This window comes from Bos indicus, chromosome 5 (assembly GCF_029378745.1).
Source record: "Bos indicus isolate NIAB-ARS_2022 breed Sahiwal x Tharparkar chromosome 5, NIAB-ARS_B.indTharparkar_mat_pri_1.0, whole genome shotgun sequence".
NCBI lineage: Eukaryota > Metazoa > Chordata > Mammalia > Artiodactyla > Bovidae > Bos > Bos indicus.
Window position 1 is genome coordinate 20421894 of NC_091764.1, and position 60948 is coordinate 20482841.

General features: G+C 38.0%; 1 long non-coding RNA gene across 1 annotated transcript; it reads left to right on the forward strand.

The window, feature by feature from the left end:
• Positions 1-33942: 33942 nt before the first annotated feature.
• LOC139182982 (uncharacterized) lies at positions 33943-53207 on the forward strand. Its single transcript, XR_011566482.1, has 3 exons — positions 33943-34456; positions 47680-47732; positions 53009-53207. It is a non-coding gene; the product is annotated as an uncharacterized lncRNA (long non-coding RNA).
• Positions 53208-60948: the final 7741 nt, after the last annotated feature.

Consider the following 60948-nt stretch of genomic DNA (forward strand, 5'->3'; position numbering starts at 1 on the left):
CTAAAAAATTATGATTTATTTATTATGGACTCATATCTTTAAGGTTATATTAAACACAGAATTCAATATGATTTTATGACATGAAAAAACTTATCAGTTTATGTATTCTGTGCATTGTATCTCCCAAAAATAAAACATCTTGAAAGAATCTGAAGAAATACGTTGGTGGCAAGAAGTTGTTGACATAGACAAAGCTGTGATTTCCTAAGTGATATCAATGATAAAATTGTGACAAGCTGATTGGGGGAAAAAAGTATTGATTACACCTCTGGAACATAGCTTGGATTTCCCATCACTAAAAGAGTTTGAGTTGGGGCATCAATAAGTAAGTAAATCCCCTAATTAATAAGTGACATTCTGAGGTGTCTTGGTCATTCCTGTTGCATTACCTCATAGTATATTTTAGCTGTAGTTAAAAATCCTAAAGTACTCCTCAACTTGTGTTCCTCTCTCTGAGGAAAACAAGAAGTATTTCTAAGGTGTAAGGAATAGAAAATCAAACAACCAGGCACCCGTATTAACAAAGAAACACAGGCACCCATATTAACGAAGAAATTAAAAGGAACTCCATTGCCATGAGTAGGGGGAAGAATGAGGCAGTTGGGGTAATAATCTTTCCTTTCCTCTCCTTATTTTTTTTTATTCCTTTTTTTTTTCTTTGCCTTACTCATTTGCTTGTGCTGGTGCACTTTGCTTTTTCTATTGTTTTTTGTTTTCTCTTCCTGATCTTGCCTTGTCCTGCTTATGTTAACTTCTATACAGGAGAATTTACACACACATCTCACTATTTCTCTTGTTACGTGGTGTGGGTGAGTAGCTGACTCCAGAGGCGAGGTAAATTAAATTAGCAACTGAACTGTCTGCTCTCAGGCAGGATGAGTTTCCGGGAAAGTCTTCTAGGTGTCTGACCTGTGCACATTTTCCTCAGTTGCGCCATTCACACACTCACCCTGAGACCATGCAATCTTAAGCTAACATTTCCCTTTGGAAACCATACATTTCCGTTCACAACATTCATCCATCAATCACAGTTCTTTTCCTTCTAAGATGCATGACAGTCCAAAAACTGTTTTGTCATGAGTCTGTCATTGCTCTTAGAATGCCATTGGTTATATTTGAGGAAAGCATTTCAAATCAAATCATGGAATAGCTCACATAAAATAGCAGCTGTTTTTGAATCACTTCACAATACTATGTAAATAAAACAGTTCTGGCAGCTGGAAGAACAAAACGGTCTTTGATAACACTCTAATTATTTATTATGACTGCTTTGATGTAGCATTTATCTGAACACAAGACATATTTTAAAAGCTAGAAGGAAATTAAAAGTAAACAAAAGAATTGCACTCCTGACCAACTTCTTTGCTTCAGGGTTATTATATTGGGCAGCTGCTAGGTTTCTTTTTTTTTTCATATTCTTTAAATTTTGTGGTTCTGGCTTCTCTATCAGATATGCACAAAATTACTAGAATGTTTAAAATAGCAAGACATAGGAAAAATATCATTTTTTTAGTTGAATTAAAATCAAACATTCATAACCAAATATGTATTAATTGTGAAATTAACCTCTAATCCTCATTTCTTTTTTTTTTTTTGGTTTTTCCTCAAGCACTATCTTTTGTTTAGTGTATTTAAGTGTATTTTTTAATATTGGGATGTGAAGGGAAAAATAAGATATTAATAAGATCCTAGTAATGGAAGAAATGTGCTCAAACATTTGATACTTTTTTAATGAAATTCTTACAAGGGAAAATGCAAAATGTAGGAACAAGGTCTCACTTATTTTACTACTTAACAGAGAAAACACATATATATACTCAAAGAAATGACTGATTAAAGAAGAAACATGTTTCTGATAATGGCTTGAGATGATATATGCCTAATATGTTTTGTTTCATATTAATGTATATGGCTGAAAATGGGAATTCCTTAAGATCTGGTAATCATCCTCATTTCTACACTTAGTTTCAAGTTACTTATTGAATGGGTTTCATGGACATTTGGACATCTCAGAGAAATGTAAAGTGCCTCTCCCCTTGTTGAGTGAAATAGGTACTAAAGAGAGAGGGAGCTCTTCATATGTCTACATTAAGCAAAGCATGGGGACTAGAGAATGAAATTGTTTTAAAGAACTCTAGAGTTGTTGTATTTGTTACAGACAGGCAAACCAAGAGGAGAAATTGCGGTTCCTTGAAGGTAAATGGAATTGATTGTGGAAGTGGATTCCTGGATCAGAGTCTCATGACTAGATGTTCTGTTGAATGATCCAGGACACAAAAGGAATGTGGAGGAGAAATGCACACTGGTAATTACAAGAGATGGGAACATACAATCCAAAGTGTGCTTCACACGGTTCCCTGAACTCCTCTTGTGGGCTTCTAAGTATTTTATTATTGCTTTTTATGTTAGCATTTCCCTCTCCCCTATTTTTCTCTTATTTTCTCTTGTGTCTGAAATACATGTCTCCTAATCTTGAGGTGCAAAGTGTTTAGACCTCTTGTCACTGTTGGGCTTTTGGACCTAATGGTTTTTAACCGGGGTGTGTGTGTGTGTCGGGGGCTGTCCTGTGCCTTGTACAGTGTGTAGCTGCACCCCTAGCCTCTACCTACTAGAAACCAGTGGTAACCCCTTCCTTCCAAGCGGTGGCAACCTAAAATATTTCCAAACATTGCTAAATGGTCCCTGTGATTTGGGGAAAAATCAACCATTGTTTTATATATTTACTGCCTCTCACATTGATCTGTAGTTAATATATACTGACTGCAACTGAATCCTGTACATATTACTGATCCCTCCCAAGTTAGTTGCTGCTGCTGCTACTGCTAAGTCGCTTCAGTCATGTCCAACTCTGTGTGACCCCATAGACGGCAGCCCACCAGGCTCCCCTGTCCTTGGGATTCTCCAGGCAAGAACACTGGAGTGGGTTGCCATTTCCTTCTCCAATGCATGAAAGTGAAAAGTGAAAGTGAAGTTGCTCAGTCGTGTCCGACCCTCAGCCACCCCATGGACTGCAGCCTTCCAGGCTCCTCAGTCCATGGGATTTTCCAGGCAAGAGTACTGGAGTGGGGTGCCATAGGTATGCAAAAAAGAATTAACATATGTGCCGGGGTCCAGCCCCGGTGGATCCAGGAAATTCGAAGCGGGGACAGCGTCGGCGAGGATCAGGAAACAACTGCTTAATTAAACGTTAATTAAGGATATAAAGAGTAATAGAATAAGGATAGCTCAGTAGGAAAATTCAGTGAAGAAAAGAGGCTGAATAATTCAGCCAGAAGGTGAGAGAAAGAACGACATGGGGAGACCAAGTTTCGGTGAACAAGGCCCGCACTTTATTTTCCAAAGTAGTTTTTATACCTTAAGTTATGCATAGAGGATAATGGGGGAAGGGGTAGAGTCATGCAGCAAGCCAGGCTTTCTTCCTGCAAACTTACCATATGCAAAAGCTTAGGTGATGGCCCGGAGGCCTGTTAACATTTTAAGACACTTTCTTCAGAAAACTTATTTTTCTCTAAAGGTGATTGGTCAGGAGCCACCCTCCGAAAGCATTAGATAAAGTTGCATTTCTACAGAGCAAAGGTGTGGTGGGCTATAACAAGAAAAAGAATTAACTCAAGAGTCCCAGGTTACAAACATTAAAGCTACTACTTACACCAATTATATTAATCAATACACTGCCAGGGACACAGCAGGTAAGGGATATAGAAACTTAGCAGCAAACACTGGCCCAACAAGTGAAAATCCCTTCACCAATACAATTTCTAATCAATCTTTTAACTGCTCAAAGGAATCTGTATTTAGACAGTTTAGAACATCTCAGGCCTCTCACAGTTGGGAGGCTTTGAGCAATCACATGTGGCCGAAAAAACCTATTCAGGCAGGCTAGAGGACTTCCAAAGGAGTTTGTAGGTTGAAACACTGTCACACCCAGGAATTATTAACTGGAGCTGTAAGCTAACTCTTTTTTCAGAGAGGTAGTGGGGGACAGCCCCCTGTAAAGTCAGAGGTGTAGGTGAAAGCACAAAGCAGAAAGTAGGCAGACTCTGGTTTTGGGGGTAAATGCTCGAGAATTTCCAGGGGGACTCCTGAGGCTCGATCCCGCCTTTGCGTATGCTGAGCCTCCTTCCTCATGACCTTTGTCATGGGTGGAGCTCCTCAGGCTGGCTCCCGGCAGTGATAGAATTCCAGTTGAGCTATTCCAGATCCTGAAAGATGATGCTGTGGAAAGTGCTGCACTCAATATGCGATATGCAATATGCACTCAATATGCAATATGCCGGCTCCCGGCACATATGTAAAACTTTCTTCTAGTATTGGAGTAGATTACTATTAGGTATCTTTGCATATGTTTATCTTTAGTTTCTTAAAGGAAAATAATTAATGAAAATGAGAGACGTTTACTGATAGCTTTTTATGTATCCAGCTCTGTTCTACATGCTTTCATGTGTATTCCTTCAATGCTTTTAACAACCTATGTATCAAACCATTACTATCTTACATTCCCTATCCTTCATTCTTTCAGCAGCCAGTACTAGATTTTATTTTGTTTGTTACTGAATGGAAATTTACTGCTCAACTAATGGGTATGGGGCTCTATACCTGGAAATCCTCTCCCACAACTTGTGTGTGTGTGTGTGTGTGTGTGTGTAGTTTCTTTTCTCACCACCTTTTCTTTTTTCCTGAAGGAATGGTAGCATTTACCAGCACCCTTATAAATGCATGACAAGCTAATTGTAAACTATTTTTAGATTTTTGGAAAGAAAATCACTTATCAAGAACACGTCATGCTTGTGTCTTTGTCCAAATTGAGAAACACTTCATTGGCAATAAAAAAGTTCCTGCAAGCTTGAGTAGTTATAATATCCTCTCCAATTGCTTTCTTCTGTCACATCAAATCAAATTCACTGCTTTTTCAATTATCCTTATTTTCCAAAATAGGCATCTCATAACTTTGAAATGAAAAATAAGGCACAAGTTTACAGATGTGCAGAGACTGTAGCCAGGATGTTAGAACTTAAAACTGCCACATGGAGTGAGAGTAAAGTTGAAGCGTAAAGGGTGAACCCAGCTCAGACTATTGCCAGGAGACCTGATAGAGCCAGATCTGCTGCTGCCTTGAATCCCTCCCTCATCTGCAGTTGGCTTAGAGGTCACAGAGATAAAAGAAGTAGCAGCTATGCAGGGAGAGTGGGTGGCTCATAAACAAAGTCAGCACTTTGGTCACTTTATCAGTGTTGTGGGACAGGGCAGTAAGCTGTGCAGTGTTTAAATGGATCCTAGTTGGGTTGCCTTGACATTTGCCTAGAAGATACCCCCTTGGGACCTGGAGGATATGTCCTCCCTTAGCAAGATCGACCAAAATGTTCTTTCCAAAACATATGCCTCACTGCACTGATCTTACACATGTTTTGAATTATGCTTATTCAGGTGAGAGGGAGCAGATATATCTATGACCTAAGAAGTGAAACTTATCTCCCCAAACTTGCTTATGAAAAAATACTTATGTCTATGTCTGTACAACTTCAGATATATACAGTTATCTGGGTTCCAGCCCAGACCTACAGAATCACAATTTTCACGGGAGTGGCTTAGTAAAACAATTACAAGCAAATAAACAATATTATTTATTAATCAGGTACCATTGATGATTCCTATAATACTTTTTAAAAATATTAGTGGAAGGATAATGGTATTAAAATATTTTGAATTGCTTTAGAACTCTTACCTACTCATTATTGAAGGCTAACTCAGAGGTTAGCCTTGCTATCCATTAATGTTATAAAAAGACTATACTGTTACATGCATTATATATAAATGCAATATATGCTATATATTATATATAGTCTATTAAACAGGGATATAATATACATATTATACACTATTAGATATTAACATATATGTTAAAGAGAGGAAAAAGTGGTAGATTTCAGCTATAACATAATCATAATGTTTTGATCACAAGAAATAATTGGAGAGTGAAAGAGCCTTTGAGCACAGATCTTGATCAGGCAGGATTATCTTCAAATTCTGTTCTTTTCATGTACAGACAAGTTAAAATTGTTTTTGTTGTTATTCCTCTATTATTTTGTCTTGGCCGAAGAAGATAATAATGAAGTGTTTTAGTAATGAATGTTCACATCTGATATCATGACAACTAGAATAGTTGAATAACCTCCATACCCTGCAACATCTTCTAGCAAAGAGAGAGAAGGAAGAATGAAAGAAAGGGAAAGTAAAGATAAAAATGCTGCCTTAGGATGCTAGGACATGACATAAAAGAACAAAATACAAACAGAAAACCAACAGAATCTTTGGCAAAGGAAATGACCAGGAAATTCACAAAAGGGACCAATGGGCAACAGAGTTGTGAAGACACGCTCAAACTCAGGAGAAATGAGGGAAATATAAATCAAACAATAATGACATAGTATTTCATATCCAGCTGCCTGGTAAAAACTTATAAATCTGACTTCTGGTGGGATTTTATTTTATATAACCACTTTGGAGAACAATTTGCAGTATCTAAGAAAGTTCTAATAAAGTTCCAATCCCAAAGAAAGGCAATGCCAGAGAATGCTCAAACTACCACACAATTGCACTCATCTCACACACTAGCAAAGTAATGCTCAAAATTCTCCAAGCCAGGCTTCAACAGTATATGAACCATGAACTTTCAGATGTTCAACCTGGATTTAGAAAAGGCAGAGGAAGCAGAGGTCAAACTGCCAACATTCGTTGGATCATCAAAAAAGTAAGAGAGTTCCAGAAAAATATCTACTTCTCCTTTACCGACTATGCCAAAGACTTTGACTGTGTGGATCACAACAAACTGAGGAAAATTCTTCAAAAGATGGGAATACCAAGCCACCTGACCTGCCTCCTGAGAAATCTGTATGCAGGTCAAGAAGCAATAGTTAGAACTGGACATAGAAAAACAGACTGGTTCCAAATCAGGAAAGTAGTACGTCAAGGCTGTAAATTTTCACCCTGCTTATTTCAATTATATGCAGAGTATATCATGAGAAATGCCAGACTGGATGAAGCACAAGCTATAATCAAGATTGCCAGGAGAAATATCAATAATCTCAGATATGCAGGTGACACCATCCTTATGGAAAAAAGCGAAGAAGAACTAAACAGCCTCTTGATGAAAGTGAAAGAAGAAAGTGAAAAAGTTGGCTTATAACAGCATTCAGAAAACTGAGGTCATGGAACTTGGTCCCATTACTTCATGGCAAATAGATGCGGAAACAATGGAAAAAGTGAGAGACTTCATTTTCTGGGGCTCCAAAATCATGGTAGATGGTGACTGCAGCCATGAAATTAAAAGACACTTGCTCCTTGTAAGAAAAGTTATGAGCAATCTAGATAACTTATTAAAAAGCACAGACATTACTTTGCAAACAAAGGTCCATCTAGTCAAAGATGCGTTTTTTCTGGTAGTCATGTATGGATGTGAGAGTTGGACTATAAAGAAAGCTGAGTGCCGAAGAATTGATGCTTTTGAACTATGGTGTTGGAGAAGACTCTTGAGAGTCTCTTGGACTGCAAGGAGATCCAACCAGTCCATCCTGAAGGAAATCAGTCCTGAATATTCATTGGAAGGACTGATGCTGAAGTTGAAACTCCAATAATTTGGTTACCTGATGTGAAAATGTGACTCATTTGAAAAGACCCTCATGCTGCAAAGTATTGAAGGCAGGAGGAGAAGGGGATGACAGAGGATGAGATGGTTGGATGGCGTCACCGACTCAATGGATATGAGTTTGAGTAAACTTCAGGAGTTGGTGATGGACAGGGAGGCCTGGCGTGCTGCAGTCCATGGGGTCGCAAGTAGTTGGACACGACTGAGCGACTGAACTGAACTGAATAAAGTTTTTGAAAGAGTGCATGTTCTCAACAATTACACTCCTTTTTATATACCCTAAAACAGTGCTTCTCAAACTCTATTGTGAGTTTGGATATCTTTCCAATGGAGCTGTTTTTCCAATGGAGAAATGCAGGTTCTGTTTATAAGGCCTGGAGTGTGGCCTGAGAACAAGCGCCCCGTTGATGCCAATGCTGCTAACCCATAGCAAGATTTAGAGAAACTCTTGCTGTGTGAAGGTGGGAATTGTACAGTATTTATCATAATATTAATTCTAATAGCAAGACACTGAATTATGCTTATACATATTTAGTAAAAGTTTGAGAACCTGTGCTGGGATGAGATCCTCCAACTTCATGACAATGGTTTCTTCAGAGAATAAGAGAAAATAATTAGATAAGGAGGAATATGCAGGAGGCTAAAACTGTGTTTTATCTATGTTTGTGTATGAACTATTAGCTGCGTAGTAGGTATGTGGGTTTTTGACATGTGGGTTTTTATTACCATTTTTGCATGCTTTAGGATAATATCTAACTTTTCAAAAGCAGAAAGAGCCTAATCCTTCCTAAACAGTGGCAGACTGGTATTTTTTAAAAACAATGTTAGTTCTTTAAATGTATAGTCCATTTTTCAGCTATTTTATATAACCCCATTTTAACCATGTGATAGGCAGATAATGATATCTTTTTCAAGTTCTTTACAAATTAAGAATCTGAAGGTCTTGCCCAAGTTCACAGAGCAAAGAAGCTGAGTCAAGATTTTAATCCAAGTCTACTTATCTAGAGTTTGATTACATTACTCTACATGTTCTTTCCTATAAATGTTTACCTTCTAACTAACAATAAATATTGCAGGATCAATCAATTACAGAATATACCCATTAGATAAACATGTTTTCAAGCAAAGAAACATGAAACTTCATAAACCAACTTCTCTCTTCCTACTGTTTCATACATGGTAGGTCGAGTCACAAGATTCATCATGAGTGAGAAATTGTATAGCCCTGCTTAGGACACAAATTGGTAACTAAGTCATCAAAAAAGTGGCCAAAAATGAAAATGTTATAGCTTACTTTCATGACACGAAGGCTAATATACCTTATTTTTGGTCTTCGGGATCCTAAAATGTGTTTTGATATCAGTATTAGTTTTTTGTTTTCATTTAATAGGTGCTGTAATATAATAGTGAGGACTACAGAATATGCCATCCTGATCTTGGCTCCACAATCCAGCTTTAGCATTTTCTAGCTGCATGGTCTTTAGCAAATCGTCCATTTGAATCATAGTGTCTATCTTAGTAATGTGATAGACGTGTGTGCAAAATGGCTAACACTCAATAAACATTCAGGAAAAAAGTCAAAGGAACACTCTTAAGGAATAATACAATTTATAGGGACAGAGAATAATTTTAAGTAACAAATAAAGAGTAAGACACAAAATGCTTCTCTTGCCGATATTTGTTAGGAGAGAATAAAAGCCCGAGATAGCATTGCCAAATCAACCCTAATCCAAGGTTCTTGTACAAATTCTGTATAATCATGCCATATTTTCCAAAGGATGCAAAGACTTTCACCCACATTTAAATAATCATATTAACTAGATAAATCTGTATTGGGAAAGGGATTGCAGTAAGCACAAATCGAAGCTAGCAGGTGTCTAAGGCAAACTGGGAATAATTCCAGAAGACAGTTATGGGTTTTTTTTGAACCACTATCTCTTTGGACAGAATCTTATCCACTCCCTGTTAATATACTTAAGTGTTTGCAAAGGTTGTTGGAGAGAAAAAAGAATGCTTATCTTGGAGAGAATTATCTGCTGAATATTTTCACTGTAAATCTATTTAAAATGTATTTGCCTAAGTGGGTACTAAGTGAGGTTAAGGTGATAGAAAGTCTTTGTCCTCTTTCATTTCTTAGCCATTAAAATTTGGCAAAACTAATACAATTATGTAAAGTTTAAAAATAAAATAAAATTAAAAAAAATAAAAATAATTACAAAAATAAATACACAAATAAAACAGTAATGCAGCTGGAAGCAGAGAGATTAAGTTATGAGCCCTCCACCTGGAAAATTTTCACAATTGTTGAATAACAAAAATCTCTCATGAACAAAAGTCCTTTTTCTTTTTCTTTTCTTCCACACAGTCCATGTTCATGAGAACCCTCCGAACCTGACTCTGCTAGTGCAATGCTACATAAAACTAAACCAAATGGGAAATCTAACCCAGAATTCTCTAACTCATGGGAAAAATACAATCAGTCCTGTTCCGTCACTCAGTCATGTCTGACTCTTTGCGACCCCATGAACCGCAGCATGCCAGGCCTCCCTGTCCATCACCAGCTCCTGGAGTTTACACAAACTCATGTCCATTGAGTCAGTGATGCCATCTATTCATCTCATCCTCTATCATCCCCTTCTCCTCCTGCCTTCAATTTTTCCCAATATCAGGGTCTTTTCAAATGAGTCAGCTTTTCACATCAGGTGGCCAAAGTATTGGAGTTTCAGCTTCAACATCACACCTTCCAATGAACACCCAGGACCGATTTCCTTTAAAATGGACTGGTTGGATCTCCTTGCAGTCCAAAGGACTCTCAAGAGTCTTCTCCAACACCACAGTTCAAAAGCATCAATTCTTCTGCATTCAGCTTTCTTTATAGTCCAACTCTCACATCCATATATGACTACTGAAAAACCAGAGCCTTGACTAGACAGACCTTTGTTGACAAAGTAATGTCTGTGCTTTTCAATATGCTATCTAGGTTGGTCATAACTTTCCTTCCAAGGAGTAAGCGTCTTTTAATTTCATGCCTCAATCAGCATCTGCAGTGATTTTGGAGCCCCCAAAAATAAAGTCTGACACTGTTTCCATTGTTTCTCCATCTATTTGCCATGAAGTGATGGGACCGGATGCCATGATCTTAGTTTTCTGAATGTTGAGCTTTAAGCCAACTTTTTCACTCTCCTCTTTCACTTTCATCAAGAGGCTCTTTAGTTCCTCTTCACTTTCTGCCATAAAGGTGGTGTCATCTGCATATCTGAGGTTATTGATATTTCTCCCGACAATCTTGATTCCAGCTTGTGCTTCTTCCAGCCCAGCGTTTCTCATGATGTACTCTGCATAGAAGTTAAATATGCAGGGTGACAATATACAGCCTTGACGAACTCCTTTTCCTATTTGGAACCAGTCTGTTGTTCCATGTCCATTCTAACTGTTGCTTCCTGACCTGCATATAGGTTTCTCAAGAGGCAGGTCAGGTGGTCTGGTATTCCCATATCTTTCAGAATTTTCCACGGTTTATTGTGATCCACACAGTCAAAGGCTTTGACATAGTCAATAAAGCAGAAATAGATGTTTTTCTGGAACTCTCTTGCTTTTTCCATGATCCAGCAAATGTTGGCAATTTGATCTCTGGTTCCTCTGCCTTTTCTACAACCCGCTTGAACATCTGGAAGTTCACGGTTCAGATATTGCTGAAGCCTGGCTTGGAGAATTTTGAGCATACTTTACTAGCATGTGAGATGAGTGCAATTGTGCAGTAGTTGAACATTCTTTGGCATTGCCTTTCTTTGGGATTGGAATGAAAACTGAAATTTTTCAGTCCTGTGGTCACTGCTGAGTTTTCCAAATTTGCTGGCATATTGAGTGCAGCACTTTCACAGCATCATCTTCCAGGATTTGAAATAGCTCAACTGGAATTCCATCACGTCCACTAGCTTTGTTCATAATGATGCTTTCTAAGGCCCCGTTGACTTCACATTCCAGGATGTCTGGCTCTAGGTGAGTGATCACACCATTGTGATTATCTGTGTCGTGAAGTTATTTTTTGTACAGTTCTTCTGTGTATTCTTGCCACCTCTTGTTGATATCTTCTGCTTCTGTTATGTCCATACCATTTCTGTCCTTTATCGAGCCCACCTTTGCATGAAATGTTCCCTTGGTATCTCTAATTTTCTTGAAGAGATCTCTAGTCTTTCCCATTCTGTTGTTTTCCTCTATTTCTTTGCATTGATTACTGAGCAAGGCTTTCTTCTCTCTCCTTGCTATTCTTTGGAACTCTGCATTCAAATTGGTATATCTTTCCTTTTCCCCTTTGCTTTTCACTTCCCGTGTTTTCACAGCTATTTGTAAGGCCTCCCCAGACAGCCATTTTGCTTTTTTGCATTTCTTTCTCTTGGGGATGGTCTTGATCCGTGTCTCCTGTACAATGTCACGAACCTGATTCCATAGTTCACCAGGCACTCTATCTATCAGATCTAGGCCCTTAAATCTATTTCTCACTTCCACTGTATAATCATAAGGAGTTTAATTTAGGTCATACCTGAATGGTCTAGTGGTTTTCCCTACTCTCTTCAATTTAAGTCTGAATTTGGCAATAAGGAGTTCATGATCTGAGCCACAGTCAGCTCCCGGTCTTGTTTTTGCTGTCTATTTAGAGTTTCCCATTAGTGGGATCTATAGGACTCAGATTACTTTCACACATTGAGGACTTGCTTTAAATACATTTGCTAAACTCAGTCCCAGAGTTTCTGATTTGGTAGATGTAGGGTCAGGTTCAAGAACTTGCATTTCTAATTACCAGGTGATGCTGGTGCTGCTGGACCCTGTGAGAAGTTTGCTTTAATATAAATACATTTACCAAGGGTGGTTTGTGACTCGTTGAAAGCTCAAACTCTCTGGTTTAAATTCTAGTGCCCCAATTTATTAGCTATTTGACACTGGCAGAGTTACCTACCTTTGTGTACTTCAGTTCCCTATGTATAAAAGGGGAGAAATGATAGTCTCTCAGAGAGAATTGTTGCAACAAATAAATGGGAGAGTAAGTGTAAGACAGAGTCTCAGTTGCTCACATCCTTGCTAACATTTGGTGTTGTTTCATTTTACTTTTTTAGTATTTCATCAATCAAAGGGTATAAAAGACAATCTTACTATAATTACTGTTATATTTATTTTTTAATTTTTTAAAAATTAATTAATTTATTTTACTTTATAATATTGTATTGGTTTTGCCATACATTGACTTGAATCTGCCATGAGTGTACATGTGTTCCCCATCCTGAAACTCCCTCCCACCTCCCTCCTCATCCCTTCCCTCTGGGTCATCCCAGTGCACCAGCCCCAAGCACCCTGTATCATGTATCAAACCTGGACTGGTGATTCATTTCATATGTGATAATATACATGTTTCAATGCCATTCTCCCAAATCATCCTGCCCTCGCCCTCTCCCACAGAGTCCAAAAGACTGTTCAGTACATCTGTGTCTCTTTTGCTGTGTCACATACAGGGTTACCATTACCATCTTTCTAAATTCCGTATATATGCACTAGTATACTATATTGGTGTTTTTCTTTCTGGCTTACTTCACTCTGTATAATAGGCTCCAGTTTCATCCACCTCATTAGAACTGATTCAAATGTATTCTTTTTAATGACTGAGTAATACTCCATTGTGTATATATACCACAGCTTTCTTATCCATTCAACCTTTTTAGGTAAATGTAGAAAGAGGATTTCAAGTTGTGTAATGCATGTAATTGCTTCTAAAAATTAAAGTCTATATTGATGATATTAATGGCTATCTCTGGTTGAGGAAAAAGACACTCATCTTGATTAAAGAATTACTCTAATAGAAAGGATGTAGGAAGTGGGTGATATTTTTTATGACTGCTCCTACCATATATGTTTAAATATCATAGAGTTGTTTCTCATAGCATTCATAAGAAATAGGAAAGAGTCAGTACCTATTACTTATAGCAAGCAAACTTAAAAGTTGAGGGACTTGTCAAAAGATTGAATTGAGCTAGCTATTGATTGAATTGAGCTAGCTATTGACTGAATTGAGCTAGCTAAACAGCTAAGAAGTTATTCATTTCTTGAGCACCAATTTTGAACAGGAATTATATATACCTTTCCTTTTGCATGGAGGGCACTTACCCCATATATCCACCTGGCTCAGTCACTCACTTTCTTCAAGTTTTTGCTCAAGCATCCTCTTCTCATAGACTTTCTTTGACAACACTCCATCTGTGTGTGTGTATGCATGTGTGTGTGCATTTGATAATGTACTTAATGCTCTTATACAAAATACTAGATGTTATTAGATATCGGTGTATACTTGCAAATACCATGAGAACAAAAAACATTAGGTTTTTTTAAAAACAAATAATACATTAAATCGTCCCAGTGCATCCAGTAAAGTTAAAAAATAAAATTAAAAAAAAAAACAAATAATACATTAAATCACTTTGTGTTTATTACAATATTTTCAACTTGAATATCTTTTACATGTAATAATTCTTTGGGTAAATAAGAAATCTCCAAACATTTTATATAACTTTATTCTTTTAAGAAAACCATAGGCTCCATAATATCTTTTCATCACATGGTTAAATTATATTAATAAAAGGATAATAGGGTAACTATAGCAGTGATGTCTTGTCAACTAAATGATTGGTATATAAAAAAGCAAAAATTAGAAAATGAGTATAGTGTATGTGAATAAACCACTAAGGCTACATTGTATGTAAAAAGTGGTCCTGAGTAAGGACCATCTTTGGAGAGTTCTGGAGTACTCATAAATTGTATTTGCTCAAATAGTAATTAAAATAAGACTGGAAAATGCTTTCTGCAATGGCTTCCGCATGAGGTCTTCTGCAAATCAACTGACATGTTTCAAGTCACTGTGGAGTATTACTAACAAGTGGGACTTAGGAAAACTTGTTATTTTTGTTATGCATCTCACAGGTACTAGAACATATTTTTCTTCTCTCATCACAGTTCAGAATGATTTTAATTTGATTTAAGATTCATTAATTCTAACATGATTTTAAGTACCTTTCTCTGTGGCTGTTATTTACCTTGACAGTCTTTAAGAATCTGGGTCCTGTTTTCTATCTCTTGATGGATTGCCACTCCAGTAAAAGTCCTTGTGTAGTGAAAGAAAGTGGTTAAAAATGGCTAACACTGTTTTCCTTTTTGCCTTTAATTTGCCAATTAAAGGAAGAGGCACTCTATCTTTTCTCTATACCAGCATCGCAGATATGCTGCAGCTACCTTTCCATCACCTTAATGTACTCAAGCACAAACCCGGGTGATAATAAGGCCCCATTACCACCACTTTGACTCTTTTATGTACTGCTGGAAATTTTCCTTCTTAATTTCACAGTTCAATGCCACTCTTTGGATTTAGTACTTTTGAAATTTTCTCTCTAGTTTATGTTCTGAACTACTTTTTCTTTTTTAACTTTCTATCCACAATAACTTCAGAAAACTGCCAGTACCTCTATTTTTTTTTTCCTGAAATGCACCTCTTTTGACATTATCTTAGGTTGTACTTAGCTCTTAAATTGCTTTTCTCTCCTTAATAGTTTCATATATATGTTCAAGCAAGTATCTATGGAAGGCCTAGGCACTGTGCTATGTATTTGGTTAATGTTTAATTTTCCATCTCTGTTGCTTAGATCTGGTAAACAAAGTGACAGGTTTCCTGAAAATGGAAGAGGACCACCTGTTGTAAGTATATATAATAAGTTCTTGGAAAATTAGTTTAAATCCTTTGCTCAGGACAGTAACACTGAGCTTAGAGGCCAGAGACTCAGAGTTCTCATCCTCTCTTCAAACTCCTCTGTTATTTAGTTTTATTGGCAAGTCTGTTAGCACACGAGAGCTTCCTCTGTCAAGTAATAATGCTTGAATTTCTTATTGAAGAGTCTGTGTGGTGTCAAGTAAACCTGTTATGTTTTAGAAGTTTATTATTAAGGGGAGTTCTTGTGATTAGTTATAACCTTGCAGATTCAAAATTTTAACTCACACTCCTCTGATGTGTAAGAAAGATGAGCTGCTTTGTTTTTGTAATTGATCTAAGCTTCCTCAAGAGGCTCTATTCTGTTGGAAAGTGATTGGAAAGTGATTGGAAAGTGGAAGTGGCTGCAGCGAGGAGTAAAGTGGGAAAGAAATTCTTAACAAGGCAATCAATGGCATTTCTCTTAAGCTTTAAATAGTGTCATTGGCGGCATGACTCATTCTCTTTTTGAGGAAGTCTGTCTTTTACATTACCTCCACATTTCCCTGTTTCTCTCCAAGATGGTGCCTGGGTATGTAGGTTGGTTTATAAAGATTAAAAAAAAAAAAAAAAACAGCTCTGATAATTCTCCTATCCCCAAAAATACCCATAATACAGAGAACCTATGAATGTACTCAGTTACAGAATAATAATTAAGATTGCAGATTGAATTAAGCTTGCTTATCAGCTGATTTGATGCTGAAGCTGAAACTCCAATACTTTTGCCACCTAATGGGAAGAACTGACTCATTGCAAAAGACCCTGATGCTGGGAAAGACTGAAGGCGGGAGGAGAAGGGGACGACAGAGGATGAGATGGTTGTATGACATCACCGATTCAATGGACATGAGTTTGAGCAAACTCTGGGAGTTGGTGATGGACAGGGAAGCCTGGCGTGCTGCAGTCGATGGGGTCACAGAGTTGGACATGACTGAGCAACTGAACTGAACTGAACTGATCAGCTGATTTAAAAATAGATTACCAGGAATTATCTAGGTGGACTTATTGTAATTGTAAGGGTCCTTATAAGTGAAAGAGAGGCAGGAGAGTCAGTGTCCAAGTGATGGAAGGTGAAAAATCCCTAAAGATGGCAGGGGACCATGAATCAAAGAATGTGCTCTGTCTCTTTAAGCTGTAATAGGCAAGGAAATGTATCCTCATCTAAAGCCTCCAGGGTAATGTAGCCCTATCAATACCTTGATTTTAGCTCAGTAAGATCTACTTTGGATATCCGATTTTCAAAACTGTAAGATAATATATTTCTATTGCTTAAGGCATTGTTTGTGGTCATTTGTTACAGCAGTAATGGGATGCTAATACCCTTCCATATCCTCTTTACTACTTCATGTAGTGAATCATCTAGTCTGAGTAATGACCACTGAAAGTGTGAATTGCTCAGTGGTGTCCAACTCTTTGCGACTCTGGATTTTAGCCCAGAGAAGCCCAGACTTCTCTGTCCATGGAATTCTCCAGGCAAGAATACTGGAGTGGGTTGCCATTCCTTCTCCAGCGTATCTTCCCAATACAGGGATTGAACCCAGGATTCTTGCATTGCAGGTGGATTCTTTACCATCTGAGCCACCAAGGAAGCCCAGTGAAGTATCTTATTTTCAGGCATCATGCTGATTCTTATCACTGGAGTCTGTAGTCTTCACTGTCTCTGACACTGTTTCTATATTTTTGTCTCTGTGTTCCAGCCTACTGGCCATCTAAAGACCTCTACTTCATCTTAGTCAAGCAGGGCATGTCTATGGTACATGCAGTCTGTGGAGATCCAGAAGCAGTGCTTAACCCGTCTATCTGGACACTTCTCTTGGCTGTGCTGGAGCATCATCCCATGGGTTTGGCCTGTGCAAGCCTACCTGCTAGGGTTTTGAGTAGAAAGCTCAGCAGACCATCTTTTGGTTCTAGGCTTCCCATCAATCTATCTGATATATTTAGGAAGGTCAGGCACACGGTTCTATCTGCCTCCCCTCTCACTGTCTCCTTTCCTATTCTCATCATATTCTAAGCTTGAAGAAATGTGCTTCCCTCACCAATCTTCCCTTTTGTCATGATCTGGATTCCCTTCATCCCTGGTTTATAGATAACAAAATCCATGATATAGTGGGCAAACTTAAATGTTATTATAGCAGTTAAAACAATTTATAGCCTTTTTCAAAAATATGGCCAGATTTTCAAAATTGTTGTTTTGATATGGGCTGAAGAACTTTCACTACAGATACCGAAACTAGAATCTAACTTTCTTTTTCCCACTGCATACACATTGCACAATTTTGATCCTTCATGAGGCAAATGCATGCCTCTAGAATGTTATTGATGAGGATGGCCAAATAAAAGAAAATTAAAAGGGAACAGCCCTTGGATATCATTCCCTTTACAGCAAAATATGTCAGCATTTTTGGTATGTGTATGTACTAATTATTGTAAAAGAGAAGAGATTACATTATACGTTCTTATAAAGTAAGAAATAGTGGTGAAGGATAATATTTAAAATACTTTCATATACTCAAAAATAAGTATTATACACTATGTTTGTTATTAAATTTTTTTTTTATATGGTTGTTTTATTCCTAGTTTTTTAAGGTGCCTCTGTATTGTTCTCCATAGTGACTGTATCAGTTTACATTCCCATCAATAAACAGTATAGGAGGGTTCACTTTTCTCCACACACACCATTTATTGTTCGTAGATTTTTTGATGGTGGCCATTCTGACTGATGTGAGGTGATACTTCGTTGTAGTTTTGCTTTGCATTTCTCTAATAATTAATGATGTTGAGCTTCTTTTCACATGCCTCTTGATCATCTACAAGTCTTTAGAGAAATGTCTATTTAGGTCTTTTGCCCATTTTTGATTGGGGTTGTTTGATTTTTTATATTGAGCCACACGAGCTGCTTAAAATACAAAAACATGTATCTATAAAGCTCACTAAAGCAAAGCACAGTAAAATGAGGTATGGCAATAAAAGGCGTTAAATTTATCAAATAAAAAAAATAATAATAAAGTGCTGAAAAATTAAAGCTGTCAATTCTGTAATAGATATTCATTGAAAGTATCTTTTGAAATGGGGGTGAAAACACCTTCAGAGAAATGAAAAAAAAAAAAAAAGAATTAAGTTAAATTATAAAACACCTAGCCTGCGTCTGAGAATTGCTTGGCGTCTGAGCAAAACCCCCATATATTAGATTCCACATATAAGTTAGATCATTCAGTCTTTCTCTGACTTATTTCACTTAGCATAATGCCCTGAATGTCCATTCATGTTGCAAATGGAAGAATTTCCTTCTTTTCATGGCTGAATAATATTCCACTGTTTTGTGATTTCTAAGATAGTGATTTTTTTTCCCTTCAGACATATAAGTGGAATTGCTGGTTTATAAGATAGTTCTATTTTTGATTTTCAAGGTATCTCTATACTTTTTTCTATAGGGGCTGCACAAAAAAAAAAATATATAGGAGAAAATATTTGCAAATTATGTGACTGACAAGGGATTAGTCTCCAAAATTTGTTATTAAATTTTAATTAAATTAAGAAAAATATTTCAGTTTTAAATTAAGAAATTCACAAAAGCTTATTAAATTTGTGCTCTAAATATGGTATTTATTACATCAAACCAGTGATAAACACATTCCTTTAGATTCTTGATTAAATTGATTTTACGGAGTTATGGAACTAGTAAAAACTATAAGAACTCAATATATTCCCTTGAATCCCTGAAATACCATTTATAAACATGCTCAGAAAGATTGCTTTCAATCCTATAATATCAGCACCATTCCCTCAATATTAGGAAGGTATTTCTAAGCAAATGAAAGCTTGCTCTCCGCTGTCAGTTGTGTTTCTCCTATTTTATAGCTGTTGAAAATTGAAGATTATTTTATCTGTTTCTCTTCTCTAGGTTCTTCTTTTGTAGTAGAAATTCTTTTTTCCTTGAAAGAGTCAAATATATCCAATTTTGCAGAAAGACAAGGTGGTAACAATCATGAGCATTCAGTCTCAATAATATTAAATAACGCTTTCATGCACAGCCTATACTAGATTACCTAATGTATTAGAAGCAAAATAAAGCACATTACTGGCCAGTTTCAGAATGGTCCTGACTTCTGCTCTACATATTCTCCATTAATGATACTACAAAAACCCAGGCTTTTGGAATTAGTCTCCATGTCCCCATTTCTAGATTTTTTTCCTCTCAACCTCCAGACCCATATTTAAATACCTGGGAGATGTCTCTGCCTATCTTACTTCAAGTCTGATTTTAAATACCTGGGAGATGTCTCTGCCTATTTTACTTCAAGTCTGATTTGGCAGCAGTACTTTCACTCATTTCACCTCTTAAATTTGCTCCTTTCTCTTCTTTTTGATATTTTAGTTTATAGTTACTATTGTACTAGCCATTCAAAGTAGAAACCTCAGTTTTCAGTATGGTGGCATTCCAGGATCCATGCTAAGGCCCTGGAGACAGTAGAAAATCCAGCCTAGATCAGCAATATTAACTCACAGCAGCCTGCCAGATGAATGCAGATAACTAAATAAACGCTATTGTTGGAAACCACTAAGATGTGAGTGTTTGCAAAACAGCAACAGATAACAATACAACTGTTTTGCCCTTCTCTCTTCTTAATGCCCCCCCCCCCCACCCCATATCCAATAGGTTACCAAATCCTTATTTTTAACCTCAGTCGGAGAAGGCAATGGCAACCCACTCCAGTACTCTTGCCTGGAAAATCCCATGGATGGAGGAGCCTGGTAGGCTGCAGTCCATGGGGTCGCTAAGAGTCGGACACGACTGAGCGACTTCACTTTCACTTTTCCCTTTCATGCATTGGAGAAGGAAATGGCAACCCACTCCAGTGCTCTTGCCTGGAGAATCTCAGGGACGGGGGAGCTGCCGTCTCTGGGGTCGCACAGAGTTGGACACGACTGAAGTGACTTAGCAGCAGCAGTGGTTATTTGAATCTTTACTTCTATTGCCGCTACCTTAATTCAAAGTCTCATGCATGTTTTTCCTCTTAAGCTATGGCTGAGTAACAATTATTGTTACCTCAACTTGTAGTATTAATATTTTCACCTCTATCAAATCTGCTACAATAATCTAAGTGGCAATATAATATGGTGGTTAGTTACATTTTTGAATACTGGATTTGAATCCCAGCTCTGCTACTTAGTAGCTCAATCATTTGGGACAAGTCAAGTTACTTCTCTTGCCTCTGTTTTTTAATCTGTGACATTAGTATATAGTACCTGCCTTAAAGGGCCTTCCCAGATGGTGCTACTGGTACAGAACCTTCCTGCCAGTGCAGATGACATAAGAGACTCGGGTTAATCCCTGGGTCGGGAAGATTCCCTGGAGGAGGGCATGGCAACCGACTTCTGTATTATTGCCTGGAGAGTCCCATGGACAGAGGAGCCTGGGAAGCTATGCTGCATGTAGTCCAAAGAGTCGGACACAACTGAAGTGACTTAGCACACATGCATGCACCTGCCTCTTAGAGTAGTTGTTAATATTTTCTGAATTAAAATGACTTTGCCAATACTAATAGGCAATGAGTGAATATTATTATTAAACATTCATTGAAGATGTTGTTGTAAGTATATTTCATGGATTGCATTTTGAATAAATTGTTCCCCCAAAGGATCCAATTATCAAATAAGTTTACAAGGTATTACTAAAATACCACTTCTTGAGGAAAGTTGTAATGCTGAACTGTCTACTTTGATTGGTGTTTGAAAAACAGGAAACTAGATTCAAGTGCTGTTCCTGGAAAAAACTGATCCTGCTGGATTGCAAAAACAAGCATGACAGCAATAGAAAGAAAGCAGGGGAAAAGCAGAAAGAAAACAGAAAAAAGCAATCCCTTAGTTCTTCTCTCCCCTTGCAGTTTTCCTCTAGCACACCCGCATGTGGAGCCAGCCTAGTGAGGAGGAAGATATTTTACAGAACCTCTATGTCTCAAAGTCTTTTATATCTCAAAGCACAGTATAGACTGATTGGTTTAGAGTTAAGAGACAACTGATAGATAATTTTCATATAGTTTAAAGAATATATCTCAAATATGATCACCTTTAATCATAAGTATGAAATGGAGAAGAAGTATAAACATTACTTAAAACTCTCTAAAGTGCTAACAGATAAATATTAAGATATTGACAAAGAAGTCCCAAAACGTTTGGAACAAATTGCTTATCCAATGATGGATACTGAATATATTGTTTCAGAAATTGAATATTCCCATTAAAGCACTTAAAATATTTCCAGTAAATCAATAATCAGAATTTCAGAATATTAATTATGCAAAAAATACGTTTTAGGAAATTTACTTGGGGGAGATTACCTAGTCTTCAATAAATATTTACCATTATCATCATTTTTATTGCTATCATCATTCATCATAATTATCTATAGAATGAAAGTCCAAGTACATTGGGACACTATAGGTACAAATAATGTTGATTTGCCAATCTTCTGTATACTTTCCTCTGCTGCTGCTGCTGCTGCTGCTAAGTCGCTTCAGTCGTGTCCGACTCTGTGCGATCCCATAGACGGCAGCCCACCAGGCTCCCCGGTCCCTGGGATTCTCCAGGCAAGAACACTGGAGTGGCTTGCCATTTCCTTCTCCAATGCATGAAAGTGAAAAGTGAAAGTGAAGTCGCTCAGTCGTGTCCGACTCCCAGCGACCCCATGGACTGCAGCCCACCAGGCTCTTCCATCCATGGGATTTTCCAGGCAAGAGTTCTGGAGTGGGGTGCCATTGCCACCAGTACCTTTTTCCTGCTCTTAGTTCTACTAGAAGCAACTGCTTAACATTTTTAGCAAATAGCAACTAATCCAAAAATTATTTGTTTCACTTTGTTTATGAAGATTTTCCTGAAGCACTTTGAGAAAATTAATATTTCTTCTTCTGAATTCTCACTCTGTACTGATTTATAATTTCACCTACAGCGTGGTACTAGAGCCCAGTGGGTTTTGTCTTTTTTTTTTTTTCTTTTGTAAATTGTTGGATTCTTGGATTCTTAAAAGCAACATCTTACTTTTCCTTTTGTTTCCAGGCAGAAGCATAACAATATGAACATAGCAGGAACTCCATAAATGTTGGTTTTAAAAAGGCTAGAGCGTTCTCTAAAAGTTAAGAAAATAGTTGTCATGATAGAATGTATTTTCCGTCTAACACAGGTGTCCACAACTGTGGTTATCACATAAGCAGAATCCAGGTGCCTCTGGCTTTTATAAATAAAATGTTATTAAAACATAGCCAGTATTTATTCATTTATGCATTGTCCATGGTGACTTTCAAGTTAAAATGGCTAAATTTAGCAGCAACAGAAGTTTTTATGGCCCACGGGACTCAAATTGCTTATTACCCATCTATTGCTGTGTAGGGAAGCAAAACTTGCTGCCCCCAAACGTCTCATTGTCATGAGAGATGATAGGTCATTTAGCCTGCTTATTTTTAAGAAGCATAAGACTCCAGAGTCTTTCATTATATCTCCGTCTTAGCTATCTGAAGAATGTAGAACGAGGGCCTAGTGCAGGAAGGGTGCTATCACCGTAGATAAGTACAGTACGAGCTTGGTGTGGTAGACAGGGAGGAACCTTGCAAACGCTGGTTGTTAAAATTCCTCTCTGTGTTCTCTGTCTCTACCTGCCCAGCAAACATTTGTCTGCCAGACATTTGCTTTTCCATCTTCATGTAAATTGCCTTCCTCCCCTTTGAAGTCCCAAATCACTACTCATAACATCCTCTTATGTCTTTAGCTGAAGATAGTAATTAAGGTGAGGGTTTCCACCGTTTTGGAGAGTTTCTCAGTTTTCCTGGGTCTCTCTATGTATGCATGTTATCAAACTTTCCTTTGATTTTATCCTGCTATTCTGTCTTAAGTCAGTTAATTCTTAAACCAGCTAGAAGAACCTAGAAGGATAGAGGAAAATTTCTTCCTTTCTGACAGCAGGAAAAGTTAGCTTACACAGATCTTTAGTTACAAAGGCTTTATTAATATCAGAGTCCCTCCCCACCCTAGACTGCAAGTTGCTGGGAAATAGTAATTCTGGGAAATCAAGATTGACTCTTTGAAAGTTGATTAACATTAGATAAATATGAGATGAATATTAGATGTGAATTCCCACAACTTCACAGACTTTCTTCTCCATTAATTTACATTATTTCTACTTATGTTTTCTTTCCACGTATCTTTCTACCCATAATGAAGTGCTTTCATTTTTATTTAATGTGACCCAATTCTCAATCATAGATGATTATTATTATTATTCAAGCCAAAGCTAACAACCCTCCTTTATCCTTGTCTCATCCAGTGAGTCGGCACTTCTTTAATAATCTCAAATCTCCAGGATATTTACTGACATCTTCATATCATCACTCCAGCCTCATGAATGGAGCTAGAAGATGCCACAAGCACTGCCGGAAACCAGTTGCTGCAGAATCAGCCGCCATTCTGGTATGTTCCCCAAGTGGTGTAAGCAGCAGTTATCTGGCCACCGCAAAGTGACTCTGGCCTCACTGCTGTCATCATACTTGCCACTGGAGTGTGAATCCAGTGGAAATAACCTGAGAACTAGCCCTGTGTGTATGGCAAGTCACACCTTGCCTCTTCCCCCATAACTGTGTCTAACTTCCTAAAGTGAGGACTCTTCATCTGAGCTCTGTGACACAGTGCTCTTATCTGAAACACTTGTCTGGCCCACAGTGTCAGTCTTGGTGCCAAGGACTCATTGCAGATCAAACACTTGAGAACCTTCATTTCTCATCAAATGAACATGGTCCAATTCTGTTTCTTCCATTGCTTCAGTGATGGTGTCATTGCCAGCATGCTGGGCAGGACTTATGTTTTGACTATGGGCAGTGAGGGAAGAGGACGCCTGTCCTTCAGTTCATTCCAGACAAGGCAGGCCTGGATTCAGAACCTCTTGGCCTTTTACTTACAGTCACACACAATCTATTCCCTCAGCAAACTCACAATCCTCTGATGGCCATTCAACAAAGGTGTGCAGATTTAGCTATACATCTGTCCATTAATTATCAGCCCTCATAAAATTTTGGTCTTTGTTAGTTGCAGATCTAGCTGTATACTTCCTCCATGGACTTGTATTTTGGCCTTTTTTTTGGTTTCAGTTTCTTTCAGATAACCTATTTAAGGGAAAATCTCAATCCTTCAGAAATATTCTGATAACCCTAACTACCCAGAGCAAGGGATTTTCTTTTCTAAGATTTCTCTTTACCCTTTTTGCATGTCTGCTTGCTATCTTTTCAACAGCTTTAGAGTCTTGCATACCATTTGGAAATCCCATGGACAGAGGAGCCTGGTAGGCTGCAGTCTGTGGGGTCGCGAAGGTCGGACACGACTAAGCGACTTCACTTTCACTTTTCACTTTCATGCATTGGAGAAGGAAATGGCAACCCACTCCAGTGTTCTTGCCTAGAGAATCCCAGGGATGGGGGAGCCTGGTGGGCTGCCGTCTATGGGGTCGCATAGAGTCGGACACGACTGAAGCGACTTAGCAGCAGCAGCAGCAGCAGCAGCAGCAGGCCTCCCATTGTTAAGCAAAAAACCACTACTTTATTATCATCTTTTTCTACAAGAGGGATGTAAATTTTACATGCTGGAACCAATGGAGTGATTTCTCCTCTCCCCAAACAAAAGCAACTGCTCTGAGTTAACTTGTTCTTTTAGCATGAGAGGAAATACAAATTTAAAATAGCACCTCTCTGTAACAACCATCACAAAGAATACAGATCATCCTTGACTGACATGGAGTTCTAACCCTATAAACCCATTGTGAATTGAAAATACCCTCAGTCAAAATGCATTTAATACACCTAACCTACTGAGCATTGTAATTTAGGCTAGCCTACCTTAAATGTGCTGAGAGCACTTGCATTAGCCTACAATTGTGCAAAATCATCTAGCCTAAAACCTGTTTTATGATAATATGTTGAATGACTCATGTTATTTATTGAACACTCTACTCAGAGTGAAGATCAGAATGGTTGTGTGGGTCCAGAGTAGTTTGTATTGGTTGCTGACTCTCATGATCACATGGCTCACTGGGAGCTGTGGGCCACTGACCAGCATCAGGAGGAAGTATTGCATATTGCTAGCCCAGGAAAAGATCAAAATTCAAGCTATGGTTTCTACTGAATTCATATTATTTTCACAGTATCTTAAATTTGAAAAATCATAAGTCAAATCCTCAGAAGTTAGGAACCATCTATGTATATGCTCTGCCATTTCAGAAACACTGCTATATAAAGAAACAAATAAAATTTGGGAGAAGATACTTGCCAAAGATTACACAAAATGTCCCTCTCTAAACAAACATATTTAGAATTAACTCACTGTATTTGCACAAATATTTGACATTGGTTTTGAGCAACAAATTTTTCTAATTCAATTCTATGGGCTTTGGCTTCTTTTAGTCATCCAATCTTTGTTTTTTTTTAAGTTTCTTTTTTTACTCCTATGTGGGGTTTATTGAATTATGTTTACAATTATTTCTACAAGTTCTGGATTTAGCTTAATCTTGTAAATATGATATTTAATCTAATTTTTGTATTAAAAAGTTAAGACCTGGAAAGTGTCTTAATGAATTTAGAATCTTGAATTACCTACTTGTCTTTGTCATTAGTTGGTTTGTTACAGCCTCAAAGAGAATTCCTTGGGAACTGGGAAAAGAAAGTCCAAATGGCAGTGTGCATGCTCTGTCTGGTAAAATCGCCTGGCAGGAATTTTTTGAAGGAGTAAAGAGCTGTGGCTGCCTAGAAACAGATTAAAATTGCACTATAAAAAGAATTCAAGTTTTGTGTTTTCAAATACATGTTTTTCCCTACACAGTCTCTTAATAATGAAGCACTTTCTTTTATCCAAGAAAGTCTCCTTTTAAAAATCCATGTAGAAATGTTTTATGATGCATTAGCCTCTTCTTCAATATCTTAGATTTTCGCTACTGGTCTGAGCCATGTATGTTAAGATTAGTTTTTCTCTGCCCTTTTCATATTTTGATATCCTTCTTATTTAGTCTTAAAGGTGTGAGAGGTTGTCTATCTATGAAATGTTTGACAAGTCACATTCTTCTGAATTTCAGTTTTTCTTATCATTTGAACAAAGGAATTTTGTGACCAATAATTACTTATGACATTGATTGCCCAATAAAGTCTGGTATATGTCTAAACTTAAAATTAGACAAGTTTTAATTGAGAATAAAAGATATGGGAACTTCTTACTGATCGTTCAAGAAACTAAAATGTACTGTTGGCCACCTGAAACGTATGTAGCAGAAATGACAACTCCTAGAGAATTTAACCTCACCACTACTTTGGAAGAAATTCATAACAAGACAGGTAAAATGCAGATAGTCACTGGGCAAGAAAGAACATTTGAATAGATACTGTATAAATATCATCAAGCGCCAAGGGAATGAATCACGGAAAACTTGTGAAGCAAACATGTAGTCCAAAACTTGGCAAAAAATACATTAAATAGTTAAGGAAAACTCATAGAGAATATGTGCATGGCACAGGAAGCGTCACATAAATATTAGGAGATAATGACAAATGCATTGATGAAATTCTAGCCCAGGAACACGGTAGACCCATATTCCTTCTTAACTACTAGTTGTCACGTGACCTCTATTCTGCATCTCATTTTAGCTTTCATATAATAGAAAGGAATGAACTGTGCTTGGTGCTTTCGTATGTAATTTCATTCAGTTTTCAGACCAACCATAGAATAAGGTTGAAATCATTTCTATTTTATAGAAAGGAAAATCTGGGGCTCACTAAAAACTTAAGACACACGGGGTGTTATACAACTAACAAGAAAACAGGTTAAGAATTTGGATCCAAGTGTATCTGATGTCTAAATCTGTTTTACCTCAATGACTTTAACAATGATGAAGATATTTAACTGTGTTCAGGTTAAACTTCATTTTTAGAATTAGTGAAATATAATTTTTAATTCTTAGATCCACATTTTTTCCACATTTTAATGAAAATCATGATCTGTCTTGACAATTAATAGCATGTCATAGTTTAGTTAGAAATAACTTTAAATATCTTAGTGGTATATATGGCAATTTTTCTTGTTTTTTAAAATTGTAGTATTTCAGATATATTGAAGTACCATACTTTTTTCCTTAGGATTGAGATCAAACAAAATAAACAGCAGTATTATTTTCTTAAATGTGGCAGACTAAAAAGTTCAGGCATGTACTTCTGTGTTCACAAAAGAATAAGGAGTACAGAATCTATGACCCTGTTCACCACTGCCTGATTCTTATCAGCAAAAACAAATGAACAGGGAGCCTAATCCAAGGAAAGGAAGGACTTCTTTAGTCAAAGTATTTAGGTTTAAGCTTCATACCTCTAAATTATGACCCCTCATCAAAATCTCTTGGTTTTAGGTAAGGCAAAAATATTATTATTAATATTAATAATGAAATCTCCTAAGCTTTGCCCTGTGAGATTTAAGAATGGTTATGACCACTTATGTTAAACACAAATTGAAAGTAAAATTATAATTTCTTTAATAAACTATACTTTTTTGCTCACATAAAAACATTGCTTTTAAATTTGGTATAGTATAGGTTATGGTTAGCCCTACAAGTAAATTGCCCTGAATTGTCTGTACTATCTAACTCTGCTGGGTCTATTCTCAGTTCAGTTCAGTCAGTCTACTCTCTTCTATTCTAGTACTCAGTAAATATCATGTTCACTTAAAGATGAAATACCAAAGTCTAAGGTTTCCCCCTATGTAGATAGGTGGATAGAGGTATACTATACAGAGAGATTTTCCCCAGACACCATTAACGTTATAATAATGATGAAAAAAATAATAAGCCAACACTGTAATGTATTGAATACTTTCTGTGTGCATTTTGCCTTGTACTAAGATTTTACCCTTGCTGCTGCTGCTGCTGCTGCTAAGTCACCTCAGTCTTGACCATAAACGGCAGCCCACCAGGCTCCCCTGTCCCTGGGGAGAACAGGCAAGAACACTGGAGTGGGTTGTTAAATCCTCTCAAAAGTCCTGAGCAGTCATTATTATCTCCATTTTACTAAAAAGGGAGCTCAACTTAAAGACTTTAAGATAACTTATAAAGATTCTTTCACCTCTAGTCCACTCAACAATGATTTATTGAGTATACCTGAGGAGCCAGGCTCTGTGATGAGCGCTTTGTATTCAATGGTAAAGCGATTAGATATCAGTCCTTTCCTCATGGAGGCTATATGGCATGTCCTCTTATAGACAGGAGTCTAGCCATGTGCATCTCACAGATTTTCTCTGCCTAAACTGAATATTGAGATGATTATCATTTGGTAGTAATTACAATACTAACACTAGTTCATAAAATTATTTTGGTTGTGCTAAAAAGTATGTGGTCAGGATCCTCAAATGCCTGCCAGTTCTGAAACACCTTAAATTGACATATGCAAAGAAGCACTCTAATTTAGTAAAGGCTAATATATACTCATTATAACTAGCTAAGATTTACTTGTCTGGTCAGCTCTTTAGTAAATCTCTGTTTCACCTGTATTGTGTCAGAGGTCTTTATTTGAGAGTAAAGTGAGCAGAAGGGGAAACTTGACATTTCTTGATGTCAGATTATAAGGCCCAAATTTTCCTGTAGACTGTTCTTCTGAATCTCAGTACATTTATCAGTCAGGCTATAATTCAGCTTATAATTATTCAGAGATGATGCTTTATATTCAGCATATATGATGCTTTATATTCAGATATGCTATATATTCAGCTTATAATTATTCAGAGATGATGTCCCTTTCAAGGGATTTGTTGCCTACCAGAAAAGCACTACACAAGTGTTTCAGGGTCACTTTCTCAGCTCTATCAACTGCCTTTATGAGTCCACCTAGACCTGTGAAATGGGAAGTCTATTAGTCAACTACTTCTGTGACATTAAATAGCGCCCTAATCTCGGAGGCTTGCAACAGTGAATCTGGACTGCAGCTCAGACATAGCTCAGCTGGGCTTGGCTGAAAGTGGCTTTGATTCACATTCACAAGGACCCAGGCTAAAAGATAAGCACAATCAGCCATGCTGTTCTTACATTGGATGGTAGAAGCAAAGACAGTGACCAGCAGAAACATGTGATCCTATTGCTGTCTCTAAATTGAACCAGCATGTGTACTTTCTCACATGTCTAAGCTAAAAGACAACAGGGCAGGTTGGCTTTCTTCACCCGCAGTGAACCAGAGCAAGGTTGGGGAAGAAAGGAAGAACCATGAAGAAATAAGCGGGCTCTTGTCTAACACTCAGAAATGAAGTGTCTGAGGAGACACATGTGCTGAAAAAGCAAGAGATTTTGTTGGGAAGGGGCGCCTGCATACAGATTTCTCAGGAAGCAGGTAAGGTGGTCTGGTATTCCCATCTCTTTAGATGGGAAATTTAAAACAACAAATTTTCCAATTTGTTGTGATCCACACAGTCAAAGGCTTTACATTACAGTGTTGGACTACAGCCTTGTCTAACTCAATGAAACTGTGAGCCATGCTGTGTCGGGCCACCCAAGATGGACAGATCATGGTGGCAAGTTCTGACAAAATGTAGTCCCCTGGAGAATCGAACAGCAAACCACTTCAGTATTCTTGCCTTGAGAACCCCATAAACAGTGTGAAAAGGCAAAAAGATATGACACTGAAAGACGAACTCCACAGGTCAGTAGGTGCCCAACATGATATTGAGAAGAGTGGAGAAATAACTCCACAAAGAATGAAGAGATGGAGCCAAAGTGAAAACAATGCCCAGTTGTGGATGTCACTGGTGATGGAAGTAAAGTCCAATGCTATAAAAACCAATATTGTATAGGAACCTGGAATGTTGGATCCATGAATCAAGGTAAATTGGAAGTGGTCAAACAGGAGATGGCAAGAGTGAACACTGATAATTTTGGAATCAGTGAACTAAAATGGACAGGAATGTGCAAATTTAACTCAGATGACCATTATATCTACCACTGTGGGCAAGAATCCCTTAGAAGAAATGAAGTAGCCATCATAGTTAACAGGAGTCTGAAATGCAGTGCTTGGATGCAATCTCAAAACCCACAAAATGATCTCTGTTCATTTCCAAGGCAAACCTTCAATATCACAGTAATTCTAGTCTATGCCCCAACCACTAATGCCAAAGAAGCTGAAGTTGAACAGATGTATGAAGACCTACAAGACATTCTAGAACTAATACCCCAAAAAGATGTCAACTTCATTATAAGTGAAATGAAGGGAAGGGAAGTCGCTCAGTCATGTCCAACTCTTTGCAACACCATGGACGGGGGCCTACCAGTCTTCTCAGGCCATGGGATTTTCTAGGCAAGAGTACTGGAGTGGGTTGCCATTTAATGCAAAAGTTGGAAGTCAAGAGATACCTGGAGTAACAGGCAAATTTGGCCTTGGAGTACACAATGAAGCAGGGCAAAGGCTAACAGAGTTTTCCCAAAAAAACACACTGGTCATAGCAAACACCCTCTTCCAGCAACACAAGAGACGACTCTAAACATAGACGTCACCAGATGGTCAATACCAAAATCAAATTGATTATATTCTTTGCAGCCAAACATGGAGAAGCTCTATACAGTCAACAAAAACAAGACTGGGAGCTGATTGTGGCTCAGATCATGAATTCCTTCTTGCCAAATTCAGAATTATATCGAAGAAAGTAGGGAAAACCACTGGACCATTCAGGTATGACCTAAATCAAATCCTTTATGGTTATACAGTGGAAGTGAGAAATAGATTCAAGGGATTAGCTCTGATAGATAGAGTGCCTGAAGAATTATGCATGGAGGTTCATGGCATTGTACGGGAGGCAGTGATCAAGATCATCCCCAAGAAAAAGAAATGCAGAAAGGCAGAATGGTTATCTGAGGAGGCCTTACAAATAGCTGAGAAAAGAAGAGAAGCAAAAGGCAAAGATATACGTGTTTGAACGCAGAGTTCCAAAGAATAGCAAGGAGAGATAAGAAAGCCATCCTCAGTGATCAATGCAAAGAAATAGAGGAAAACAATAGAATGAGAAAGACTAGAGATCTCTTCCAGAAAATTAGAGATACCAAGGGAATGTTTCATGCAAGGATGAGGACAATAATGGACAGAAATGGTATGGACCTAACAGAAGCAGAAGATATTAAGAAGAGGTGGCAAGAATACACGGAAGAACTGTACAAAAAAGATCTTAATGACCCAGATAATCATGATGGTTTGATCACTCACCTAGAGCCAGACATCCCAGAATGCAAAGTCAAGTGGGCCTTAGGAAGCATCACTGCAAACAAAGATAGTGGAGGTGATGGAATTCCAGTTGAGCTATTTCAAATCCTGAAAGATGATGCTGTGAAAGTTCTGCACTCAATATGCCAGCAAATTTGGAAAACTGAGCAGCGGCCACAGGACTGGAAAAGTCAGTTTTCTCTATAAACCCAAAGAAAGGGAATACAAAAGAATGTTGAAACTACTGCACAATTCCACTCATCTCACACTCTAGCAAAGTAATGCTCAAAATTTTCCAGGCTAGGCCTCAATAGTACATGAACCATGAACTTCCACATCATCCAGCTAGATTTAGAAAAGGCAGAGGAACCAGAGATCAAATTGCCAACCTCTGTTGGATCATCGAGAAAGCAAGAGAGTTCCAGAAAAAACATCTGCTTCTGCTTTATTGACTATGTCAAAGCCTTTGACTATGTGGATCACAATAAACTGTGGAAAATTCTGAAAGAGATGGGAATACCAGACCACCTGCTCTGCCTCCTTACAAATCTGTATGCAAGCCCAGGAAGGAACAGTAAGAATTGGACATGGAACAACAGACTGGCTCCAAATAGGAAAAGAAGTACATTAAGGCTGTATATTGTTACCCTGCTTATTTAACTTATATCCAGAGGACATCATGTGAAATGCAGGGCTGGATGAATCAAGCTGGAATCAAGATTTCCAGGAGAAATGTCAATAACCTCAGATATGCAGATGACAACACACTTACAGCAAAAAGCAAGGAAGAACTAAAGAGCCTCTTGATGAAAGTGAAAGAGGAGAGTGAAAAAGCTGGCTTAAAACTCAGCATTCAGAGAACTAAGATCATGGCATCTGGTCCCATCATTTCATGGCAAATAGATGAGGAACAGTGGAAACAGTGAGAGACTGTTTTTTGGGGCCCCAAAATCACTGCAGATGGTGACTGCAGCTGAAATTAAAAGACACTTGCTCCTTGGAAGAAAAGTTATGACCAACCTAGACAGCATATTAAAAAGCAGAGACATTACTTTGCTAACAAAGGTCTGTCTAGTCAAAGCTATGGTTTTCCAGTAGTCATGTATGGATGTGAGAGTTAGACTATAAGGAAAGCTGAATGCCAAAGAATTGATGCTTTTTAACTGTGGTGTTGGACAAGACTCTTGAGAGTCCCTTGGACTGCAAAGAGATCCAACCAGTCCATCCTAAAGGAAATCAGTCCTGAATATTCATTGGAAGGACTGATGCTGAATCTGAAATTCCAATACTTTGTCCACCTGATGCGAAAAACTGAGTCATAGGAAATGACCCTGGTGCTGGGAAAGATTGAAGTCATGGGAAATGATCCTGATGCTGGAAAGAGAAGGGGACGACAGAGGATGAGATGTTTGGATGGCATCACTGTTTTGATGACATGAATTTGAGCAAGCTCCGGGAGTTTGTGGACAGGGAGGTCTGGCGTGCTGCAGTCCTTGAAGTCGCCAAGAGTTGGACACAACTGAGTGAACTGAATTGAGCTGAACCACAGGTAATTTAATCACTAAAGACATTTCACTAATATCTCTTCAATATTGCTTAGAAGCCAATAAAATTTTATCAATTGAGTTTTCTCCAAAATTGGACAACTTACTAAGCCAAGAAATGGTCCCTTGTATTTTAGTTTCTATCTCAAATTTTACTTGTTTTTAGTACCCCTGTGTCCCCCAAAATGGAATCAATTTAGTAAAATTCATAAATTGCCAAATATATATAATACAGTGTTGCAGTATCTAAAAGATCAATACTACAAATCTGTTTTATTTCTGCCTTTTTACACCAGAGCTAAAAAGTACAGTAACAAATGTTGGCAGGATTATGAATAAAAGGGAATCCTCTTACTCAATTGGTGAGAATGCAAATTGGTGTAGCCACTGTGGAATACAGTACAGAGGTTTCTCAAAAATCTAAAAATAGATCTGTCATATGAGCCACCAATTTCACTCCTGAATATATATTAAAAAAAAAAACCACAGCGATTTGAAAAAATATATGCACCCAATGTTCATAGCAGCGTTACTTACAGTCGCCAAAATATAGAAACAATCTAAGTGTCCTTGTTTGTATCTAGGGAACTTACTATTGTTTCACAAAATATGTCCTTCCCCCCACCTTGTTCCCAATCAATATGTGAATTTCTAACATTTACATACATGGAATATAAGTTGTTTTAGATTGTCAGGATCTGTAAAGCTAATATTTTCTGTCTTTCAGGTTCCCTTGTGGCATAATTTTGGCCAATTAAATGTAAGTGAGGTCTGGTGGAAGGATCTTCCATGAAAGAGTTAAAAAAAAGGAAAACTCAGCTCATATAGCCTCTTTGGAAAAATCAGCTCATATATCCCTGCTTGTGATTCAGTTAATGCCTAAGGCTAAAGGATGACCAAGCAGAATAAAAGCCTTGTTTTTATTCATCAGAAAGCCATCACACAAGTCATTTACTGCTATCTCAAGACTTTAGACATCTCCTTCAATTCTTTAGTTAAACCTGGACAGGAAAAATATCATCAGTACCCAGACAGAGGTTTCTTCCAAAGCTCCAACCTGAGGAATATTTTTACTGTATCTTACTAGTGAAAGTGAAAATTGCTTACTAGTGAAAGTGAAAATTGCTAAGCACGTCCGACTCTTTGCGACCCAATGAACTATACATTCCATGGAATTCTCCAGACCAGAATACAGGAGTGGGTAGCCTTTCCCTTCTCCACGGGATCTTCCCAACCCAAGGATCAAACCCAGGTCTGTATCTTATGAATATATTGCTATTTTAGCACCTGCAAGAACCCTGCCTCACTTTTCTATGATTCTAAGTGATTATGAAGACCTGTAAGAAATCCAAACTCCTAGCTGCACAAAAAAGAAATTTGGAATTATAACTAAACTCTCAAACATTCATGACCACTGCAAAGATTCCAAACACCTTAACCTTTTCTTTTTTTTTTTTGGTTTGTCTAGGCAAAAGAAAACTTTTGCTTCTATATTAATCATGAGTCTAGTTGCTAATGTGTTATTTCCCATTCTCCCCCATCTCAGTGCATGTGAATAGACTATGTTTTCTGGCTTCTTGATGTTGGCTGGGGTCTTATTACCAATTCTTGAGCAAGAATTGGGAATGGAAATGATGTGGTTCGCTTTCTGGCTTGAGTTGAAGGCATTTCATTGCTACTGCGAAACCCTCTAAGGCTCTCTTTCTTCACTCTGGCATGACAACTGGCTATAATCTTTACTAGAGCTCCCAAATGGCTATGATAAACAGAGGTTTCCCTGCCAATCTCTGAGGGTCATATAAGAGAGAAATAATTTTTTTTTATTATTCATTACAATTGGGAGTTGTTTGTTACTAGATCATGATGCAGCCTATTTGCAATGAGTCAAGCCTAATCAAGCGAGGTTCAGAACAAGGGTACAGAGATGAATCCATGGACTCCATAGAGGCTTTAAATGGTCAGACCATAGGAAGGGCAGTGGTGCCTCTAAGCCTCAGGAAGAGTCAGAACCAGGACCTGAATGCTGTAGAACTCTCTCTCTTTTTTCCCCTTGACTCTCCTATTCTTAGTCTACTTAGCATTATTTTATCTCATTGCAAACTTAACCTTCTTCACATGGAAAGAAATGTGATCTTGGCAGTCTCTGAGTTTTACAATTCACAGCTTTAGTGAACAGGAGGAAAATGACTGACATTTTCTGGTCTCAACTTCAAAAAAGCTTAGGAAATATATCCAACTTAATTAACTGCCTTTAGGGAAATGGGGTCATATAAAAACCTGACACAGTATTCCTAAGAAAAGACAGGAGTGTCATATGAGTAGCTCATAAATACTGAAGTGTAGAATTTTCCTTGAAGCTATGTGGTTGTTAAATGTGGTGATTGTTTCTATTTCTTTCTATATTTTCTATATAAAAAATCAAAATATAGTAAGGAATAAGAACAATTTTTGATGTATGAATTAAGACTTCCTCATGGATCACAGTCTTGTGACGGTGAAGGGGCTTGCATAACTCAATGAAGCTATGAGCCATGCCATGCAGGGCCAACCAAGATGGACAGGCCATAGTAAAGAGTCCTGACAAAACGTGGTCCACCCAGGAGGAAATGGAAACCCACTCCAGTACCCTATGGGCAGTATGAAAAAACAAAAAGATATGACATCAGAAGATGAGTCCCTCAGGTCAGAAGGTGTTCAGTATGCTTCTGGAGAAGAGTGGAGGGCAATTACTATCTCCACAAAGAATGAAGCAGCAGGGCCAAAGCGTAAATGATGCTCAGTTGTGGATATGTCTGTAGTGAAAGTAATGTCTGATGCCATAAAAACTGCATAGTAATGGGAAATGTTAGGTCCATGAATCAAGGCAAATTGCACATGGTCAAACAGGATGGCAAGATTGAATGTCAACAGCTTAGGAATCAGTGAATTAAAATAGGCAGAATAGGCAAATTAAATAAATTTATCTTTTACTGTGGGCAAGAATCCCTTAGAAGAAATGGAGTAGCCCTCATAGTCAACAAAAGAGTCTGGAATGCAGTACTTGAGTACAGTCTCAAAAATGACAGAATAATCTCAATTCATTTCCAAGGTAAACTATTCAGCGTCACAGTAATCCACATTTGTGACCCAACCACTGATGCCAAAGAAGCTGAAGCTGACCAGTTCTATGAAGACCTACAAGACCTTCTAGAACTAACACCAAAAGAGATATCCTTTTCATCATAGGGGACTGAAATACAAAAGTAGGAAGTCAGAGATACCTGGAGTAACAGGCAAGTTTGATCTTGGAGAACAAAATGAAGCAGGGCAAAAGCTAGCAGCATTTTCTCAAGACAATATGCTGGTCATAGCAAATACCCTTTTCCAACAACACAAGAGATGACTACAAGTGGACATAACCAGATGGTCAATATAAAAATCAGGCTGATTATGTTCTTTGTGATCAAGAATGGAGAAGCTCTATATAATCAGTAAAAACAAGACCCAGAGATGACTGTGGCTTGGGTCATGAGCTCCTCATTGCAAAATTCAGGCTTAAATTGAAGAAAGTAGGGAAAACCACTAGGCTATTCAGATGTGATCTAAATCACATCCCTTATTATTATACAGTGAAGGTATGACTAGATCCAAGGCGTTAGATCTGGTAGACAGAGTGCCTGAAAAACTATGGACGGAGGTTCATAACATTGTACAGGAGGCACTGACCAAAGTCATCCCAAAGAAAAAGAAATGCAAGAAGGCAAAGTGATTGTCTGAGAAGGCCTTACAAAGAGCTGAGAAAAGAAGAGAAGCAAACAGCAAGGGAGAAGGGAAAGGTATACCCAACTGAAGGCAGAGTTACAGAGAACAGCAAGGAAAGCAAAGAAGGCCTTCTTAAATGAACAATGCAAAGAAACTGAGGCAAGCAACAGAATGGGAAAGACTAGAGATCTCTTTTAAAAAATTGGAGATATCAAGGGACCATTTCAGGCAAAGATGGGTACAACAAAGGATAGAAATGATAAGGACCAAAAGAAATAATTAAGAGGTGGCAAGAATAGACAAAACTGTACAAAAAAGGTGTTAATGACCCAGATAACCATGATGTTATGATTACTCATCTAGAACTGGACACCCCGGAGTGTGAAGTCAAGTGGGTCTTAGGAAGCCTTACTATGAACAAAGCTTTGGATGTGACAGAATCCCAGCTGACCTATTTAAAAATCCTTAAAGGTGATGCTGTTAAAATGCGGCACTCAATATGCCAGCAAATTTGGAAAACTCAGCAGTGGCTGAAGAAGAAAGCGGCAGCAGAGGATGAGATGGTCAGATAGCATCACCGACTCAATGGACGTGAATTTGAGCCAGCTGCAGGAGATAGTGGAGGACAGTGTAGTATGGCACGCTGCAGCCCATGGGGTTGCAAAGACTTGGACAGGACTTAGTGACTGAACAACAACACCAAGATAAATTAAGAAGTTGGGAAAAAATCTTACTAGAGGAATATTTTAATCTTTCCTTTCAGTCAGGAAATAGTTTCAAAGATGAAATTATGTTCATATTGCAGATATGCTTTTTTCTAAGATTCTTAATGAATCTTAAATGGCTGCTAAGATCGACACTTTGTCTTTTCCTGAAACTTAGCTGTTAGTGCATATAAAACCACATAAAAATCCTTTTAAATTTAGGCAGAATTATAGGAGCAAAATCAAGTTTTAATTACTGTTACTAATGGAAAGCAGGAAGCAATAAAAATAATCTTTAAAAATTATAATAACTTGGTTTGGGAATTCATGTTTCAACCACACTTACTGAGTTTTTTGAAGATTAAATCTGGTTGCAAGTGACAGAAAAACCCAAATAATAGTGACTTAAGTCAAATAAAATTAATTTTTTTCTCATAAAATAGTCTGGGGGTAGGTGGTCAAAAGACAGATGATATGTCCATTTATGCTTTCAGGCATCCAAGCTCTTTTTCAGTCTGTTTTGCCTAGACTCCATTCCTAAGTTCACTGCATCATCCAAGGTGGCCACACTTAGTCAAAGCATTCTTGATTTTACTGAGAAGTTAGAAGGAAAAAAGAAGGCTAAGGATGCACTTTCTCCTTTTAAGAACACTGCCTATAGCTTTCACATACAATTTCCTTTTATATGCCTCCCTGGTGGCTCAGCTGGTAAAGAATCTGCTTGCAATGTGGGAGAGATGGGTTTGATCCCTAGGTTGCGAAGATCCCCTGGAGAAGGGAACAGTTACCCACTCCAGTATTCTGGCCCCGGGGAATTCCATGGACTATAGTTCATGGGATCGAAAAGAGTTGGACATGGCAGAGCAACCTTCACTTTCACTTTTCTTTTGTATGTCATTGGTGAGCTCTTAGTGCTATAGCCACAAATCCAAGGAAGGGAGTCCATAAATTGTGTAATTCATTCCAGATGTTCATTCACCCAAATAAATATCAAGGGTTCTATCATATAAAAAGAGAAAATGAAAAAGCATTTTGTGGTGACTAGTAATCTCTGCACACCTGTTATATGCAAACTGGCAACCAGACTTCTGCGTGTCCTCACAATATGCTCACATCTACTCTACCCATATTCAGCTTTACTCTGACTTGTCCCATGATGAAATCACACCTAGTGTACCTATCATTACAACTTGAGTGCTCCTTGTATCCATGATGGTTTTTGACTGCACATCAGTGTTATTAACTCACATCTCCTCAAAGTTGGGACTGAGTGCAAATGTTCCTTCAGGAGCAGTCTCATTTTGGTAAAAAGTCTGTACTTTGGAACTGTGGTGTCGGAGAAGACTCTTGAGAGTCCCTGGGACTGCAAGGAGATCCAACCAGTCCATCCTAAAGGAAATCAGTCCTGAATATTCATTAGAAGGACTAATACTGAAACTGAAGCTCCAATACTTTGGTCACCCGATGTGAAGAGCCAACTCATTAGAAAAGACCCTGATGCTGGGAAAGACTGAGAGCAGAAGGAGAAGGAGACAACAGAGGGCGAGATGGTTGGATGTCATCACCGACTCAGTGGACATGAGTTTGTGCAAGTTCTGGGAGATGGTGAAGGACAGAGAAACCTGACATGGTGCAGTCCATGGGGTCACAAACAGTCAAGCTGAGGACCTGGATGACAATAACGAAGTTTACTCTGTTCTGGTGAGCAGGATCACTGTGGACAGCTGTATAGGTTGTATATACAGCCTCGAGACAATGTGGGACTAAAACTTTAGGGGGAAAAGTACATTTTTGTTGATCTTATAATTTTTTTTGATTTGCCCACACAAATGGGATGTCTTTTTCTAATTTGTATGATTGGACTAAATGTATTGATTATGGTTTTAGGTAGGTGATTTTTATACACACACACACATTGCCCAAAGTATGGGTTTGGGAACGTTAATTCAAGAAATATTAAGAGATTGTCAGTTGAGAAGATGTGTTTCTTAGTATATAGGTCAAACAAGGGATTTGTTTGAGGGATTTTTTTGCTACCAGCAAAAATGTTATTAAGAATCTTTATTATCCTAGTCCTTGTTTAGAAATCTCCACAGAGGGGCTTCTTGTGTGCAATGATTGACAATACAATTATTTTCTGGCAATGTATCTTATAGGACACTGTGTAATAAAATATTGATTTAGAGCAGTGTGAAACGCAGTATTCTTGCTCAAGAAAAGAAACTCCCCTCCCCCACTGCCAAACTCATTTGATTCATATTCTGCAAATGAAGGTCCTAGCAACCTGTATCTTTAACATGTGACCCAGACCACTCATTCAGTTCAGTTCAGTCACTCAGTCATGTCTGACTCTTTGTGATCCCATGAATCACAGCATGCCAGGCCGCCCTGTCCATCACCAACTCCTGGAGTTCACCCAAACTCATGTGCATCGAGTCAGTGATCCATCCAGCCATCTCATCCTCTGTCGTCCCCTTCTCCTCCTGCCCCCAATCCCTCCCAGCATGAGGGTCTTTTCAAATGAGTCAACTCTTCGCATGAGGTGGCCAAAGTACTGGAGTTTCAGCTTTAGCATCAGTCCTTCCAAAGAACACCCAGGACTGGTCTCCTTTAGGATGGACTGGTTGGACCTCCTTGCAGTTCAAGGGATTCTCAAGAGTCTTCTCCAACACCACAGTTCAAAAGCATCAATTCCTTGGCGCTCAGCTTTCTTCACAGTCCAACTCTCACATCCATACATGACCACTGGAAAAACCATAGCCTTGACTAGATGGACCTTTTTTGGCAAAGTAATGTCTCTGCTTTTGAATATGCTATCTAGGTTGGTCATAACTTTCCTTCCAAGGAGTAAGCGTCTTCTAATTTCATGGCTGCAATCACCATCTGCAGTGATTGTGGAGCCCAGAAAAATAAAGTCTGACACTGTTTCCACTGTTTCCCCATCTATTTCCCATGAAGTGACAGGACCAGATGCCATGATCTTAGTTTTCTGAATGTTGAGCTTTAAGTCAACTTTTTCACTCTCCTCTTTCACTTTCATCAAGAGGCTTTTTAGTTCCTCTTCACTTTCTGCCATAAGGGTGGTGTCATCTGCATATCTGAGGTTATTGATATTTCTCCTGGCAATCTTGATTCCAGCTTGTACTTCTTCCAGCCCAGTGTTTCTCATGATGTACTCTGCATATAAATTAAATAAAGAGAGTGACAATATACAGCCTTGTCGTACTCCCTTTCCTATTTGGAACCAGTCTGTTGTTCTATGTCCAGTTCTAACTGTTGCTTCCTGACCTGCATATAGATTTCTCAAAAGGCAGGTCAGGTGGTCTGGTATTCCCATCTCTTTCAGAATTTTCCACAGTTTATTGTGATCCACACAGTCAAAGGCTTTGGCATAGTCAATAAAGCAGAAATAGATGTTTTTCTGAAACTATCTTGCTTTTTCCATGATCCAGTGGATGTTGGCCATTTGATCTCTGGTTCCTCTGTCTTTTCTAAAACCAGCTTGAACATCTGCAAGTTCACGGTTCACGTATTGCTGAAGCCTGGCTTGGAGAATTTTGAGTGTTACTTTACTAGTGTGTGAGATGAGTGCAATTGTGCAGTAGTTGAGCATTCTTTGGCATTGCCTTTCTTTGGGATTGGAATGAAAACTGACCTTTTCCAGTCCTGTGGCCACTGCTGAGTTTTCCAAATTTGGTGGCATATTGAGTGCAGCATTTTCACAGCATCATCTTTCAGGATTTGAAATAGCTCAACTGGAATTCCATCACCTCCACTAGCTTTGTTCATAGTTATGCTTTCTAAGGCCCAGTTTACTTCACATTCCAGGATGTCTGGCTCTAGGTGAGTGATCACACCATCATGATTATCTGGGTCATGAAGAGATCTCTAGTCTTTCCCATTCTGTTGTTTTTCTCTATTTCTTTGCATTGATCGCTGAGGAAGGCTTTCTTATCTCTTCTTGCTATTCTTTGGAACTCTGCATTCATATGCTTATCTTTCCTTTTCTCCTTTGCTTTTCTCTTCTTTTCTTTTCACAACTATTTGTAAGGCCTCCTCAGACAGCCATTTTGCCTTTTTGCATTTCTTTTCCATGGGATGGTCTAGATCCCTGTCTCCTGTACAATGTCACGAACCTCCATCCATGGTTCATCAGGCACTCTATCTATCAGATCTAGTCCCTTAAATCTATTTCTCACTTCCAGTGTATAATCATAAGGGATTTGATTTAGGTCATACCTGAATGGTCTAGTGGTTTTCCCTACTTCCTTCAATTTAAGTCTGCATTCGTCAATAAGGAATTCATGATCTGAGCCACAGTCAGCTCCCTGTCTTGTTTTTGCTGACTGTATAGAGCTTCTCCATCTTTTGCTGTAAAGAATATAATCAGTCTGATTTCATTGTTGACCATCTGGTGGTGTCCATGTGTGGAGTCTTCTCTTTTGTTGTTGGAAGAGGGTTCAAAATTGCAATTTGGAAATGTTGATTTATAGTTTTGTTTTTTTTTCCCCATCTAGGAGTACACCAAACTCACTTGAGAAAATTTTTGAATATATATTTATTGGGTCCTTCCCAAATTTATGAATCAGAGGGAACTGTGGTTTCTCTATAACTATAGAATTGGCCTAAAAATTCATTTGGGTTTTCCTGTAACATCTTATGGAAAAATCCAAATTAACCTTTTGGCCAAACTAATATTTCTTACACTAACTCTCAGTTAAGAACCATTGTTTTAGACCAAACTTTATTATTCTTCATAAGTTGCTATTCAGTTATATACCAGCAGTTCCCAACCTTTTGGGCACCAGTAACTGGTTTCATAGAAGACAATTTTCCATGGACCAGGGGTGGGGAGGTGGAAGGCGGGGATGTATTCAAGCCAGTTACATTTATTGTGCCCTTTATTTCTATTGGGCTTCCCCGGTGGCTCAGATGGTAAATAATTTGCCTGCAGAGCAGGAGACTTGGGTTCAGTCCTTGGGTGGGAAGCTCCTTTGGAGAAGGGAATGGCAACCCACTCTAGTATTCTTGCCTGGAGAATTCCATGGACAGAGGAGCCTGGCAGGCTACAATCCCTGGGGTCACAAAAAGTCAGACACAACTTTGTGGCTAATACACTTTTTTTCTATTGTTATTCCATTAACTCCACCTCAGATCATCAAGCATTAAATCCCAGAGGTTAGGGACCCTTGCACCAAGGTATGCCCACATAGACCTTTTCTTTATTGAGCCTGTTCCTTACCATTTTCAGGTTCTCTTTGATAATTGTTTTTTTCATAGCAAATGAGAAGAACGCTCCTAACCATGCTTTGTTTCATGGCAGAATTGATAACAGGAAAAGGAAAGCCCTTGGCTATGGCATGTCACCAGCTAGCAGATAAAATATTTGACAATAATGAAAAGCTGATTTCTTAAGTATGACGCATTTTTATAGCTCATATGCTTTTAAATATATACAGTTGGCATGAACAGGGTGGCCAATTTTTAAAAAGATCAACTGATTTAAGTAGATTCCCTTGTGTAAAATGCTGTTTGTGTGGTCTGTTGTCCAGATGTTTCCATGGCAAATGTTTTCTTAATGTGAAACCTAACTATTAAAAGCACCTGGTAATGTGTAGCTCATCCAGACACAAATCATCATTCCTCTTTTTATTCAGAGACTTATAGGGAGGAAATTTTATTTTGAACACTAGTGAAGATGAGCCTATTTCAAATTCATATGGAAATATAAAGTGACAAAAATGTTTATTTAAACATCAGTCTTAATAAATAGTTTTATTCATTTCTGCAAACAACATAAGAGTATACATTTTCTACAGGGTCTGCATAGCTGCTTGGCAGCTATATTTGGAGCATTTATTTTAATGTAAATTTTTCTATATGAATTCTGACTAAGAACACAGGGTAAAGACAATATAGTGTAGCAGTCAACCACTGAGGTTTTTGAGTCAGGAAGTCTGGCTTTGAATCCTTCTCCACCACTTTTCAGCTATATAAATCTAGGCATTTTACTTCACCTTTGTTATAATAATAATTCCTTTATTATCCTTATCTGTAAAATAACGATTGTAATAGTACTTACCTTGAAAGTTTGTTATGAAGATTAACTGTGTTTACACATATAAACACTTGTGAATGAAAAAAAATTTCTCTCTTTTTTTCTAGATTCTTATCTGAGACATCCCTGTCAGTTTAAAAGACAGATTAATAGGAGAAAAGCAAACCAAAGTTTAATAGCATGTATAACTCCTGTATAGGCTTCCTAGGTTGTACAGTGGTAAAGAACCCGCCTCCAGTGCAGGAGATACAAGAGATACAGGTCCGCTCCCTGCGTTGGGAAGATCCCCCAGAGGAGGTCATGGCAACAGACTCCAGTACTCTCGCCTGGAGAATTCCATGGACAGAGGAGCCTGGTGGGCTACAGTCTATGGGATCGCAAAGAGTCAAACGTGATTGAGTGACTGAACGCACGCACACACACACATACCTCTTGTACACATGCGAGATACCCAGGAAAACTGAACAACTTCCTCAAGTGGCCCAGGCTGCCATTTTAAATAACATGCGTGCATGCCAAGTCACTCCAGTCGTGTCTGACTCTTTGTGACCCTATAGCTGTACCCTCCAGGCCTTCTCTGTTCATGTGATTCTCCAGCCAAGAATACTGGAGTGGGTTGCCATGCCCCCATCCGAGGGATCTTCCCTACCCAAGGATCAACCCACGTCTCTTATGTCTCCTGAATTGGCAGGAAGGTTCTTTACCACTAGCGCCACCTGCTGCTGCTAAAAAGCCCTAATTTTTGCTCCCCGCTCCAGTACTCCTGCCTGGGAAATCCCATCAACGGAGGAGCCTGGTGGGCTCCTCCATGAGGTCGCTGAGAGTCGGACACGACTGAGCGACTTCACTTTCACTTTTCCCTTTCATGCATTGGAGAAGGAAATGGCAACCCACTCCAGTGTTCTTGCCTGGAGAATACCAGGGACAGAGGAGCCTGGTGGGCTGTCGTCGACGGGGTCGAGTCGGACACGACTGACGCGACTTAGCAGCAGCAGCAACTAAAGACAAAAGAATTAGGGAGAGACCAGTTTTGGAAGATTACCAGGGAGAGCCCTATAAGCAAGAGTAAGGCTGTGCAGATATAAGTCATTCCCTTCTCCACTGATAAGAGTTTCTAGAGATTTTTGTCATCCTTCTCTTGGTACAAAGAGGGAAGCAACTTTAAAAATGGAAATTTCCCTTATAAATGCAAATGTCCCTCACAGAACTATAATTTGTACTTAATTTTCAAGAGCTTTTCTAATTTTGATGTTCTTAAAAATAATCAGCCTGAAATAATACTTATGTCGAAGAAGCATGTTAGACAGTGACAAGTTTCTACTCCCTTTCACATATAAGACATTTTTTGTCCCATAGTAAATGCTCAATGATGATTAGGATCAATAAAATAGACGTCAAAATTGATTATTTTTTAAAAAATTAAAGAAAGCTCCAGTGACCTTGAGCTTCACATTTTTGCTTTGTAAGAAGACAAAAAATTTGTTTCACAAGTGTTTCTTGGACAAAATAGCAGCTAGGAAATGGAGTGATAAATCATACAGTTCCATTCTTCTTAAATGTGCTACTTCATTCATTAATGGAAGTTCTCATCTCTTTAATTTAATGTAACATATTAGAGGAAAAATAGCTAATATTTGTTGTATAGTTTTATCATAAAAGTCATCAGAGTAATTGGACAGTAGCAATTCCATTGGTCCAAGAAGTGAGAGAGATACAATAAAGAAACATGTGGGGAAAACTTGTGGGTAGAGAAAGAGAAGGGAAAATGAATTAAAGTAATAGGTAAAAATTTGCAGAGTTGTTGGCAGAAAAAGAAGTATGCAAACAATTGGGTAATACTTTGAGCCAGATATACACTGTGTCATAGATATTTCTTTAAAAAATATAATAGGAACTTTCTCTCAGTTATCAGCTAGTCATCAACATGATATTTCCTTTAAGAAAAAGGTACCATATTATAAATGTTTCATTCATTTGCAACACTAGATGGACAAATATCTCTAAAAGACATTTAAAGAAGCACTGTGCTGCTGCTGCTAAGTCGCTTCAGTCGTGTCCGACTCTGTGCGACCCCATAGACGGCAGCCCACCAGGCTCCCCCGTCCCTGGGATTCTCCAGGCAAGAACACTGGAGTGGGTTGCCATTTCCTTCTCCAATGCATGAAAGTGAAAAAGTGAAAGTGAAGTCGCTCAGTCGTGTCCGACTCTTCCCGACCCCATGGACTGCAGCCCACCAGGCTCCTTCATCCATGGGATTCTCCAGGCAAGAGTACTGGAGTGGGGTGCCATTGCACTAATGGCTGGCAAAAGCTCTGTGGGTATCTCAAATTTGGGCTAAAAGTTATTTCTCTTAACAGAAGACAAATCTCTCTGTTAGTTGTCATTCTGTCAACTTAAAGGAAAGGGGTTTGAAAGACATGGTATACATTGAATTTCTCCCATCTACCTTTGCTTTTTCCCCAAATAAACCTTTAGTTTCATGGTAGCTATGAATTTCTTTATTGGTTTTATTTTCTACATGAAATGGGCATTCATACTTTCTCTTAAAGCATTTTCTTCAAAAGAGAAATGTTCCTTCTGTTCAAAGTATAGAAGAAAAAAACACATGTAAAGATTTTTTATAAGTGATTATTAATGCTTTGATGTTTAAATATTCAAATCAACCTTTGATGAAATTTAAATTGCAGGCAGCCTCCTAATAATACTGTGAAAGTGAAAAAGTTAATTTATATTTAATTGCTATCTAAATCAAGGTCTTTATAAAGCATACTCCTATCTCATTTTAAATTTATTCAAGAAATATTTAAAATAGCTGATCTCAGTATGGTATCTTGAAGAGAGATAATCCTAAATATTGTTTAAAAATAAAATTCAATTGAATAAATTTAAACATCAAATTGGCTTTATTCAACAATACATGAATCAGGTTATATTCCTAAGAGGGGCTGAAGCTATATTTAAGTTACGTAGTAAGTCTTGGTTGGGTGATGTGGGCCTAGCATAAGTGACTCCATTTGGGGCCTGTTACTTCTTGCTAACAACTATCCCTCTTGATCAGACTCTCAGCTTAACTGACATCTGTGATCAAAATGAAAGACATTAATGCCACTCTCAGCTACTGTTCTGTAGTTCTTACAGCTTTTCTGATCCTCTTTGAGACATTCACCGGTCATGAGACTTTTTACTGAATCTCTGTAATTTTCACAAGTCATGACATCAAGTCCACAATTGTTTTAGTTGGTCATTTTCTTTGTTCCTTCTTTTGACATTCCAGTCTTAGGGGATAATTCACTTAGTGGTTAGCATCTGTGAACATGCATTTAAAGCTTTTGAGAGAACACAACACACCAAGGAGATTACTATGATTTTTATAAGTAGGATAATTCCACTCTCATGTTCACTGTAGGGCCATGGTCCCCAAGACCCAAACCAATATTGTAAAGTAAAAAAATAATAATAATAATAAAAAAGAAAGAAAGAAAAAAAGATCCTGTTGAATGAGTCACTTTTTTTTTTTTCTTGATGTTATTTCTTTTTTTTTTTATTTTTTTATTTTTTTTTACTTCACAATATTGTATTGGTTTTGCCATACATCAACATGCATCTGCCATGGGTGTACACATGTTCCCCATCCTGAACCCCGCTCCCACCTCCCTCCCCATACCATCCCTCTGGGTCATCCCAGTGCACCTTCTTAAGCAAAGTGGCTTGTTCAGTGATCTTATGCAGCTGAGTTTCAACTTCCTTGGAAGTGTTAATCCAGGTGCAGCGGGTAGCAATGACCACAGTACAGCCACCTCTTTGCTCAGTTAGAAGATAATCAAGGACTATTCTGTTATCAAGAACAACTTTGATTGAGGATCTAAAGAATTCTGCTGAAAGGCTATTGTTTTAGCAGCAGGTTTTGCAATATCTTCAAGAGTGAAGGAGAGAATATTGATGATACCTTTATTTGCACTTATTCCTCACCAGGGAAGTAGGATCCTGTCAAAAGGAGCAAATTCTGAAATCATGAACCCATCCTGGTAAGTCCTTTGTAACTCACTGATATAAATTCAGGAGAATCTACTAAGAAGGTATCTTAGTTTGTTTATGAGCAATGAGGAGCCAGTCCAGTTATCTAAGAAGCATTATCCAGTTATGCACCAACCATTTAGGCATTCATAGGCTCTCAGAGAGTGAGAACCACTCCAGATAAAGATAAATCCTGTTGGGCACAAACCATTCCCACTAATGTTGCACTATTAATGGATTTCAGCATCATAGACAGATCCATTTGTTTGAAAGTTTATCCCCCTTAATAATGGCCTGGGAGATATAGACGATGGCATATTTCCATCATCCGATTGGCCAATGCCATAGTAAAGAAAAAAAAAAGTTTCCTATTTTAAGTATAAAGTCTTGATATGGTATCTTAGGAGGAAGTAGTCTATATCTTTGTCAGCTACTTCTCCTCATCAGTTTGATTCAGAGGTCTCCAACATCCACTCAGGATCAGATGTCAGTGGGAGACTTTTTCAGCTGTGAGATGTGTACCCAAGGTTCAGTTCTCTGAAATTTGCCCATTGTATAGTCAGTGAGGAGGACCTGATGCAGTCTCTTCTAAGGAGATCAGAGGCAGTCTTTGTTCGAAGTTCAGTTCACTTGCTCAGTCATGTCCGACTCTGTGCATTCTCAGTGATTCCAAATCAGAAGAATGGGAGAAAATTGAAAATGTTAATTTAGAGAGTTGTAACCAGATATTTAAGGAAATTGGAAAGACTCAGGATTTAGTCAAGTTTACATGTATATAACAAAACCCCAAAGACACTTAGCAGGATCAAAATCTGAAATAGACAAAAATACAAACATAAATTCTCTCTTCACAAATATTCCAACTCCTTTTCTTCTAAGGATAATCACAGTAAAACTAATTTGTTTACATTAGACATGGCTTGATTATTTACATATGTGCAGCAAGAATAGTAATTGACCATATAAATCCTTTTTAAAACTGCTTTGGCAGAACCTTGTAAGCAAGATACCAGGTCATTTTTTTCCAAGGGGCTTTACTGGCTCCATAAAGTCAACTTTAGTTCCTTAAAACTATCTAGTCATTTTTGAGTCTATATGCATGTCTCTCAAATATGACAGTTTAGTTAAAATCTTGCTTATCTAGCCAGTATTTCCAATTGTGTCCTATTACCAGCATAACAGATTCTCATCAGACTTATGCAAATAACTAACTATATTGCCATAAAAGTAAAATTTAAGAGTTTCTGAATTCTGGAGAGAGCAGGCAGGGAGAAAAAAATAAATGTTTCATCTGTGTTTACAAAGGTATGCTTTATGAAATTGATGTATGTCACAGATAGCTTAAGAGAAAATGTTTCTTTAAATCTGGAAAAATAAAACATTAAGGAACATAAGTGTTTCAGACAAAACATCATAAAAATTATGATCATCTTCATCAGTTCACCCAGTCCCATACAACTAATACTTGTTCTGTGTTAATCCAGTTTTTCCATTAGTTCTGAGATTGCTTACCCAATTCAGTTTTATGATTTTAAAGTTGTCAGAAAACCTATACTTTCCAAAAGACATTTCTTTGAATCTCTTTGAAGATAAAATACTTTTGCAGGAGCACTTACGTAAAAGTAAAATAATAATTGTCTATGCTGCTGCTGCTGCTAAGTCGCTTCAGTCGTGTCCGACTCTGTGCAACCCCATAGACAGCGGCCCACCAGGCTCCCCTGTCCCTGGGATTCTCCAGGCAAGAACACTGGAGTGGATTACCATTTCCTTCTCCAATGCATGAAAGGGAAAAGTGAAAGTGAAGTCGCTCTGTTGTGTCCAACTCTTCAAGACCCCATGGTCTGCAGCCTACCAGGCTCCTCCATCCATGGGATTTTCCAGGCAAGAGTACTGGAGTGGGAAGACTTAAAAAGACTTAGAGATCTGTTGAGAGTTCATTAAAAGTGGAAATTGACAAGGGAATTTTATTTTGTAACACATAAGCATTTAATATAATACATGGATTTATGGCTAATAGTGATATGCCTGGACAAACCAGACTCTAGGAATTTCATGTAATTTCTGGAAAACTTATAGAATTATAAAAATACAAAATAAAAAGACAATATATTACTTTCTACTTGACATGTAACTTAACATATCAAATAAGCCTAGTTAATATCTGTCCTTTTATAAAGGCAGAGAACAAACCTTTTGAGATGTTCCAAAGGTCGCCTGGAAAATTCCAGATTTAGTTAGGGTCAAAAAGACTTCACTTAGAATTAGATTTGGGGAGCTTTGTCAAAACATCAAAAGGTTTTAAAATACTCAATCGGATTTGATCATAGGTCACTGGAACAATAATTAGTTACCTACTTAAGCATAATAACAAAGACTTCACAGGCAAATACTGAAAGTTAAGTAGTTGTAAATTTCTTATAAGAATAGACTGATGATCTAAGAAAACTTTTTCTTTTAACAGATGTAATAATATTAAGGTTTATTTTTGCATAAATGCTCTATGGATGTTAAATCTTTATTTTATATCCCTTATAGTAAATTCCGTAGAAGGCAATGCAATGGCACCCCACTCCAGTACTTTTGCCTGGAAAATCCCATGGACGGAGGAGCCTGGTAGGCTGCAGTCCATGGGGTCTCTGAGGGTCAGACACGACTGAGCGACTTCACTTTCACTTTTCACTTTCCTGCATTGGAGAAGGAAATGGCAACCCACTCCAGCGTTCTTGCCTGGAGAATCCCAGGGACGGGGGAGCCTGGTGGGCTGCTGTCTACGGGGTCGCACAGAGTCGGACACGACTGAAGTGACTTAGCAGCAGCATAGTAAATTCAGACTTCCCTGATAGCTCAGTTGGTAATTCAGGTGGTGCTAGTGATAAAGAACCCACCTGCCAATGCAGGAGACGTAAGAGATATGGATTCGATCCCTGGGTCAGGAAGATTCCCTGGAGGAGGACATGGCAACCCACTCCAGTTTTCTTGCCTGGAGAATCCCATGGACAGAGGAAGCTGGTGGGCTACAGTCCATAGGGTCACATAGAGTTGGACATGACTGAAGCGACTTAGGACGCATAGTAAATTCAATTGATTTTAGACAACTTGTTTATACAAGGTAATATTCTGTCTCTCTCCTCTCAGCTTTCTGTTTGATTTGTTATTTATTCTATTTCCCATCCTGAAATAACCAGTTTCCCTTCAGAACAAAGTTATTTTCTTTTTCCTCAACAAAAACATATCTTTATTTCTCATAACTTCTTTTACAGAAACACATATCCTACATTCCCAACATATAGAAATATTTCTCTTATTATTTCTAGTAGTTTTTAAAACATATATTAGACGTTTTAATCTTTAGTGAAAATAAAGAAGTAAACAACTGTGAAATGTCTACACTGTCATTCTGTGACTTGACAAATTTATGAAAACATTTTATAATTTCCAGAAAAATATGCTTTATCATAGTAAGATTTTTAGTGTGACACAAAACATATTTAATAATAGATCCAAGTATATTTTAGTTTCTCTGTAAAAGGAAGCCCAAAGTGAATAAACCCTGGTCAGTGTTTTCTCTTATTTAGAAATGATCTATATACTTACTGACTATCCATCATTTACTTTATTTTAGCAAAGTTTTAAGGTTCAGGTTACCACAAAGTTTGGGGGAAACTACTCAAATAGTTCACCTAAAACTTCTTATTTCACTTAAATCTATTTAGTTTACTTGTTCTTAATAATTATGTTTAGATTACCACAAAATCTTCATTAGGCAATAGGTAACATCCATCATCATTCTAAGTGATTCTTCCTGCTGGCAATTTTCATAAGAGATAGCAGGACCTTGTTTGATTAGTAAGCTCAGGTAAAATAAAATTGTATATTTAATGCTTATAACTCCAAAGACACACCTGTTTTAATTAAAACAACAACATTAAACTGGTTTTCATATCATCAAAGAAAAATTTATCAGTCAATCTAAGAAGGAAATAAAGAATTTTATACAAGCCAAATCCAAAGATTATAACCCAAGTTGAGCATCCCAGAAAGTTCTGAAAACTGGTCAACTTGTTAGAAGTCAAGTCACAGTTTTTTGAAACAGTGGGATGTATATTAAATGATTTATTATTGACGGTTTACACAATTAGATCTAAGCATCATTGTGACCCCTTACAAGGTCAAGACGGAATGTTATCTTTTAAGGAGTTGTCTTGTTGATGCCAGGAGAATGTTGCTGTTGATGGTTGAGCAGGTATTTCTGCCAATAGAGGAGGTTTGGTCAATACAGATACACAGTGCACAGGAGGAAGGAGAGAGGGGGCCAAAGGGCAGAGAAATTTTTTAAGTCTAAATCTTTCTTATCTTGCTATAAAATATGAATTTTACTTCACATTACTAAATATTTTCCAGGATCCTATGACATTGGCTTAGTTTCTGTTATAGTTCAGAGAATTTAATTTATACAAGCATTTACTTTTTAAAGCCAGTTAAGTAAAGATCTTTTACAAATTAATTTTGGCAATATCAGAGGCAGAAAAACACCATATATCTACACACACAGATGCACGCACACATGCACACACACATAGTTAGATGGAAACAGAAAACCTATAGCTTCCATTTGACTAGTTATAAAAGAATTGGTATCTAAGTTGTAATTCTGCTTGATTCTGGGGTAAGTTAAGGCCACCTGGTGAAATGGCTAAAGCTAAGCTTCAAATGACCTTCCCCCTTTTGTTTTTCTTCTGATAAAAATTACCTCCCTGAAGTTTGCACTTTAAATTCATTTCTCAAAGGCACAGCAAAAAAAAAAAAAAAATACAAGTTATAAGCCTGTTAATAAATAGAGGAGGCGTGGGGATTGGGAACAATAAACAGGCAAACCTTGAACTACCTCTAGAGCTGCATTTCTAGTTTTGCAAAGACTGGTAAGGTAAGTACAGTTGCTCTCAGTGCCTCAGAGAATTGGGTTGAAACCTAAATGTCATCATAGGTTGATTCATCCATAAATCCTTTTACAAGGGCCTTAGAAGTTTTTTTTTTTTTCTTTTTTTTCTTTCCCTCTAGTTTTAACTCAGGGAGAAAGTCTAAAGAATTTCCTATTATACTGTAAATATCAGCTTCCAACTCCTGGCCAATTTATGACCATAAAAGTTACTTTAAAATATTTTAAAATATCTTTTCAGTTTTCAGCCAGGACAAAGGTAAATATTTCTGCAGTATTGAATAACTCCTTGAACTTAGGAGGCATCCTAAGCAAAGAAGATGAAAAAGGTATGTTTTCTCTCTTTATCAGATACTACAGACCAAGATCCAGGAGAGCTGACTCCAGTAAGAATTCTCACCCTTAGCCAACTTTTGCTAGTTTTCTCAGGATCCCATCTGCAATTTCCCAGTGAGATTGAAACAGAGTGTAGATCCAGTATCTACCAGGAATTGGTAAGGTTTTTCATTAGTTTCAATTTTGTTTTCTCTTAGCAGTTTAGGGAATAACATAGCACTTTACCATCCCCCCAAGTCTCATCAACTCTGGGAGGGGTTCATATGGGGGCCCTACTTTAAAATTAGACCTGGACCATTTGAGTTGATGTTGAAGACTCTGCACAGGGACTTGGAAGACAATCTCTTTTTCAATGCTCACATTAATTACAACTGAGATACTGATTCCTTGGCTAGTGTTAAAATGATGAACCCTTAAGAGGGTATCATGAGGAAGGCCTAGGTGTTGTTTTAGATACCTTTGGTGTCTTTAATTTTTTATTAGCCTCTTGCAGTCAACCTTTTGATAAAACTATTTTGGAATCTTAAAGCATTTTAGAAACTTCTGCATACCAACCGTTTAATTCAGAAATTAAAAAACTGCATATACTACTGTTTAATTCAGAAATCCTTTCAAATACATTTTAAAATCAAATATCTTGTCTTAAGAACATTCCCTGTAATGGCCACTGCAATACAGGGATGTATTTAGTAAGATTTTGCCATTTTTGTAGATATCTACAGCTTCCAGAACCTTGGTTCTTAAACATAAAGAGGCGTGCAGGAAAGCAATCCACTTAACTCTGTGGAGGGCTTTCCCAATGGGTCAGTGGTATAGAATCCACCTGCAGTGCAGAGACATAGGTTTGATCCCTGAGTCAGGGAGATCCTCTGGAGGAGGAAATGGCAACCCACTCCACTATTCTTCCCTGAAAAATCCCATGGACAGAGGAAACTGACAGGCTGAAGTCCATAGGGTCATAGAGAGTCAGACACAACTGAGCAGAGCACAGTAATCTATGGATTTTAAAGATCTGATCATCTTTATTTGTTTGTTTTAGCTAAACTTTTGCAGATACGACTGAGCAACTTCACTTTCACTTTTCACTTTCACTCATTGGAGAAGGAAATGGCAACCCACTCCAGTGTTCTTGCCTGGAGAATCCCAGGGTCCAGGGAGCCTGGTGGGCTGCTGTCTATGGGGTCGCACAGAGTCGGACACGACTGAAGCGACTTAGCAGCAAACTTTTGAGCCTCTCTCAGAGCCAAACTAATACTTGAATGTGCAGTGGCCTTGGAAACTGTGTGGTATTTTACAATCTAACCTGTTGCATAGAAAGTTACTTTGAGGTTGGTGGGTGACATACTGTTAATCTTAACCTGTTCCATGACCTACTTATCCTAACATAAGCTGCTTTGGGTTAGGTAGGGAATACTCTGACAGCTTGTGAATGCTTAATATACTGATCAATTTTTGTGGTTTTTTGGCTTTGAGGCCCCCCTTCTCAGTAGTTTTTACCTCATGTACACATTGCCGTACAAGCAGTAACCCCTGAAGTTGTTATCATTGTTGTTGTTTAGTTGGTAAGTCATGACCTACTCTTTGTGAACCCCTGGACTTTAGCCCTCAAGGCTCTCTGTCCTGGATTTCCCAGGAAATAGTATGAGTGGGTTGCCATTTCCTTCTCCAGGGGATCTTCCTGACCCAGGGATCAAACCTGTGTCTCTTGCTTGGTAGGTGGATTCTTTCCCAATGAACCACGAGGGAAGCCCAACCAATGAAGTAGGAACTGGGAAAAGGACGGAACTAGCATACTCCAATGAATCGAGAGTGTGGGCTGAGTACATACAAATGAGGAGTTGCAGATACATCAGCATTTCCCAGTGGAAATCTGGGGACATAACCAAGGACTAGGATTTAGATGTCACTGCAGACTAGCCAACTGAAGATCTTGTGCATACCTCCAGCCATTCCCAATATAGAACTGAGGACCCAAGGATAGGGCTGAACCATCAGACTTCAACAAATAGGGACTGTGGACTGGCGGCTCCACATAAATAAGGAACTGTGAGCTGCCACTAACGGTTTCCACAAGGGCCTAGGGACAGAATCAGGGTCTGGAATTTCTAGGGAACTGCAGGATAAAAAGCCAGTTAGACCAGGAACTCAACACAGAGAGCAGAGCTTAGAACAAAGAGGGATTTACCCACCACCCTAAGAAATGGTAAGAAAGACAGTAAACTTAAAGGATTGCAGGGTACTGCCTGTGTTTCTTGTCCCCGGGTGCCATCAGAAGTTTACTTTGAATTCCACCACAGTCAGTAAATCTGTTAAAAAGGCAAAATTCAACTGAGTAAAGATCCAGTTGGCTTTGTTCAATGATTTATGAATCAGGCAGTATCCTATCTAGTAAACAGAAAGGAACTTCAAAGAGCTGTACAAAACAGAAGCCTTTTATATACAGTAAAGGGGCAAGATAGGAAGAGTGTTGTTTCAGGCAAATCCTCTCCCTTTGCAGGATGGAGGGGATCTATAAGGCAGATTGCCTCATTAGTGCTGACCAGGTAATTCTAGATAGATTGATTAGAAAGTTACATTACTGGAAAGAGCTGAAACAACAATTAGATTAGGCATGAATCTCATTTTGGTGAGGCGGGCTTAGCACAAGTGACTCCATTTTGGACTGTTATTTCTTTTTAACAATTAAACCACTCTTAAACTAGTTGTTTAAGTGTGTTTAAATCAATGGTTGTTTCAGACTCTTGTTAACAATATCATATAAATGCATCTATTTTTACATGACAAACACTTCCATTCTATAAAGATGTCTCCATCCTAGATAAAAGCATTCCAGCAAAGTTACAATGGGTTTATTGTATAAAATGTAGCATAATTTCCACTGATGTCCTTATTGTAAAAGAGAACATAGCATCTCATGGCAAAAACCTAGGAACAGTGAAACCTTTGAGAAGAAAGAAATTAAAATGGTAGCCCCACCCCTTTGATGCTGAAGTATTTACTTAAGTGTAGCTGTGCTTTTCACATTTTTCCTCAGTTGTTGATTATTTCAACTTGCCTGAGTAATAAGAATTTTTAAGCCATGGGGAGATTTTCTTCTGTTCATTTCCTTCTATTTTTTGTTATGAGTATTTGTGATTGTGAAGAGTACTGGACATTTGTCCATTCATACATGATATACTTCAATGTGAAAATTCTGAGCATTCATAGTCATTAAAATGAATTGGCATTCAATTTTAAACGTGGTCAGTTTGGGAATTTGTCTACTGAATTTATGTTAAATGAGTTGGAGAGACATATTTTCTAATCCTAGACTCAACTCTGCACAGACTATGATCCAAGGCTGTTTTGCTAGGCTTTCTGAGGAATGGCGAATAACATAGCGTTTCCCTGTTGGAAAACATGAAGTTAGAGATGTCAAGTCCTTCCATAAGCTGGTGGTAGCCAGCATCCCATCTCTTTGCACAACCTGGAGCCAATCTTCCTCAGCTCAAATCCTGGCTTTATTTCTCACTTTAGCTATGTAATCTGTGCAATTTCATTGACTTCACTGTGTCTTAGAGTCTTTCACTTATGAAATGGAATAATTATTGTGCAGGCCTCATAAATACCAAGGAGAGAATACTCTGTGCTAATAGAGAGAGAAAGAGTCTGTAAAGCTTGGCAAATAAGTGTTAGTTAATATTATTTTCATATTTATTTTTAAAATTAAAAACTTCATTGAGAAGTTAATGCCGGTTGCTTGACTCTCTTCTGTTTATATCTATGGACTCTTACGTGCCCATTTTTCCAGTTAGTCCTTTTCCTAGGGTCTGAACCTGTTTGTTAACTTTCTTCTTTTAAAAAGTCACTGCACCCATTGACTTTTTCTAGAGTTTCTCAAGTGTATCCATAAGTTTACCCTTGACTCTGACTTAGGAGGTAGATACTGTTGTAGGTCTCACCTGGATTTGCCACACCCTTGTTTGAACTGGACTCAGTTTAATTTTCTTCCAAGCACTTCTATATTGCCATAAGGTAATGTTAGGCTGAATTTCTTGTTTTATGAGGTCTTCCCTCTTTTACTCCCAGCACTATGAGGTGAGAATAAACAGGCATCATGAAGTAATGTATTTTTAAACTGTCTTCTTTAGTGTTCAGATGCTAATATAGACCTTTTATGCTTCCTCATGCTTCCTCACAGAGAAGGCAATGGCACCCCGCTCCAGTTCTCTTGCCTGGAAAATCCCATGGACGGAGGAGCCTGGTGAGCTGCAGTCCATGGGGTCGCTCGAAGTCTGACATGACTGAGAGACTTCACTTTCACTTTTCGCTTTCATGCTTTGGAGAAGGAAATGACAACCCACTCCAGTGTTCTTGCCTGGAGAATCCCAGGGACGGGGGAGCCTGGTGGGCTGCCGTCTCTGGGGTATCACAGAGTCCGACATGACTGAAGCGATTTAGCAGCAGCAGTAGCAGCATCATGCTTCCTCAAACACTCTGAGCTTTTCAATTTCTCCATCTTTTTTGTGCACTACTTCTACTGGGCCAACACTCTTCTCTTGATCTTGGATAAAAAACTTCAAAGCATGACATAGGTCCCCATTTCTTAGCCACAAATGGGCTGGGGATGCGACCCAGGTGTTTAGGAAATATATCTTGATCAGTAAAAAGTGAAATATACAAGGATGCTGAACAGGTACATTTCTCTCCCTTAGTTTATTTCATAATAGTCTGAGTGGAAGTTCTTCCCTGCATCCTTTCTGTAGAAGACCCACACTGACCAAACAAGCCTGCTGCAAGATCCTCTCTGCCTTTTGTGGCTTATCGTGAAGCCACGGCTGGAACAATGACACATGACATCTCATAGTTTTGCGTATTCCCTTGTTACTCTTTGATTTCTCTTTACTTACCTTCATCTCTCTGGGCTGGTACCTCCCAAACATACTGGGTTTTTTTTTTTTTTTTTTTTTTTTAATCTTTATCTCTATCTTCTAAAGGAGCCATGTAAGACACTACTGATGGCTTTCAACCGAAAATTTTACTTTTATTACAGAGAAGCTTAGCATTGGAATTCTTTCCACTTAACTTGAAGGTGGGTGCACAATGCTCAGTTCTTAGTGTCTATCCACATCAACTGGCAAGAGAATTGTTTTCTTTCAACTTAAGTTTTATATGACCTTCATTCTATATGACCGCATTACCCCTTCATGCATCATTTGAATAATGGTCCAAGTTTTGATTTTCCTAGGTATGGCATTGCCCCATGTGGGTAGAGACAGAGTAAGAGCTCCTCATTGTAGATACACAGTTACTTCCCCAGGACCTTCATCTGTCCTCTGCCACTCTTAAACCAGTTGTTTAAGTGTGTTTAAGTCAATGGTTGTTTCTGGTCACTCTGTAGTTCCTAAACAGCTCCCAGTCATCTGTTAGGCATTAATTAGATCTGCAATTACTTTTCCTATGACTCTATTCCTTACTCAATACTTCAAACCTCACTTTTCAGACTGGTAAAAATGAGAATTATACATAAGTGTGTTAGTCGCTCAGTTGTACCTGACTCTGTGACCCTATGGACTGTAGCCCGCCAGGCTCCTCTGTCCATGGACTTCTCTAGGAAAGAATACCGGGGTGGGTAGCCAGTCACTTCTCCAGGGGGTCTTCCTGACCCAAGGATCAAACCTGGGTCTCTGCATTGCAGGCAAATGCTTTAAATTCTGTATAAATAACTGATTTATTAACTCTGAACACTCAATCTATTATTGTGTCTATAGAATACTACACACATAACTTATTTCTGCACAATGATCATATTTATTTTCCATTAAAAACAGAGACAACCATATTGGCTAAGAGTTTATTTTTTTTCTCAGATTTTGATATAACTCTGGACTCTTATGTATGCTTTCTGTGTGACTTGAGGCAAGTGTCTTAACCTCTCTAGCCTTAGATGTTGTAATCTGAAAAAGTTTAAAAAATAGCATTCTTCATAAGATTGTTGAAAGAGAAAATTCATTTTTTAAGTAAACACTAATCATCTATTATGTATCAATCATTCTTGTAGTTTTGGGGGATAAAAACACAATATCCATAAAAATACTACTTTTCATTTATTTGGCCCAAACTAAACAATAAATGATAGCGACCCTATTATCAATGTTATCCTCAACTACCCCAAATTACTTTTATTTCACTACAATATGTGGCCCATTGGTGGACACTGCCTTCTATTAGAGTTTTTCTTTATAGACATAGTTGATACCAGTGTAAAACCTTGGAGTATTTGATATCCAGAAACTAGTATCTAATATTTTTCTCTTTTGTTATTCCTTGTGTTCTTTACAATGTACATATGTATCCAGATTACATGGCATTTATTTCATTAAATATAGAAGACATGATTATAAATGTTAGTCCACTTTTTTATTAAACATGTACTTTATTGTACTAAGTACTGTTATGAACTAAGCACAGATTTTTTTTTCCCCTGCTTGGGATACCTCAGTGAATGATAAAAACAATAAAAAGAAATCATACCATTCATGGAAATTACTCTGCAGTTGATATTGTCGTTCAGTCGCTAAGTCATGTCCAACTCCTTGTGACCCTGTAGACGGTAGCATGCCAGGCTTCCTTGTTCTTCACTATATACTAGAGTTTGGTCAAACTCATGACCATTGAGTCAGTGATCCCATCCAACTGTCTCATCCTCCGTCATTCCCTTCTCCTCCTGCCCTCAACTTTTCCCAGCATCAGGGTCTTTTCCAATGAATCGATGTTATAAATATGTCCAAACTTCTTTACTGTGTCTTCCTAAAAAAAATATAAATATACTCCTATGTATATTTACTCCTATTGCATATTTGCTATTCAGAATTATTTCCAAGTATTACTGCATTAATAGATACTTACATTCCACACATACACAAAGTAGTAAATATTAGCAGGTGATTTAATTTTTTCTCCTCCATTCAATGGACTATATTTCGTGCCATTTCTGGTTTGCACATCTTGCTTTAGAGATCAATTTGTAGACTGTTGAAGATAAAAATGAACACTTGTTTATTGAAAGATAAAAGAATCAGTAGACAGAAAAATTTACAAGTCAGTTCTTAGTGTGACATGCATGAAACTCCTTTGGTTTAGGAACAATTCTATCATAAACAATACCAAGCAGAAATACTACAGAAGTTAGTAATTCAGGGTATTTTAAGTGATGGGCTGTCAGTTTCTGAAACCAATATCATTTTTAAAAACAAATTGCTAAAATTTACAACCCAAGTTTCACAGTTCTAAATTAATGTAAATAGATCCATACTCTGAGTTTCATTTTTTCTCTATTAGTGTAAAATAAACCTGACTCTGTTTCTTAAGAATATCTTCCCAGAGAACTAGAATGTGGTTCAGTTTGACTATGTTGGAATAACCTATGTTTAAATTACTATGATGAAGTATTTTGCTGATGCATTTATCGCCATTTGTGAAAGTGGCAGTTTTAAGTATTAAAATGTCTCTGAAGTGATATCACCATATTAATCTCAAATTTGTTAGGCCTGCAGGAAAAGTCCATGTGAATCTTAGAAGCTGTTTTATTGACATTATACGCTTAACCCAATACCTTGCATTAAATATTAGAAAAAGTGAAGAATTGGTAAATGAAGACTGATACTCATTCTCATAAATTGCATTTAATTATCAGAGAGAATTAATGTTGGTTTTACTTAAAAATTTATCTCACTACCACCATCACCCAGGTCTAGGCCACCAAAGTCTCTTGCCAAAATTGAAAAAAAAAAAAAAAAAAAAAAGTATTGGTCTCTCCAAGTGTGCCCTAGCCTCTAATCTCAATTCTGTGGCTCATATGATCCTTTGGAAACAGCAGGTCGCCTTACTTTGCTTAGAATTCTCTTCTATCTCACTTAAAGTATAAGCCACCATCCTTGAACTAGTATAGAAGGCCGTATGTGATCTGGTCCATA